The 72,089-nt window shown below is 34.1% G+C and overlaps 3 protein-coding genes across 5 annotated transcripts; all 3 read left to right on the top strand.

Annotated features, from left to right (window-relative positions):
* Positions 1-31,506: 31,506 nt before the first annotated feature.
* Positions 31,507-35,200, top strand: LOC121225073 (binding partner of ACD11 1). The gene is made up of 5 exons (XM_041108898.1): positions 31,507-31,808; positions 32,707-32,810; positions 33,130-33,205; positions 34,090-34,164; positions 34,245-35,200. Exons 1-5 carry the CDS (start codon positions 31,803-31,805, stop codon positions 34,890-34,892), a joined length of 909 nt encoding a protein of 302 aa, XP_040964832.1. The 5' UTR covers positions 31,507-31,802; the 3' UTR covers positions 34,893-35,200.
* Positions 35,201-52,466: 17,266 nt separating this feature from the next.
* LOC121225071 (zinc finger CCHC domain-containing protein 13-like) lies at positions 52,467-55,365 on the top strand. Of its 3 annotated transcripts, none has more exons than XM_041108894.1 (4): positions 52,467-52,602; positions 53,938-54,090; positions 54,173-54,333; positions 54,820-55,365. In XM_041108894.1, the coding sequence occupies exons 3-4, from the start codon at positions 54,244-54,246 to the stop codon at positions 55,297-55,299; spliced, it is 570 nt and encodes a 189-aa protein (XP_040964828.1). In that variant the 5' UTR covers positions 52,467-52,602; positions 53,938-54,090; positions 54,173-54,243; the 3' UTR covers positions 55,300-55,365. The 3 variants fall into 3 exon arrangements, with proteins under 3 accessions (XP_040964828.1, XP_040964829.1, XP_040964830.1); XM_041108895.1 differs by having other exon boundaries at positions 52,488-52,602; positions 54,200-54,333; XM_041108896.1 differs by lacking the exon at positions 52,467-52,602 and having other exon boundaries at positions 54,820-54,975; positions 55,093-55,365.
* Positions 55,366-55,630: 265 nt separating this feature from the next.
* LOC121225072 (uncharacterized) lies at positions 55,631-56,695 on the top strand. Its single transcript, XM_041108897.1, has 2 exons — positions 55,631-55,878; positions 56,010-56,695. The coding sequence occupies exons 1-2, from the start codon at positions 55,876-55,878 to the stop codon at positions 56,397-56,399; spliced, it is 393 nt and encodes a 130-aa protein (XP_040964831.1). The 5' UTR covers positions 55,631-55,875; the 3' UTR covers positions 56,400-56,695.
* Positions 56,696-72,089: the final 15,394 nt, after the last annotated feature.

Here is a 72,089-nt window from a genome sequence, read left to right as displayed (position 1 = left end):
GGTACTCCTTCCCTCCTACATAAATTTGTAATTAGATGAGGGAAAAATATTACCTTTCCTAAATTCTTCGCATAGTCAACCATGTTCTTATATATCCATGTTTCGATACATATTTTCTTCTTTTGGAGGATCCCATATGTTATGATGGCTTGAATTGGGATAATCTCAAACATTTCTGTGATAGGCCATATTCTTGAGCAAACAAATTTCGTCCACATATTGGCTCTTAGTGTCATTAGTTCTTGGTTAAATGTTTCAGGTATTGTCGTTCCCGTTCAATATGTCCACATCTCCTTCCCTTCTGTTAGGAATCTCAGTATTTCTTCTATATCGATATTTCTAAATTCTTTCATATATATTTTATAGAGATAGTCGTGATAATAATATGGCGCATCATAAATTTGACAAATACCCATCTTAGTTACCAGGACATTAACCCATTATACCTTCACAAAGGACTGCATCTCGTAAAATGGCCTAGTTGCTTCCCTTTGTTTTAGTGCTAAATTGAATTCTTGTAACAACCTGTTTTTCATGGTGTTGGAAACAGTGGTTTCGGGGCCACCAAATCTGACGAGTAAGTTCGTAAATATTATTATTTAATATTTACGAGTCAAATGTGATTTTTAAAAAGGTTTTTTATTTGATAATTTATGTTATTTAAGCGATTTATTAAGTTCGAGTGGTAATACCCTAAGGTCAAGTGATTTTAGAAAATGAGGTATCGAGACCTCGTATTTATAAAACAAGCCATAAACATTTTTATAAATTTTTACAGAGTGTCATTAAGGTGGTATTAAAATTTCATTAAAAAATTTTAACATTTCGATAGTTAATTAATTAAAAAGGACTAAATCGTAAAAGATATAAAATTTGATCACTATTTGATTTGAGTGATTAAATGGTTAGTTGAATAAAGGAAAAGGGAATTAAATATTAATTAGACTATTCAAGGTGTTAGTGGACAATAATGGACATGAATTTGATGTTTTATCTAATTATTAACTAAGGTTAATATGGTAATTTGATAATTATATTAAATTAAAATAAAACAAAAGGTTAATTTATTATCATCTTTTTAGTTTTCTTCTTCATCAATCGAACATCAATGGATTTTGATATGAAGCTTTCGCCCATGGACAATTTACTTGCACGGTATGTGATTTTGGCTCCAATTTTAATAATTTTTATGTTTTTGAGATCATTGCAACTAGGTCCAGCTAGCTCGTACCTTCGATTTTGAAATTGTTAAAGATTTTGAGTGTTGCCATTGATGAACCTTGTGATTTTAGATGTTAAATGATGAATTTGAAATATTAGTTGTTATTTAAAAGTATTTTATTAAGTGATTTTTGATGAATTTTTTGATTATGGACTAAATTGTTAAAATAGTAAAAGTACAAGGATTTGATATTAAATTTTTGCAATAATGGGCTGTATTGGATGCCATAAATATTCAAATAGGATCAATTATGGGTAAAAATGGTTAATTTGAATGTTTTAGGCTCAGGGACTAAATTGAATAAAAATAAAACTTTAGGGGAAATTTTGTAAAAATGTCAAAATGACTTAATTGCATAAAATACATTTTTTATTGTCTAAATTAGTATATTGAATGAAATTATTAATTAAGATCAAGATCGGGTGGAAAATCGAGGAGAATGCAAAGTTACAAAAAGGCCCCTATACTTTGACATTTCTGTAATTTAGCTAGGTAAGTTCGTATGAACTGTATTATGTATAATGTTGGTTAAATTGAATGTTATTATATGATTTTTATTGAAAATGAATCAATATATATGTTACTATACAATTTATCGTGTTATGGAACGACGTAAATCTAACAACGTAGGACAACTACCGAGCCCTGTTTGAAACGTAGGAATTCGTAGGATACAAATGACATGCCATTAGGGTTTACATGATTTGGGTGTTGGACTTGAACGTCCTACCGTTGGCTGAGGTTCGACATATGTTGTGAATACTCCACAACTCTGTGAGCAACATCGTGTAGATACATTCTGACCCATAGCTCGTGTGAGTAGGCTCATTTTCACAGCTCGTGTGCGTATACTTATTCACAGCTCGTATTAGCATATATGTACATGAATTGACATATTATAGTTATATGAGTTAGCACACATTGTGCGAGCTATCCCGACTATCCAATGGTATTCTAAATGGTTTAACGGGCATGATTTAAAAAGGAAATGGTAAGAGTTTGATACAAACTAAGACATGTAAACGTATGAAAGACTTTGAAATGGTGAGTTACATGGAAAATATGTTATGTTGAGATGGATGATAAATCCAATTGAATCATGCTCAAGTATAGTGGTTATCCATGTGAAATTCATATGAATCATGTTTAAATGAACTAGCATGTGTTGTTGATGTGCTTGGGCTTGTGCCAAGCTTGTGAATATGAATGATGTTTATGGTTATGCTTGTATTATGCATATGAAATGGGTACGAAAAGGCAATAATACTATAAGTATGTAATTGGGATGTATTATGATGTTATAAAAAGTTTAATGAGATAAATGATATATTCATATGTTAGTAAATTGCTTATGCTTTGAATAAATCTATCTATTTCATGGATTAATACACTGAATTAAGAACTAATAATGTTGTTAAGGATTATGATAAGCATTGGGAACAAAAAGGAAAGTAAGTAAATTGAAAAATGTATTGTAATGGCCCAAATTTAAGGTTATCGGAACAGTGGTTTCAGGACCACTAATCTGATGAGGAAAAATTTAGTTTTATTATATTTATATGGCCTACAATTTCACGTATAGATTTTGTGAAAATTTGGTTCAAAAATTTTGACGTTTGGGCACTCAATTTAGTCAAAAGGACTAAATTATAAAAAGTGCAAAAGTTGAGTTCTATATGTTAGAGGTGTCCAACTATTATGAAATTTTAAATTGGAGGTCTTTATATGGTAATTATACCATTGGTTAAATTGGTGGACAAAAATGGACATGGTTAGGCATGTTTCCAAAGTTTTTCATTAAGGGCATTTTAGTCATTTTGTTATTAAAATGAATTAAAAACAAAATTAAAAGCCAATTTTTGATCATCTTCTTCATTAGGCCGAATTTAGCAAGGGGAGAAGCCATAGTTAGGGTTTTTAAGCTTCCAAGCTCTATAGTAAGTGATCCCAAGCCCCGTTTCTAATGCTCTTTACGTTTTTGAGATCCTGGTAGCTTAATTTAGCTTATTCTACCAATAATTTAACCTAGGGTTTATATTTGGAAAAATATTCATAGGTGAGAAGTGTTTATTTTGATGTTTTATGATAGAATATGAAGCTACAAATTATGTTAAACAACTTTTGCTAGCCGATTTTAAGCGAAAATGAGTAAGTTGACAAAATCGGTAAAAATCCCTAATGTACATAAGTGTTAGAGTGAGAATTTGATGTTGTCATAAAAGAGGAAAATGTTCAGCATGTTATATAACATAAGAATATGAGATGAAGTTTAATTTCCGAACTTTGGGGAAAAAGCGTAATTATGTAAAAGTTTAAGGGCAAAATCGTAATTTTGCCAATGTTAGAGTCGAGGGATGTTTTGATAAATGTGAGTATTAAATGAGTTAAATTTGCTATTTTAGATCAAGAAGAACGAAACTCGAGGTTAGGCAAAGGAAAGAATAAAGTTGAAGGCTAAGTTAGTGAATTTGGCTATATTTTGTACCGAGGTAAGTTTACGGTAAATAAATACAATATTTCAATAATTATTATTAATATTGTTATTTTCCAGCAATTATGCATTTATTTTATGAATTTATTTAATGTTGACTGAAGTATGAGATGACAGAGAACCGTTGTTAAAAAGCCCCGTTGAAACATGAGGAATGTATCGGATACAAATGTCATGACATTTGGGTAAAGAGGTCCCATGTAAGACCATGTCTAGGACATGGCGTTGGCACCGAGATGAGAGGTCCCATGTAAGACCATGTCTGGTACATGGCGTTGGCACCGAGATGAGAGGTCCCCCATAAGACCATGTTTGGGACATGGCATGGGCACCGATATGAGAACATCCTAGGTAAGACCATGTCTGGGACATGGCTTTGGCATGTTATTATCAGAAAAAACCAAAGTATCCTTATTATTCCAACGTGGCTCAACGGGCTAGTAAACGAATCATGTTAATGAAAGTTCATTTAAAAGTATAAATGGCAAGCTCAGATGAGTTATAAGAGTTAAGAACTTACTATATTATCAATTGATACTCAAGGTTTCAACAAGAGAAGAATAAGTTACGATCATGAGTTAACTAAGTAAACCAGCAAGAGAACGAGAATGAGATTAAATAAAGAGTAAACTAGAGATCTTGACATTTGAGTTTAATTATTTGTGTTAAATGTTGTTATTTATTTGCTAGTAAACTTACTAATCTTTATGCTTAATTCTTTTATTTTTATTTCTCTTATAGTATTGTAAAGCTACTTTCTGGAGCTTAAAGACGTTGGAGATCGTCCACACTATCAATGACAACAACTCAGTATTTTATGATGAACCATGTTTGGGTTATGGCATGTATAGGGACTTTGTTATTTAGAATGTTTGTATTTATGATTTTGCTAAAGAATTATCTGTAAGTATTTGATGATGAATGGTTGTTAAAATGACTAAAATGAAGGTGTTTGTTGTTACAAATGTTTAGGTGATAAATCATGCATAGAAATCATGAAAGAGTAAAATTTGCAAAGAAACAGATTTCAAGCAGCAACAGTGATGTGAATTTGAAAAATCACCTAGGATAGTATAAAATGAATTAGAAGGTGAATGATATATAGAATTAAATATTATTGAGTCTACTTTCATAGAAAAATGATGGTGTAGAAAAATGAATTTTATATTTTAAGATATATGAATTTTAGTGAGACAGGGTTAGAACTATTTTTGGAGTCCTCTGTTCTGAGTTTATAAAATCATTAAAAATTGTAAAAAAATGGTTATAAGTTGTAGTTTATATGTATAGGTTCCTTATTGAGTATATTTTCTTTAGAAACAAGTGAGAACACCATATCAAAATCCTACAATGAGAAAGATTATTTTTAGTGACAAGAGGTCAGGATAGTCAAGTGGTGAAATAGGGGAGACTTTAACTAATAAACTGTACAAATTGGCTAAACCAAAAATTATGAAAAATTTATCGTAAGAATACATATGAGTCTAGTTTCAGGGAAAATTTACAGATTTAAATTTAAAATTTTGTACCTCAATTTATAACTAAATTAGTAACTATTGCACAGGTGGACAACTTTGTTGTGAATAGTGAAATTAATTTCAAAAGTAAAATTTTATGCCTTGAATTTTTAAGTTAAATAAAGTAATGCCTCGAGCTCGACTTCGAAAACGGTCTCGGGTAAGGGGTGTTACATGTATAATCTTATAGAAAGGTTGATGGTTATACATTACATTCCATAAAATCCTTTCATGTTATGAATTATAAATATATGTGACATTAATTAATTTACTCACTTACGAGTTGGTAATTATGGCTTGGTAAATCTTGAGGCATTGGTAAATCTTGAGCTTACTAAGCATTCATTGCTTATGTGGTTTTCTTTCTTTTACTTTTTAGATTATCAGAAGCTTTATCGTGTTGGAAGCTAGTCGGAGATCCATCACACTATCCATCAATTTTATCTATAGATTTTAATGCTTTGGTTGTGGTTATAATGACATGTATAGGTGGACAATGTCTAATGTTTAATCGATGAGTTTGGTATATATATGTCATTTTGGTTGATGATTATGGTATGAAATGTTGACTTGGATTTGAAGTACTTAAGGTACTATTGATATCTTGTTGGTTGTCGTTAATATGGTCAAATTGATGTATGTTTTGAAATGAACAAAATTAGTATGTGTTAATGTATCTTTAAATGGCCAAAATGGTATGGTTATTATGTATCAATTATGTTATGCTTTGGCATGAAAACAAGTTAAGTGATAATTGTTTAAATATGCACATGTATAGGTGTTTTGGTTGATATTATAGCCATTATGTTTTGGCTTATAATTATGGTATTTTGAGCGATTGAAATGGTTGTTAGATTGATATATGTTCGTGGACTTATAATGGTTGATATCATGGCTTATGGTGCTTGACTGATGGAAGATGGAATGGTAGTTAAAAATTTATGTTACGAATTATCATTTGATATGGTTGAATGTGGTTATTTGGATAGGTAATGTAGTTGCCATTTATGGCTATTTGTGCTAATGCTTGTTAATGAATATTGAATAGAAAATTTAGTATAATGAGTGTGACTATAATATGTAAACATGGAGATAAATGTTGGCATGAAATTGATTACAAGTTGGTTGTTTTGTGTCTAAATTTTGCATCTATAAAGTACATGTTAGTTGTTGTGATTGAGGTGCCCTTTGGGCATATTTTTTGTATGAATATGTTTCTTATTAATTTAGCTTGGTTATGCATGTTTTAAGTGCAACTTGAAGGCTTGTTTATATGTGGAAAATTGATTGTAGGTATGTGCATGAATGGGTGAGAAAAATGGCTTTGAAATGGCCTAATTTTCATCCACATGGCTAGAGACACGAGTGTGTATCTTAGCCGTGTGTGACACACGACCGTGTGTGACATAGCTTACTAAGGGTTGCAAGTCAGGAAGTAACATAGCCTACCACACATCCTGGCACACGGGGGTGTGAGGCCATTTCAAAGGGTACACGACCTGACACATGGGCATATGGCTTGGCTGTATGGCATGGGCACGGCTGGGGACATGGTCGTGCGTCCCTAATTCGAATGTCATATGGCTTGAGACACGAGCGTGTGTCTTGGCCGTGTGACCCCTGCAATTTGAAAATTTTCATCTTTTCCTGAAAAAATTCTATATTTTCTCGATTTACTCTAGATTTATTTCTAATATGTTTTTAGGGCCTCGAGGGCTCCTATAAGGGACAATATGTAAAACCCCAAACCCAGACCTGATGTTATGGCTGGATCTAACGATGTCACATGATAGGGTTTAAGAAAATCGTGTCGTCGTGTTAAAACCATTTTCATTGAATTCCTTATCTTAATATCTTATTAGTTCTAAAATTGTGTTGCTCATTTAATCGATAGTTTCAAAATGTTATTTGTTTGCAGTAGCTTTTAAAACAGATTAAACAATCGTGCGTTTAGGAAAAATATTTGTTTCTTTTGAAAACCGAGGTTTCCTACTACAAGCAGTTGTAATCCATAAGGTAAAGATAATTAAGACCCAAAACCAAAGTCCAAAAGTTCAATTCCAACCAAAAAACTTAGCCAGTAAAACTAGAAAGAAATAAAACCAATTATCGTAAATATGGGTTAAAAACAATAAAAGTCCAAAACTGTGGTCATCGCCAAGTCCTCCACCACACCGATCCGTCTAGATCTGGGGATTACCTGTGCACATTTAAACAAAAGGGGTGAGTTTACGAAAACTTAGTGTGTAATCCCACAGGAAACAAACAATAGCAAATCATAGTGCACAGTTAAAGTAGTCCTGGGCCTAAGCCCTTTTTCAATATTAGTAACAGTTCGGGCCTTAGCCCATCTCAGTACAGTATCAAATATGCAGTAGGGCCTAATTCCATCACAGTACCAGTAGCAGTCATGCAATATTCAATAACAAAGTCTTACCCAACTAGCCTCTACACACCATCTCCGTCCAACCCTACACTCCATGCGGGGATATAATCAACACACCCATCCCTCCACTCCAAGTAGTACCGCATGCGGCAAAAAACAGTAATTTGCAACTGAGCTGCTAGTATGTTAGGCTTAAGAGCTTTTCAATACACTTCCTCCAAATGTAATTAACCCAACCTCATGCAATGAAACATACAAGTCATGAGATGCTATTTCAAGACATCAGTACATATAACCAGTTCAGTATACAAGCATACTATCATCATGCTCAACACATATATATAAATCAAAGAGTCAGTTCGTACAATTAGGGATCTAAGTGATGCTCAGTAGGTTCACAATCGACTTGGGCGACCCATGCAACCTTAGCAATCAATTCAGTGAAAATGGGCTCACACACCCATGTGGTCTGCCTATGTGGATCCACACGCCCGTGTGGCCCACTCAACCCAAATTGGCCTTGGCCGCGTGGTCCATTTTTAATGTAACCCGTGCTAGGTAAATATTCATGTATGTTTTCACTATTTACTTATATTTTCCTTCAAAGCTGTCTACTTGAGTAACTGTTACTAAATTATTTATATCTTGAGCTACAGAATTCTAAATTAAGAACCGCTTTATGTCTTTGAAACTAGACTCAAATACCTTTCTACCATAAAATTTTTAGAATTTTTGGTTCAGCCAATAAGTACAGTAAAATATTCAAACTCACCCCTGTTTTGCTGTCTGACAACTTCGACCTTTCTTTGCTAAAAAAATAATTATATCTTAGTACAAAATTTGGATGATGTTTCCATTTGTTTCTATTGAAAATATACTCATTAATAATTTAAACATGTAAACTTTAACCCTTAATTATTTTTCTCCAATTTTTGATAATTTTCCAAAGTCAGAACAGGGAAACCTAAATTCATTCTGACCTTGTCTCGCAAAATGTATTATATCTCACGATTTACAATTCAAACTCAATAAGCTTTAATTGCATATTTTTTTCATTCTCTAATTCGATTTCCACAATTTATGGCGATTTTTCAAATTTAGCCTACTGCTGCTATCCAAAACTGTTTTAGTGCAGCAAGCAATTTTGGCTTTTCGTCGAATCTCATTTTCTGTATTTAAGGTACACACTTGGTTTTGTTTGATGCTAAAACAGTCCCCGAGCACTCCAAAGCCTATAATTGAACAAATAACACTAATTTAATTTCATGTAATGTGATCCCAAATCGAACTCGTATCGAGGTTTTAACCCATAAGTGACTAAACCTTACCTTCAACCGATGAACAGTAATTCCCACACAAACTAAGACTCCGATTGGTGATTACAAGCCCTTGAGTCATATCTTAATTGGCATAAACAAAACACTTCAAAAGGAAGTTAACAAACGGAGACAAATCTCTTATCTAAAACTTACTGAATGATCGCAGACAAACGTAGAGCGACATGAGGCAGAGTGGAAAAAGAAAAATCAAGAAGATGAATGGTAAAATAGAGTAGAAATTCAGCAGTAATGAAGAGAAAAATGGCAAAAGGGTGAAGGGATTTTGGGAAAAGTAGAAAAATAAAATAAAAGATGAACAGAATATTTGATAACCACCCCAATCCCTTATTTCTCTCCATCAAACTCCCCACTAAATCCACTACTCAGATTTTTAGTCCATCTCAAACTCTCCTGGATGCACGAGCAAAAATAATGCCCACGCCAAGATTTGAGCACAGGACCTCCTTCACACCAACACTTCACTTATCCACCAGACCAGCAGGCCCATTTTGTTAATTATTTTCCAACTTTTACTTAAAAGCCTACTAACCAAAGATAGGAATACCAAAATTTTCCCAAGTCCTGGCTTGAACTTGGGACCTCCCAAACACACCCAGAACACATAACCAATAAAGCAGACAGATATTTTATGTCACAAAATCACAATACCCAAAATTAAATTTTTTGGGCGTTACAATTCTACCCCCTAAAGAAAACTTCATCCTTGAAATTTACCTGATCATAACAGATAAAGACATTGCTGACACATCGCATCCTCAGGCTCCCATGTGTCCTCCTCAGTGCTATGATTACGCCATAGGACATTTACCAATGGAATGGATTTCCTTCTTAAAACCTTAATGTCACGATCTAGAATCTGAACCGACTCTTCCTTAAAGGTCAAATCTGGCCTTACCTCGATCTCTTCAACAGGGAGAAAATGAGTAGGATCAAAGAGGTAGCGCCTCAACATGTCCTCCAACATCTGAATCACCCTCTCAGACTGACTATTAGTCTGAGGATGATGCAGTACTGAAGTTCAACCTTGAACCCAGAGCCTCATGTAACTTCCTCCAAAACTGAGACGCGAAAAGAGGATCCCTATAAGAAGTGATCGAAACCGGTACTCCATGCAGTCTCAATATCTCAGAAATATAAAGCTTTGCCAGCTTCTACAGAGAATAATTAGTACGAACCAGTATGAAGTGGCCGGACTTGGTCAATCGATCCATGATGACCCATTTGAATCCTTTTTAGTGGGTGTTAGAAGCAACCCATTAACGAAACCCATAGTTTTGCTCTCTCATTTCCAAAGAGGAATCTTAACCAGCTGTAGCAACCCCAAAGGTAACTGATGCTCAACCTTAACCTGTTGGCAAGTCAGACATCTGCCCACAAAATCAGTAACCTCACGTTTCAACCCTGCCCACCAATATAACTCATGGAGGTCTCGATACATCTTATTTTTGCCTAGATGCATAGCATAAAGGCTACTATGCGCCTCTCTCAGTATGGCCTGTCTCAAATCAGTATCATTCGAAACACAGATTCTCCCACGGAAACAGAGTGCCCTATCACTATTAAGTCCAAAATCCATAGTACTATCAAACTACCATCATCAAATAAACTTAGGAGAGAAAATATCGCCCTCAAATCAGTCATAGCCCTACTGCTCAATGCATCAGCCACCACATTGGCCTTACCAGGGTGGTACTCAATGGTGCAGTCATAGTCTTTAAACAGCTCAATCCATCTGTGCTGTCTATGATTAAGTTCCTTCTGAGTGAGGAGATACTTGAGGCTCTTATGATCAGTGTAGATGATACACTTCTCACCATACAAATAATGCCTCCAGATTTTTAGTGCAAATACCACAGCGGCCAAATCCAAGTCATGCGTCGGATAATTCGCCTCATGGGTCTTAAGCTGACGAGATGCGTAGGCTACCACCTTACCATCCTGCATCAACACACATCCCAAACTGACATGTGATGCATCATTACAAACAGTGAACTCCTTTCTAGGCTCTGACTCTATCAGAACAGAGCCTCAGTCATACAGTCTTGCTCCCCATCAGTCTAGTTAAACGGTACACCCTTACGTAGTAGCTTAATCAAGGGTACTGCAATTAATGAAAATACCCTCTACAAATTGTCGATAATATCCTACTAGTCCTAGAAAACTACGGATCTCAGACACGTTCCTAGGTTGCTTCCACTCCAACACAGCCCCAATTTTTCGAGGATCAACTTGAATCCCCTCAGCTGAAACTACATGACCAAGAAATGTCTCCTCACGCAGCCAGAACTCACACTTACTAAACTTAACATAGAGTTGTTTTTCCCTCAAAGTCTGAAAAATGACTCGAAGGTGCTCATCATGCTTATCCTCAATCCTTGAGTAAACCAGTATATCATTAATGAATACCACCACAAACCGATCCAGAAAAGGTTGGAACACTCGATTCATTAAATCCATGAAAGCTGTCGGTGCATTAGTTAGTCTGAATGGCATCACTAGGAACTCGTAGTGACCATAACAGGTCCTAAACATCGTCTTATGAACATCAGCCTCATTAACCCTTAATTGATGATATCTAGATCAGAGGTCAATCTTGGAGAAAATCGATGCTCCTCGAAACTGATCAAACAGATATCTATCCTCGGTAGGGGGTACTTGTTCTTAACGGTCATTTTGTTCAGTTGTCGGTGGTCAATGCACATCCGCATGGATCCATCATTCTTCTTTACAAACAGTACTGGTGCTCCCCACGGAGACATACTAGGGCGGATGAACCCACGATCCAATAACTCCTAAATCTGAGCCTTAAGCTCCGTAAGCTTCTTCGATGACATTTGATAAGGGGCGATAGACACGGGAGTTGTACCAGGAAGGAGCTCTATCCCAAACTCCACTTCACGATTCGGAGGTAAACCTGATAGCTCCTTAGGAAAGACGTTCGGAACATCCTTTACCATTCTAATATCCCTAATTGTAGAGTCCCCAGAATCTGAAACACTTACATAGGCCAAGAATGTCTCACATCCCTTATGAACCAACTTCTCTGCCGTAAATGCAGAGATCACATTCAGATAAGTAGTTCTGAAGTTCTCCAATCATGACTACCTCTATATCCTCCTCGGTGATTTTCGCCTTCTCGACCAAGGCAGAAAGATCTCACTCCCTCTGCGGGGCTATCAGAACTCTCAAATTATCTCTGAGGCCATCCTCAAAGAGAACACATCACTCATACTCAGATGCCACCATACCTTGCGCATAGCAGCTCAGTCTCAGAAACTCGGCCTCACACTCGGCGACTGATCGATCCCCTTGTGTAAGATTCGGAAACTCCTTCCTACGTGCATCTACATAACTAGCTCTGAAATATTTCCCCTGGACGATGGTCTTAAAGAACTCCCAGGTAAGACGTTTGGGCTGAGTGCCCTCTTTAACGGTCAACCACCACTGATAAGCCTCGTCCCGCAGCAACAAGACTTTACCTTTTAATTTCTGCTTAAGGGTGCAATCTAAATTATCCATGATCCTCTCCGTGGCCTCAATCCAGTACTCAGCCACATTAGGGGTGACCCAAGTGACACCCCTGAAGAGCTCAGCTCCAGTGGACCAAAGTCGTTCCGTAATCGACCCTTAGCCCCCAAATCCGGTATTTGTCCCAGCGACCCTCTCCAAATTCCTTAGCATAGCCTGGGACAATGCATCATCCCCAGCCATGCGATCTTGAGACCCAGTCTCAGTAGCGGGCGACACTCTTGCCTCACTCGTATCCAAATTTAGCAAGCTGCCCGATGACGAGGACTCAGCTCGAGTCCCTCTACAACCTTTACCTTGGCCTTTAGTACCACGTTTCCGGATACCTCGTGTGCTTATATCTAATCAGATTTATCTAGTATTATAAGTTTTATGAATCAGTTACAGTTCCAGTGTTTATTAACAAATGTTTTATGTAAAACAATATCGGTTATTCAGAGTTCATTTTTGTAAATCGTAGTCTCACTACAGTTTCCAATTTTCTACAATTTTAAGTATACACTAACTAAAGTGTTTTCAGTACAGTTTGCTACCTATAGGAGTTTCAGAATATACTATCTATAACAGTTTCAGTTTCAAACAAATCACAGTTCAGAATACTTACAGGATCGGCACCGAAGACTCGGTGTACCACTTACTCAATAAAAACATTTCAAATCATTTGGAAATCAATCAATTTTTTGAAAGACCAATTTTTATAAAACCCATAATCCTTAGCTGAGTTTTGCAACTTGGAATTGATACCACTAAATGTTACACCCCAAACTCGGCCAAGACGTTATGATCGGATCTAGCAATGTCACATGATAGGGTTTATGAAAACCGTTTCGTCGCGTTAAAACCATTTCCATTGAATTCCTTATCTCAATAACTTATTAGTTCCCAAATTGTGTTGCTCATTTAATCGATAGTTTCAAAACGTTATTCGTTTGCGAAAGCTTTTAAAACAGAGTAAACAATCGTGCGTTTAGGAAAAAAATTGCTACTTTTGAAAACCGAGGTTTCGTACTACAAGCAGTTGTAATCTATAAGGTAAAGATAATTAAAACCTAAAACCAAAGTCCAAATTTCAATTACAACCTAAAAACTTAACCAGTAAAAGTATAATAGAAATAAAACCAATTATCGTAAATATAGGTTAAAAAATATGAAAGTCTAAAACTGTGGTCATCGCCGAGTCCTCCGCCACACCGATCCGTCTAGATCTGGGGGTTACCTATGTACATTTAAACAAAAGGTGTGAGTTTACGAAAACTCAGTGTGTAATCCTATAGGAAACAAACAATAGAAAATCACAATGCACAGTTAAAGCAGTCTTGGACCTAAGCCCTTTTCAGTATCAGTAACAGCTTGGGCCTTAGCCCATCTCAGTACAGTATCAAATATGCAGTAGGGTCTTAGCCCATCACAGTATCAGTAGCAGTCATCCAGTATTCGAAAACAAAGTCTTACCCAACCAACCTTTACACACCATCTCCATCCAACCCTACACTCTATGTGGGGATATAATCAACCCACCCATCCCTACACTCCAAGTAGTATCGCATGCGGAACAAAATAGTAATTTAAAGCTAAGCTGTTAGCATGTTAGGCTTAAGATCCTTTCAGTACACTTCCTCCAAATGTAATCAACCGATCCCCGTGCAATGCAACATACTAGTCATGACATGCTATCTCAGGACATCAGTACATATAACCAGTTCAGTATACAAGTATACTATCATCATGCTCAACACATATATATAAATCAAACAATTAGTTCGTTGATAAGAACGTCCCTATTATTCTGGGAAGGCCATTTTTTGCAACTGGGAGAACATTGATAGATGTCCAAAAAGGGGAACTCACCATGCAAGTACAAGACGATCAGGTAACCTTTAATGTATTCAAATCTATGAAATATCCTAATGCATGTGAGGAATGTTCTTCAACATCTGAGATAGAATCGTTGATCCCTACAAGTGAGGGACTCAACTTAGAAGACGATCCATTAGAGCGTATCTTGGCATCTAATCCACCAAGTAACAATGACAATGATGGCAATCTAACTTTGTTGGAAACAAAAATGAATGAATTCTTTCCAAATCCTTAGGTTGAACCAAGGAGATTAATGTTTCCAATTTTGATTGAAATCGAGTAAGTAGAGTTACCATAAACCCAAAAAGACATGAGAAGGACATCAGATAGCATATTTCAGATATTCTAAATAACAGTTCTTCTTGGTATGCACACGAAAGATTGTTTGAAGCTGGAGAAGATGGGTCAAATTAAAGTTAGAGAAGATGGACCCAAACACGAGTATTTGATCTAGGGAAACTCAAGTCCCAACGGTTAGGATCATTTACTGCTATCAACATAATTTCAACTAATGAGGGTCTGTGGAGATAGACCTAATCTCAAGTGTTTGATCTAGGTAAAATTTTAAATCTCGAGGGCCAAAAACTTCCACTAAAAACCAAGGTAAGATTAAGGTAAACAGTCAGTGGTCGAAATTTTATCAGACCGATGAATTTGAGCTGGAAAATATTTCACTCATTTTTAAAACATTATTTTTATTTTTATTTTCTTTTATTTGCAAAATAAAATATGGTTGCACTCATAAATTAGTTTTAATGAAATATACTTTTTAAGTTTTTATCTATTTTCCTCTGATGAATATTTTTGAATAATGAAGACAATGTTCCTTTTAAGTTTGGGGGAACCGTGCCTTAAATATTTTTGGAAGATGATTCTTGCATGAAGGTAGGTAAGTGGAAAGGTGTTCAACATCAATTGATTTTGTATGCTATGTTAGTCCGGATTTAGGTATGATCTTCTATTTACTTCAAGTATCTTATGTTAAGTAAATCATTAAATGAATGTTAATTTTAGAGAGCATGTATAGATTCACCATAAAATTTTTAATCTTCCTTAGAAAAATTAAACATGCATGAGGGTCTAATCTTTATGATTTAGGTAGAATTTCTTTGGATCGATTGAGCCTTTCCAGCCTACCCTATTAATTGTTATCCCTTGAAAACCCAGTTGAGCTATATGGCCTATATTTTTTTATTTAAACCCATGAATTAAGTAGCTCTTCCTAAATTTTTTTTGACCTCTTGTACCACTAAATCTTAACTTTGCTTACTTTAGATATCTTTGAGGATTAAGTTTTGGGGAGTTAATGAGGGACATTAGGTGTGTATTACAAAACACTCAGTGTTGAATTACATAAAGCTGTGTGCTCAAGAAGGTAACTCAGTAAAAAATAGTTGTTGCAAAAAGGAGTACTAGTGAGCACATGCTTTTGAAAAAAAAAATAGAGAAAAAGAGTTGGTTATTCAGTGGACAATTGCATTTTTGAAGGCCAAGGTAGGCTATGGTTAAGGTTACTAAACTTAAATCGTCAATCCTTTTCCCCTACCTTGAACCTAGCCTCATTACAACCCATATAAAGACCTATTGATTTCAATTGCTAAGCTAACTACATTAGTGGAGAGGAAAATGTTGAACTCAACATATGAAGACATATATCAAACCTAAGAAATGATTCTTGGTTGATTTAGGGAAGTTAAAATCTTTTTTTTTTTGTGAAATAAATTATAATCAATCAAACTAAATAACAAGGATTGTTAACATTTAAGGAAGTTACAATCTTTCTGAAGTGAATCAACTCTACTCGTAAAATTAACTATACAAATCATGATTTTGTTAACATTTAGGTACTTGAAGAAATATTGGATAATAAACTGTACATGAACTACATGCTTGAAAAATTGATTTGAGGGCATAATTTTCACTTTTACATGACCACTTGGATGAATTAAATTCTACATTATACAACATGCTTTTAAAATTACTCGGGACGAGAAATAATTTAAGTTTGGGGATGTGTAAACTATAAAATATATAGATATTTTCATCGCTCTTTAATGTATAATTTATGCAAATTCTGAGTAAATAAATAACTTTTTCTATAGTTTTATTATTAATTTGGTGATATTTTGTAATTTCTATGGAAATGTGTTCATTTAGTGAAATTTATGCTAATGCATAGTTTTTTTTATTTTTTGAGAATAAATGGGCTAAGGAAAAATATAGTAGAATTTTGTTTATTTTAGACAGATGCTGCTTGAAGCATTCTGATCCAGCATTATTGGGTTTCAAGTCACCTTAGAAGAGATTGAGACCTAGAGATGTCCGGATGGAGCCCGAGAACCATCAACCTACCATCTACATGAACCTGCCCATCAACATCCCTTGATTTTAGCTAATATCTTCCCTAATTCAAGAACATATTTACCCACCTTCCATGAATCAGGGATAACATAATCATAAGAGACTCAATGAGATTTTCTTCCCTTGATTCAAGCAACCATCTCCCCAAAAATAGCCACCATCTACCCACTTCCCTACAACCACTCAAAGGCCAGCCATACCACTCCCAATAATAGTGAATTCAACCTCCACTCTCCCCTAATCAAGGATGACAACTCCTTCCCTAAACTTAAGCCACAACCAAACACACAACTGCTAAAAATAACAGTCAACCCCTTACTTCTTCGCCAAGCAAGGGATGACAACTAGTTCTGCTAAAAGTAGTAAAATGGCCACCCACGTTCCTCATATCAAGTGAGAGAGAATCAAGGGTTCCCTTGTGAAAAATAACAAGTGACGTTGGGGCTTCAACAACTATAAAAGGGGACCTTCATTCATCCATTTTACATATAAGTTTTTAGAGAAAAACTCCTTTGAGTTTTATTGCCTTTCACATGGCTTGCTAAACACTTGATTACCACAAAATAATACATACACTTACCGAAAATGAGAGCAACTAGGAAGGATGACTTGAAGGCATTTAGATGGTTTAGTGTAACAACCTATTTTTCAATGGTGACGGAACAGTGGTTTTGGGACCATAAATTTTTGTCATGTTGGCCCGTAAATATTATTTAAGGAATATTTACAGAGTCATTAGATTCATATTAAAATTTGGTTAAGAAATTATAACATTTAGGTAGCTAATTAAAGAAAAAGGACTAAATTGTAAAAGATGCAAAACTTGTTAATTATTGCATTTGGATGATTTAATAGCTTAACTAATAAATTTTGGAGTGCCAATAAGGAAATTAAACCTTATTAGTAGATAGTGACGGTAATGGGGTTAAAAATTAAATAAAAATTGAAAAAAATTAGGTTTACTGGTAATTTTATAATTAATTCGAAATTAATAAACCAAATTGTAAGCAAAAGACATTTTTTCTTCATTTTCTCTTCATCTTTTGCTGAAAGCATAGGTTGGAGGTTCAGCTAGTTCATCCCTTTGCATGAGTAAGTTTTTTAGCCCTATTTTTAATGAATTTTATGTTTTTTAGATCGTTGCAACTAGGTCTAGCTAGCCTTTACCTTCGTTTTTAAATCTGTTAAAAAATTTAGAAGCTTTCATTGATGAATCTTGAATTTTTTTAATGATAAATATGTGTTTGAAGCTTTGATTGTGGTATTTGGTTATTTTGTGAAGTGATTTTAGTCAGTTTTTTTATTAAAGGATTAAACTGTTAAAATTTCAAATATTAATGGTCAATATGAAGTGTTTTGTGGAAATTTTAGCAAACTTGAATACTTGGCTATAATTTTTAACCTAGGAAAATGGTAAATTTGATGATTTTTAGGTTAAGCGCCTAAATTGAAAAGGTTGTAAAAGTTGGGGGAAATTGTGTAATTTTAGAAAATAAAAGTGTATAAAATGTAGAATAAATTGGAATATGAAATGTAAGCTAATAATTGGAAAATTTTATATTTTAGATCAAGACCCTGTTGATTTGCGTGGAAAAGGGAAATTTATGGAATAGTGTTTGAACTTTTGCAACTATTGCTACTCAGTCCAAGTAAGTTCGTACGGATTGTAATCTAATATTTTTAATGAATTTTATGATGACTTGATATGAAACAATGGATATAAGTTATACTATAGATGATGTAAGTTGTTTAGGAAAATGTTATTTATATCGATGATTGGGTCGGATGAACGCGAGATAGAGTACAATTGAATGATGGAGTATTATGCGAAGTTGGAATGGAGATTGATGAGGAGAGCTTTATATATTTTCCTAAGTATACTGAGGTTCAGCATTTGTTGCAAAATCTCGTGTTATACTACCCTGATCTAGCATGCTATAGGGGCGGATGTATAGCCTGCGGGCTAGGCATTTAGTGCCGTGGTGTGTTATCGATGGAAGTAGCTCTTATGAGCGTTTGGCGTGTTACCGGTTGGATTACTTGTGTACTCGTATCTGTAAGTCGTTCATCAATTCATAATTTATTGTACTATAACCTGTTTAATGATTTGAATAGCATGACATATACCTGATGTCCTCACTTGACTCTATTATGGATATGTATGTTTTCCCGAAAAATTACCATTTGAGCTTTGAATTGAATAATGCAATTCATCGGTTTAAGATTGTGGATGGCAAGAAACACTTATTGTTGAATTATTATTAATTGAATTGTTATATTTACTTCAGTAAGATTTGTTGTTTCTGTACGTCGAACTTATTAAGCTTCAATGAGCTTACTTGTGCAAATTTCTGTTTCTCACTCAAGTCACACTATCCATCTGATTTTGGTAGATCATGAACGTTTATTTTGGATTATATAGCATGTAATAGGCTTGTTTTGTCATTACTTTTCTTTTGGTATGTATATATGTACAGAGTGAGCCTAAGTGCAAGTTGGTAATATGAGCATCACTACATGATCTTGATGTTTACTTGGAAAATGTTTAGATAATGACTTGCTATGGACTATGAATGATAGAAGATGTTTCTGATATAAACTTGTAGTATAGGTATGAATAAAAGGTCTATTTGAATTGTTGTGATTTGATGTGCCTATGATAGGCATATTGGTTAGAAGTTAAGTTGTGTGAATTGGCGTGTTTTGGTTGATGATTTATATTGTTGTATAAATGTGTATACTTGTGGCCTGGTACACACCCATGCCACTTAGTTGTGTGCCGCACACGACCTGCGACACGACCGTGTGTATTAAGTCAGTGTGTTACACAGCCTAGCACACGGCTTTGTGGCCCAACTCAGTGAGTTACACGGGTAGGGACATGATTTGGGACATGCTCGTGTGTCCCAAATTCGAAAGTTACACGGCCTGGGGCATTCCACAAGGCCATGTGTCCCCTATTTTTTAATTTTTATATTTTCCTAAATTTTTTTGATTTGTTTCAAATTAGTCCTTGAGCGTTTTAAGATTAATTCTTTAGTCTCTAAGGCTCGATTTAAGCCTTGTAGATATAAGATATTATTGTAATTCGATTATGGTATTTCAGAAATTATAAGTGAAATAATCATGATTTACTTGTTTATTTTTGTTAACTTGCTGCAGCATTTCCGTAACCTTACTCTGGTAATGGATGTGGGTTTGGGGTGTTACATTTAGCATAAAGACGAGAAGGTGCATATCATGTCGATAACAAAAGATGATTGTTATATGCATAAACTAGGTAAATGTCCGGGAGGGTGATTTCTAGGTTAGTTTTAACATAGACATATGCTAATTAACTTAGAGACATAATAGGACTTCAACAAAAGCTTATACTTTAATTAAAATGGGTTTAATAAATTTTCATATTGCCACTCCTATCGTGATATTCTTTCTATGAATGCCAATAAATTCTTGTTAAATGAAATATTTATTTTAGTCTATTCATGTTTTGTTTTATTAAATCTTGTGTTTAATCTTCCTATTCTGATTATGTGACAGCCCAAAATTGACCCTAGTCGGGAAGTGGTTTCGGGACCACAAAACCGAGTCATAAAAATAATTAATTGCTATATTCTATGCTTATTATGTGTGTGCATGAGTATGTGGAAGTTTCATTCTCTAATTTTGCCAATTGCATGAGAAATTATTAAATAGGGATCGATATGAGACATGGTGAAATATGATAGGCTAATTTAAAATGGTCTATTAGTGCATGTACCAAAAACGGTGGTTTTGCATGTCAATTTACCCAAAAGATGAAGAGTGGCCGGCCAAGGGGTGATGGTGCTCCACTTATTCTAATTTAATATGTTTTGTTTAGTTAACAAATGGCTTAAAATAATTATAATAAAATTGAATAAAAGAGAAAAAGGGGAGAGGAGTGTTCATCTTCTTCTCCATCTTGCCAAAACCGAAACAAAAAGGAAAGAAATAGGGAAGTTTTCATTAAGGCAATTCGGCAACCCTTTTTCTAGCTGGAGGTAAGTTTTGAAATGTTGGTTTTAACTTCCTTTGTATGTTGAGCTAATTGTTGAAATGCATTTCGGCAATGTCATGAAAAATCAAACTTTTATGGTGGTTTGGGCATTAAGCCGTATATCAAGAGGTTAGGAGTAGAGGTTGTTTCATGTTGTATTGAATAAGTAGAGATTATTATGAGGTTGAAATTTGTGGAATTTTAGTTAAGTAATGCTTGGTACATTCGGCCATATGGGTTAATGGAATGTTTATTTTATTTGTTAATTTCTTTTATGAGAAATGGGTAATTGTTAAAGCCGAATGAGTTATGGAAGTTTTTATAAATGTATGAAGTTCAAGGTGCAAAATTTTAGTCTTGATGTTATGGATAATTCGGTTGAGATATGGGGAGAGGGAGTTGTCATTTAGGTTAAGATCAAAGGGATGAGCAATAGGCATTAAAAGGTGAAATGTGTGAAACTTAAAGTGTAAAAACCTATATGTAATTACATAGGAAATGTTAAAAAAAAAAACTAACATGGTATATTCGGCCATGTAGAGTACATCCTAGAGATATTATAATTAATTCCCTACAATCGACTAAATGGGTGATTAGTAAGGGTGATTGCCGAATATACTAACATACATATGCATGTGTAATTGGATTGTAAATATTTAGCAAGGCGGTTAAACTAGTTGATTTATTGATTAAGCTCAAGGAGTTAAAGGAGGAGAATCAAGCAAAGGCAAAGAAAAGATCATCGAGTAGCCGAGTTGGAACCGTCTTACCCAACACAAAGTAAGTCATGAAGCATATAGTTTGTATTAATTTAAATGGTCATAACGTCTATGTAATGATGCTGAATGGAATGATAAATATATATATACATGTATGCATGTGGTGATGAAAGTGTTGAATGAAAAGAAAAGAGGTGAGATGTATTGAGTCGTTGATCTCGGCACTAAGTGTGTGGGTATAAACATTTATGATCATGAGATTGGCACTAAGTGTGCGGGTTTAAATTGTATAGCACTAAGTGTGCAAGTTTGATTTTGTAGCACTAAGTGTGCGAGTTTGATTATATAGCACTAAGTGTGCGAGTTTGATTATATAGCACTAAGTGTGCGAGTTTGATTATATAGCACTAAGTGTGCAAGTTTGATTATGTAGCACTAAGTGTGCGAGTTTGATTATATAGCACTAAGTGTGCGAGTTGATTATATAGCACTGAGTGTGCGGACTTAATATATACTTTTGAATCGCTATGGACACTAAGTGTGCGACATTATTAAGTTGATCACGGACAGCGGATCGGGTAAGTACCTTGAGTTCATGGCTAATAGGCGCTATGTTTATATTTGGAGTTGAGCTTGGTAAGTTTGAACCTATGTGACAATTATAATTGAAGTCACGTACATAAGATTTATCGTGGAATAGGTGAAAGGTCGTTTAGTTGTATGATTGTAACGAAAATACAATGATGTATGAAAATGCCTCAAATATCCTATTGATTAGTATATGGAATGTGAATGCATGACTTGGTATGAGATTGAACCGATAGGTCTAAGGAACTATGGTATGGTTCAGTATGGATGGAGTAACTAGCCTCGTTCCATTTTGTTTCCTCTTGTGATAATGTTATTAATGGATGGTAGTGCATTGCTTATGACTTACTGAGTTATATACTCACTCGGTGTTTCCTTGTCACCTATTTTAGGTTTCTTGGACTCGTCTCTTTTTGCGTGATCGGGCCGTCATCGAAGTCATCACACCGGCTAGCAACTTTTGGTATCTTCTTTTTAGTCGGTCTAGGAGAACATTTCGGCATGTATAGGCTAATATGTTTTGTTGAAATTTGGTATGTAAACTTTTAGCCATGCGAAAATGACATAAATGTTCGGTTGGATTTGGTTCTATAATGTTAGGTCGTAAGTCTTGGAAATTCGATTTTTATGCCATATGTCATGGTTGATTATTTTTGGTGTCAAAATTCATGATATGGCAATAGTGTAGGAGGGAGATGTTTGACAATGATTAGCCCTTGGCATGGCTAGTCATGATCATGATTTGTGATATGTATGATGAATTACTAGTTAGATCAAGGAGAAATCACGAAATAGGCATAGTTGCTTTAGTAACAGATGCTGGCAGCAGCAGTGACGCGAGATTGAAAAATCACTAAAAATAGTAGGAGTGGAATTAATTAATAAATAAATTATGTAATCGAAGCTCGATGAGTCTATTTTCATATAGAAGAAACGAATGACCATATGAGCTGTATGTTAGGAGATAATTAAACTCTTGTGAAACAGGGCCAGAGCGATTTCTGGATTCCCTGTTCCGACTTTGGAAATTCATTATAAATTAACCAGAGATAATTAGAAGTCATGCCATATGTGCATAGATTCCCCTTCGAGTCTAGTTTCTATAGAAACAAACGACATCAGTAATGAAGCCCTGTACAGGGAGATATCCAAGTCGTAATGTGCAAAGGTCAGTGTAGTCGATCCCTGTAACATGGGAGACTTTGACTAATAAACTGTACTAATTGGCCCAACCAAAAATTCTAGAAAAAAATATGTAGATGGGCATATGAGTCTAGTTTCAGGGAAAATTTACGGAACTGGATTTCGAGTTTCAGAACTCAAGATATGATTTTTAAAGCGACTAGTACGCAGATTAGCAGCTTGTCTGGGAAATTTTTTTTAAGTGGTTTGAAGTCTGTTAGCACCTCGTGTTCGACTCCGGCGACGGCCTCGGGTTCGGGGTGTTACAGATTATTTTCTGCAAGGTATGTTGTTTTATTTTGTGGGTCTTTAAATTTTGATTACTTCCATATTAACCTAAAGTGCGACTCTCATCTACAATATTCTCTTTTATTTCTTTTTTTTCGAATTGATTAAAATTGACTTTGCAAATAATTCTCTTTTACTTCTTTCATTCTCTTCCTCAATTTCTCCTTTTCATCTTTTCTGCAGCTACTACATACAACAACCAATTCTCTTTCTCCCAATAGGAAAAGTAACATAAAATGGCATTCAAGGCACAATCCAAACGTTATTATGCAATGTTCTAAAAATAACCTAAAAATGAAAATATATCTACTTAAGTACATGCATTTAATCAAGTTTAGAGGCTTAAAATATAATCTTTTCAAGAGTTATCAGTAACCCATCTGATATATAGGTATAGGAAATGAGCATAAAGTTTGCAAAATACTTAGATCCATATATAGACTGATGCGATCTCAGTCAAGGACTCAACCAAAATAGCTTGCGATCCAATTGAGCTTCCAACGGGGCCAATCACTCATGGCCGAGCCAAAAGATTCAAGAAAGCTATCTCGGGTCTTGTTGATCAAGTTTGGGGAGAAGCTGTAGCAAGATTCATTGATCGGGCTTGAGAATTCCCTCTATGTGTTCCATACAACTTGCTTCAAGCCAATTTTTATTTCAGCTAGCTTAATTCGACTGCTAGAATAAGGACTTAAATTATTTTATTTAATTTAGTTACTTAAGTTTAAACATCATTAATAGTTCAAACATCATTAATTTTTGTCTTTAATCAAGTACTAGTTTTAGATAACATTAATATGTGTTTACATTCTGTCTTTAGTCAAACATTATAATTGCGTGTCTAAGTTTAATACAAATTAAGTTATGTTTAAACGTTGTCTTAATATTGCATTTAACCGAGTTTTCAATTTTTCTTTCAGGATGTTCACATTGGCAGCTGAACATGCATGTATAGTTTCAGATACATTGGACTGAATTTATGAAGGGACATGCACTAGGACATTCATGCATATGGAAGCTGCTGGGTACACTCTTCCAAGCATTTATTCGTGAAAAGCTATGGCACCAATTGAGTCCACACTTGAACTGATCAATCAGCTGCTTTGTTCACACCAAAGGGACTGTCCAAATCCTGTTGTTCACACCAAAGACTTTTCAGGTGCCTCAAGTAGCATTAAAAAGATACATGCACATTCGGTGTTCCAAAGTGGCATTAACTTATGTTCATACCATTCTTAACCGATCAGTTCCTTGATTATTCAACTCAACTTCAAAGTCCATAAATTGACTACTTGGGAATTGCAATTGACAAAGCTGATGGCAACTTCCATACCTAGAAGTCTTCAAGAAATTTACTAGATAATTCAATAGACTTTCAGCTCCATTTAATCTGATTGTAACATGCCTATTCAGCTGACCTCTTTACAGCCTATAAATATTAGGCTTGAAACATGTAAAAAGAACTTTTGATCCTTTGATGAATTTTAATATATTTCTGAGTTGTTCAACTCTCATTGTTCTTTTGTAACTCAAATTGACTTATCTAGCTAGTCTAGTGGCGTCAGTCTGATTCCTTTGTGAACTTATCGATTTTTACAAGTGTGGCATTCATCTATACCATTTGGTTCCTATCTCCAATAGATAGTGGTTCACGGTTCAAACTATCATTCGTTTTCCATCTTAAGAGCTATTCTAAGAATTGGGTCGATATTCTCTAATATTGGTTCGTTCTTCAGCTATTAAGCCCATCCTTGACTCGTCCATCTACCATATCAACCAAACAACCCCTTTGTTAAACCTATCATTTTTCGAAATCAGCCTTTTGACATACTAAGCCCTTACTACTTAATTTTACGATCGAGAACACAAGAGACTCGAACCAACTAACAAGTACGAGATTGCATCATAGACTTAAGTAAGCATCCCACTCATGGAATCAAAGATTTTATCAAGCAATCAAGAATTTTGGATTTGAGCAAAACGTAGATGAACATTGTGTTTACAAACGTTTAAAGGATGAAAAGGTTATCTTTCTCGTTCTATATGTCGATGACATTTTACTCATTGAAAATGATGTAGGGACATTCTCATCGATTAAACTATGGTTAACTTGACAATTTAGCATTAATGACTTGGGAAAAGCTAATTTTTTTCTAGGTATTTGAATCATGAGGGATCAAAAGGCACTATCTCAAGCTTTATACATAGACAAGATATTGGAGCATTATGCAATGACCGATTCGAAGTAGGCAAATCAACCCTCCGTATCAAGATTTCATCTCTCTTTAGAGGATTATCCTAAGACAGAAGAAGAAAGAGAGAACATGAGAAAGGTTCCTTATGCTTTGATAGTAGGAATTCTCATGTATGTTATGCTATACACACGCCCAGATATTTGTTTTGCACTGGAGTTGGAAGTCAATATCAGGTGAATCTAGGACCAAGACACTGGCAAGCAGTTAAGCATATACTCAAGTATTTATGGAGAATAAGGGATTATATGCTTATGTATTCTAGAGGAGATCTCACTCCTATCGAGATTTGAGGAAATCGACATCAGGCTGTGTTTTTGTCCTAGATGGTGGGTCCATAGTGTGAACAAGTGTCAACCAGGGTTGTACTGCTAACTTCAATATGGAGGGTTGAATATGAGGTATGGAAAATCTATGGCACTATAATAGTGTGGATATAGCTAATCCCAAATTAACCACATAAGAACAAAACACTTAAGGGGGACAGTAGTGTTTGATGGGATGGTAAACGTAGTCAAAGATCGCATATGAGGACAAACCCCAGGGATTTGTTTAGCCAAGACTCTTATAGCTAGAGAGCTCTTTAGGAAACATATGGAGGGGCACAAGAATGTGAAATATGACTCATCCACTTCACCAGGGCAAGTGGGATATTGTTGGGTCTAGTGCCCTAAGTGTAGTATTTTCGTCAATATACACTTGTAATTTTTTAACAGATTGGTTAATAAAATAAATTCATTAATTACATTAGTATAGTTTGTATAATTGTTCTCACATGGTTTTTGCATACAAAGCATAATGGAAGCAAATATTGTTCATTGGTTGTCTAATGTTTAACTAATATTAAGTGGTATTATATGGTCGGATCGTAGTACGGAAATACAACTTGTATTAGTAGATGAACCTAAACATGTCCTTAGTCTAATCAGAAATGAGCAAACCAATTTAAAAGATTAATATGTCATCTATCAAGTCCAATTAGGAAGATGGCTTATCTTGGGCATCGAAGCGGATGGCTTCTAGAAGATAGAGGCATAGATGTGATTGACAGTATATTGGACTAGACCCAAGCAGAATAGATCTTGAATTTGATTATGAATTTATTCACTTTTACCGTTCATAGTGTGGCATACCTAAATCCTGAGTGGATGGCAGACTGTGTATGAGTGACTCGTACACTTTGATGTAAGTAAAAGCCTAAGTTCAAATAGATAACCGAAAGCTGGTGCATTGGGTGTACAACTTCTGTAGTATGTAGCTTCATTCACAACTGTGGAATTCATTGCCCAAAACATGGGTAAATTGTCTCCTCTCATTGGCATTACATGGTTGATGAAAAGTAAATATGGCCATGGGTCGTCCACTTTTGTGATGGATGACTTGATCACTAATTGATAATGATTGACTTTTCATGAAGAAATATGTAATGGTTACCATGAGATAAAATAAGATCATATTGGGAGAATGAATATTATCCCAAGGAGATCAAGGATATCCTATGAGGGTAACACACTAATTACAAGGTCAATGGACGAGTATTAAGTAGCTGCTTTCGTAATGGTATGTCGTTGGGAGAGCTTGGTCACAATACTATAGTGGAATGACTTTGTGAGTAAATGAGTTTATAACTAATAGGCAAAAAACCTAAACTTAATTATAAACCATTTGAGCCTCAACTACATATGTCCAATTAGTCTCTCCGCTAGATCGTTGAAATCATAAATGAATTGTATGTTTGAATAAAAATGAATGGAATGAATAGAAAAGAGAAATGGGAAACATTCAGGAATAATTATGGTTTTCTCCCAAATGGAGAAATGGAATCATTTGAAAATGAATGTAGGTTTCTAAAAATGGAAACGAAAATGAAAATGGAGACTTGCAGTCCTATATAGGATTACTTAAAAATGATGAAAGAATGAGTTTATGTTTTTGGATTGTTTTGAAGCCCGAAAATGAAAATAAACCATTCGGTCATAGTGAACATGTTAAGTTGTGACATATTGAATGAATTTTCTCAAAATTTTACTGAGGGTACAATTGTCAAAATTTTACTAGAGTAAAATTGGAATCAGAAAATTATTTAATATGTAAACATTAAAGTTTATTTTATGAAATAGAAAAATCGAATCGGCTTGGATCACATTACAGAGTACTAGGTCAAAAAGGCCCATGAAGTACTCGTACTTGGACCCAATGTGAGAGAGGCCCAAAACCCCTCATATAACATGAAGGCAGCAGCAACCCTAGTAAAAATATAAGGGTGAGTCATTCACCCCTCTCCTACTCTAAGTAGGATGTTATTTTTCTATTCAAAATAAACCTTTATAACTCTACAAGGGTTCTACCTTCTCTTCTTATAAATAGATGGCACTAGTAGAACTATTAACACAAGTTTTGAGAGATTGTTATTCTGCCAACAAATAAAGAGAATTTATTCGCAACTTATAAACATATTTTTCAAAATAACAATTTTACCAGTTTCTATTAAAAAAGAGAGAATTTCTGTTTTCACCCCAAAAGGAAAACTTTTTCTAGTTCTATGTTTTGGTTCAATTGATTTGATCCCACACTCGAAGCAGTTCATGGTATGAGAATAGAAGAGAAGATCATTTGGTTATGGTTTATTGCTATAAATATCACAAACCGGGTCATTTTTAAAATTTTTAAATTTTCACTTTGCAAGAAAACCGTTTTCAAACCAGGTTTTTTCCAACAACCAGTACATCTTTTTTCATGAAAAGTCAACTACTATTAAATAGTAATTAAGTCATTCATCACAAAGACGAACGACTCGTAGCCACAATTTACTTTTCATTTATCACGTAATGTCAATGAGAGGATATCATTTAATCATAAATTTCTCGTTTTCGCTCATTGGCACTCCTGCCTGGTGGTATAGAGCCGTTACAAGGTGAGGAAAGAATAGTTCAGCTTTTTTGCTCTGTACACACCGCTTCATTTCTCGAAAGATCCAACGCCCTACGCAGACCTGTTTACACTGCATAATACCATAAAACAAAGCTGCTTGAAATACATTAACATTTGAAACATTCAATGCGGGTGCAATTCTAGTATCAAAGAATTGCATCCACATTTTAGCAACAGGAAACATAATAGCTTGATTAAAATTTGTGGGAAGTTTAGTGTCCAATCATGAATTCCACTACTGTGAATAATGCTACGTATTGCAAAAGTCGTATACCCAATGCATCAACTTTCGATTCCTCATGTAATCAAACTCAGACTTTTACTTACATCAAAGTATACGAGTCACACATACATGGTCCATCATCCACTCAGGATTAAGGTATGTCACACTATGAATGTCATAAGTGAATAAATCCATAAACAAATTTAGGATCTATTCTACTTGGGTCTTGTCCAATTTACTGTCAATCCAGTCAGCCACATATATGTCTCTATATTTTGGGAGTCATCCGCTTTAGTGCCCAAGACAAAACATCTCCCCAATTAGACTTGATAGATGACATATTAGTCTTTCAATCAGTTTGCTCATTCTTGATTATACTAAATACATGTTTAGGTTCGTCTACTAATATAAGTTGTATTTCCGTATTATGATCTGGCAACGTAATACCATTTAGTTTTAGTTCAACATTAGACAACCAATAAGCTAATATTTGCTTCTTTTTGCTTTACATGCAAAACCATGTGAGGACAATATACAAAGGATATTAATGCAATCTATGAATAATTTTATTAATGAATCTGTTCGAAAAAATTACAAGTTTACAAACGAATATATTATACTTAGGGCACTAGATCCAATAGTATGCACAAGTAACATCCGTTTGATCTAGAGAAAACAAGCAATCTAATGGATTTATAAATTGTGGAACGTGTTTTGGATTCTCATCCTCGATATAAAAAAGGATGGGGAAAAGTGGTTAACACAGCAACATCTTCCTCCAAACATACAGAAGGTGAAACTTCATCTTTCCAAGGTGTTGATGATTTTCTATCAAAAACCTCACTGATATGGCCTCTCTACTAGTTTTGTGGCAAATGGTTCGCGATCTCCAAGCCAAGGTTTAGTAGCTAATTGTACAAGTTCAACCACGAGCAGTCATGCATCTACTGTCACAAGCAATTGATAATCATTCCTCCGATAAATCTAATTTTAAAGCTACTAATTCGACTCCAAGATGTAGTCCTGTCACCAGCCTTCGTAATCATACCATTTAGTCCATCATACCATGTATGACTATACGTTACTTTCAACTACAACTTGCATTATGTCTTTTTTTTTATGGCTTTGTGTTTTACTGTTTGAACCTTAGTAGTTGTATTTAACTTTTTGTTTCGTCAACTTTATGTATTTGCACTCATTTTGTTGCTTTATTTAAATTATGACTTTTGATAATTTTTCATTGCTTATTTTTTGCGACGTTTTTATTCATTCCATTACCTTTTAGTCAAAAAAATAAAAGTAACTAAAAGTATCCCTTTTATGATGTTTTTTATTCTTTCGTTACCTTTTAGTTAAAAAAATAAAAGTAACTAAAGTGTGTTTTTTTTATGTTTTTAAAATTATTATTCTTGACAATTTCTATATGTCACAAAATAAGAAAACAATTCAACGTTTTGGATCGACTTTTTCGTGACATTTTTAAACATCACAAGAGAAGAAATTAATTTGTGACGCTTTTGATTGGTCAATGTGGTGCTTTAAAAAGTAACATAACAGAAAAGATACCTTTCACATTTTTTAAGTATCACGACTTTTAGTTACATTACATCTGTGACGTATTCTTACTTTTTGCCAAAAATGTCACGAAAGGTCAAAACTTACTTTTTTGTGACGTTTTTGGTATTTCCATAACATTTTTGAAATTTTACAAAAATTCATTTTTGGAGCCATGTTTATTTATATATAAAATCAATGGTTAAAATTTAATCACATATCTTTTAATCCAATGATCCATATTTAATTTCATTAAAATATTTCTTATCTGTTAATTTAATATTCAAAAATATTTTTTAAGGTAGAACGACTAAAATTCCTTTAAAGATATAGATTCCAATTTTCACGAGGAAGCATGAGAGACAACACTAGTCCGTCATCAAAACCACACCTACTCAAATAGAAAACAATTGGTAAAAAGATCTCTATGGTCTCTCTCAATTTTAACATTGAACAAATTGGTCATTTTAAAAAAATAGAGCAATTTAATCTCTACCATTTTCGAAAGTGAGCAACTAAGGACAATTAATCCAATGTTAATGTTTTTTTTATCAATTGTACATCTTATTATTCACATAATAACAAATTTAGCCCTTAAATTTTAGATATTCTGTCCGTTTGGTCTTGATTTAACAAATTTAACCTGTGATATTTACATATTTTATCAATTTGGTCCTAATTTAATAAATGTAACCCCCCAAACATTTACACATTTTGTCAATGTTTACATTGAATATATAAACATCAATAGTAAATTTATTATTATATCAATTAAAATTATGCACAATTAACAGAAAATATTGACATCGTGATTAATTTTCCTTAGTTGCTCACTTTCAAAATTAATAAAGATTAAATTTTTTTAATTTTTTTAAAAGAACCAATTTGCTCAATATTAAAATTTAAAGAGATTGGATATATGTTTTTACAAAACAATTCTTTCCCATTCAATGCTAACTATTTTGGTCGCAAGAAACTAAAAATGAAAGAAAAATTGTAAAAAGAAAAATATCATTTCCTATAATAAAAAAATTGAAAGTTGTTTGATTGATCTTACGCGCCCCAGCACTTCAAATCACCTATAACCAATTCTACTCGAAAGTAGAATAGCTACGCTTCTCATTTTGCATCAATATCCCGAACATACCCTCAATACTGTTTGGAACTGTCATTTATAGTTATTTATTGTCCACCTCGTAATTTCATTCACATTTCACACCATTTAATTTCTACCCCTCGGGAAAACTTCCATTTTCTTTGTGTTTTGTTGAAAAGAATAGAGAAATAAAATTTTATTCTCCGCTTAATAAAAAATTCGATCTCTTCCGCCTTTAAACGGAACTACATGGCGGTTAGTGCTTCTTTTTTCTTTCGTTTTCTCATATCTTGTTTCGTTGACTAAAACAATTTATACTTTTTAACAATTCGGATTCAACTTCAAGATCTAATGTTATTCTTGTTTTGATTTAAATATCGTTAATTGAGTTTGTAATATTTTTTTCTCCTTTTTCGATTAATTCCATCGGGAAATGAAAGACAATTTGTAATTCTTTTTAATTGTTTAAGGTTTCATATAGAATCTAATTTAATTTTAGTATTCTGCAATTGTTATACATTTGATTTTCTTTTCAATTTCATCTGAAAATGAAAAGAGAATTTGTAATTATTTTAACTTTTTAAGGTTTCAATTATCTAACGATATAATGTAATTTAAGTTTTGTATTTTGCAACTTCTATGCATTTGATTTTTTTCCTTATTTCGTTACATAATGCGATTGTTTTTTTTTCCCGATTCTTAGCAATTTATAATATATTTTCCATTTGTTTGTTTGTAAATATTTTTGGACTTTACTAATAAAGATTTCTTTATTATTTTGGATTTGTATGTAAACTATACATTGATCTGTTTGATTTCACTTCGTTGCATACATAACAATTTTGAAAGCTGGTACACATTAATTAGGGTGTAAAAAATTGCTTAATTAATGCTTTCTTCAATTTTTGAAAAAAAATGCAGAGTTTAGCTCGCTCTAATGTAAATGCATTAGACCTTCCCTGATTCTTTATTATCTGAGTTATTAACTTCCTACGAGGTTGAAACCTAATGGAAATTTTGTTTTGACGTTAGACTAAAAAGATATATGGGATATTTTCTCCTTAAATGCAATGGGGGATTGAAGATGATTTATCAGTTTTAGCCTTTTAGGGGTTTATTTGTAACTTTTTCCGTCTTTTTTATTTTTTGACAGACCCAATCTGTGAAAGTGGGAAACGTTTCCTTGGGTGCATCTGAGAAAGATCTCAAGGAGTTCTTTTCCTTCTCCGGTGAAATTGCATATGTTGAAATGAATGGGTTAGTATTGCTCCGACCCTTCATTTTTCATGAGCTATCTGTATTCAAGAACTATAGCTGATTCATAGCTGGATGTGTTGGCATATATATGACCTTCCAACTGACCCTCTAAGAAAAGGCTTTAAAAAATGAACATACCTGTGTTAGACATAATGTCCATTTCCAACATTCACACCCAATTTGGTATGGGATACAAAGAAAATTGAAACTAATTCTTCTGTCTTCTGGCACATGTAATTTTACCATTATATTAATGTCTGAAATTTTGAAAATGCTGTCTGGTCTAAGTTTGTTATGTTCCTGTATCTATTTTGTTCAGTGATAATGAGCAATCTCAAGTTGCATATATTACTTTCAAGGACTCAAAGGGGGCAGAGACTGCTGTTCTTCTTTCGGTATGCATCTTGAGTTTTTCCTTATTATGTTAATTGTTGTCACCAACTCTTCCTCATGCATCACGATATTAGAGTTCATGCTTTTGGTAGAATGAAAATTATCAGTCTAATAGATATCGGAATAAAATGTTGGTCTTTAGTGGTATCTCACGTGTGATGTGCTTTCAAGAGCGAATGCTTGATGCATTGTCGGTGGATCACATTACCAATGCCCATTTTGTTTAGAGTAATTTCTCACTTAAAAGATAGCAATCATTGTTACTAGAAGATTTGCTGATAACATATGTAAATCCTTCTATGCATTTGACTGCGTACATTTGTATTTATATCTTGAATTTATACTATGCTTCTTTTATGATAATTGATTCAAGGGAACTGATCAAATCTCGTTCCACTTCTCAATGGTGCTTAAAACCTTTGTGGCAGACGTTTCAGTTTGCACGTGTTTTTCCGACTTGTGAACTGTTTATTTGATTTCGCAAAACAACAGTCATGTTGGCCATTGGAATATGTGGTACAAAAGCATTTATTCTGATATAGTTTGCATTTAGTTCTTCAATGCTCAACTTTGTGTTTTAGGTTAATATCATAGTTCCAAGATGTACTTATTTTTGTTTCCCTTTTCCTTTTTGTTGGTTAGAATCGTTATCTTTCTTAGCAAAGATTAATTCGACTTGATTTTTATAGATCAAATTGTTTTACTCATGTTTCCTCTTACTCTTTTTCATATGATTCTGATGGTCATATTATTGTTAATTGTTGAAGCTTCAAAGTTTGGATTTTTCATGAAAGAGCCTTTTCCATTGAAGGTTCTCGTTGATTGATTGTGTAGATTGTTTTTTTAATATAATTCTTACAAGTTCAGCTTACATGGTTTTCTTCAGGGGGCAACAATTGTTGATCAGTCTGTTACCATAGAATTAGCTCCTGATTACAAGCCACCCGCCTCTGCAACACTTGTAATGTCATAACCTATGCTTCTCTGCTTTGATTTCGTAAATTATAATTTTAACTTGAATGAATTGTTTGATAACCTCAGGCAACAGAGAACAAAGGTTCTGCCAATGCTGAATCTGCTGTCCAGAAAGCAGAAGATGTTGTAAGTGACATGCTTGCCAGAGGATTTATTCTTGGCAAAGATGCATTGAACAAAGCAAAGACCTTTGATGAGAAGCATGGGCTGACATCAACTGCTACTGCCACGGTTGCTTCTCTGGACGAGAAGATTGGTTTCACTGAGAAAATCAATGTTGGCACAACCATTATGAATGAAAAAGTGAGGGAAATGGACCAGAAGTATCAGGTGTCCGAGAAGACCAAGTCGGCCTTGACAGCTGCTGAGCAAACGGTGAGCAATGCCAGTTCTGCTCTCATGAAGAATCAGTATGTTTTAACTGGAGCCACTTGGGCTATGGGTGCTTTCAACAAGGTTGCTAAGGCTGCGGGCGATGTGGGGCAGAAGACGAGAGAAAAAGTTTTGGCCGAGGAACAAGCGAAGAATCCAGAGGGAAATGCACAGGTTAATGAAGCTGAATCTGTCAAAGCTGCTGAGCCTGCTGAAGGTGGCAAGCAACCTTCCAATCCCCCATCTACACAAGATAAAGTTGTGGGTGAGCAACAAGCTCAGAAACCAGAGGGGAATGCAGAGATTAAAGAAGCTGAATCTATCAAAGTTACCCTGCTGTAGGAGAGCAATCTTCCAAGCCCTAATCAGCACATTATTTAATCCTTTCATTTACAAAGACCGTAAATAGCAACATGGGAAGCATGGATGGCTTGTCATCTGGACATAGTTGAATGTAGGATAGTTTGTCCACATATTGTTTTATACAGGGATAGCAATGGTGCTAGCTGGGTGGAGATTGCTTTATCCATCTCCACTATAATCACTCCATTGCTCCATGTCATTCTATTCCATTTTTTTATTATTTATTTATAACCTAAAATTGTAAAAGAATAATCTATCTATACTACCATATAAAAGCTTCTTTCACACCTGGCAACGTTATTAACAATTTTGGTTAAATTTCGATCTATTTTTTTAATTATATAAAAATGGTCAAATTTTAATTTCAGTCCCAATGTTATATTCAAATTTAAGATTTAATATTTATATTTTAGTTTTTGACATAATTGGTACCTCAAGGTTTATTCAATTTAAATATTTTATTCTACTTAAAAAGACTAATGTAAATTTAACAAAATGTTGATATTATTAAACTTTTTGTTAAATTTAGATACATTAAAACATAATATTTTGTCACGCAATTATTAAATATTTTTAAAAAATATATATAGAATGCCATACAAGTAAAATGCATTTCTGAATTTTTTTTTTTGCTCTATTTTGTTGCTCATGGGGCTGTTTAATTTACTACTTTCACACTTGGTACCATCTTGTTTGAATTTGTTTCAAACTTGATATCTTGCCTGCTTGTTATGCACTTTGACTAATCATGCTTTATAAATCCTTTGGGATTTCAGATATGCTTGGTTGACTAATTGATAAATAAGCATACATGTTTGTAACCTAAGGTGATAAGGGGAGTTTTTAATCATGATATTTGGTGATGCATTCTCCTAGGGAGAGTTTTTTTTTTTTACATGCTGAGTTTTTAATGATGATTGACGATGTTGCTTATTCGAGCCTGATGATGATTTCTATTGGAGAATACTTTCTTTATGAATTCGGCTTATGTTTTCAAGTTTATATTCCATGCTTATAATATATTTGAACTCTTGGTTGACAATATGATGCATTTTGAAAGGGGAGTGTTTTATTTGAAGAATGGTGCTATGTTTTATAAGGGAGACCTATTATATTGATGGCTTGGAAACACTTATTTAACACCTTTAACCTGTCTCTGTTATCGGATTAAGGTTACAGAGTATTACCGAGCAAAGTAGAACATTTAACTTCACAATAGAAACAATTATACAAATTAAATGTTAACATTTAATAATTGAATCTAATCATGGTAAAAATACACTTACGGGCCTTAAATCAAGCCTACAGGACTCTAAAAATAGTTTGGGAACATTCTAGGATCAATTCGAAACAAATTAGAAATTTTAGAAAATCTTGAAACTAGGGGTCACATGGCCGTGTGACATAGCCCAAACCGTGTCGACATTCGAGTTTTGGACACAGGCCGTGTCCCAGCCTGTGTGTCTGCTTGTGTGGGTTTTCGAAATAGGGTCACACGGCCGTTTTGCTAGTTGTGTGCCAAACCGTGTGTGCATTTGATGTTGGGTCATATGACTGTGTCTCAGACCATGTGACACACGATCGAGTGGGGTGGCTGTATGTGGCACACGGCTATATGACAGCTAGTGTCCCAGGCCATATGCTTCATAGATTGCCCCTAAAACAAGCCATTTCAAACCCAATTCTAGCACACCAAGACACACCATTTCCACAAACATTCATATGACCAAAATACATTTTAAACACACTTAAAACATACCAATTCTATCAACTTATAAGACTAACCAATGTACCCAAAAAAAGGTACCACAATCACAAACCAAACATAATCCCATTCAACATCTTAAGATTATTCATTCTGCATAAATCAAACATACCAAACCATTTCATAAGCATACCATTCAATCATGATTTACGTACTTTAAAAAGGTCATACACAAGTGCAACATTACTTATTTATATCACCACTTGCACACAACCTCAACTAGGCATCCAACCACAATTAAACTCATCATAGCTTAAAACAACCAAGAAACCAAGATTACATTAAGCCCTATACATGCCATTTATAACAAAAAAAGCTACCAAAATGATCAACTGATAGTGTGACTATGCTTCGACGAGATTCCAACCGATTGAGCTTTCCAATGGTATACAAAACAAAGAAAAACAACTACATTAAGCAAATAGTGCTTGGTAAGCTAGCATAAAAGGGAACTTAAACTTACCGAATATAAAATGATTAAACCATTCAAACATTTCTCATTAGATCATATGAATATTTTTCTTTCCTATCCACATCACTTCACAAAGTTAGAAAATGTAACAATGTACATGTAATCCAACCAAATCATGAAACATATCACAACAAGCTTTCAATATATATTTCATTCTCCATATATTCAATTAACACTCTTTTCATTTCAAATACATATATAAAATTTTTTTCCTTTTCATCTTCTAAAAACTTAAATCATTCCATATACACACATAATAGATAAAATCTTTAATCACCTGTTAAACCAAATGAAACAATGACTTATAATGGCATAAAGCATTACCCATACACATATTTAAAACTTAATTCAACCTTTTATTCACATAATAAATTCAATCCATGAATTTAATACTCATAAGTTCTTATTCACATACCTAACCATAGAACTTTGATATAATGGCCATTCCCTTACTATCCTTTTCAATACCAAACATCTCAAAATAGATTGATACACTGCTCCAATCAAATAACTCATTATTGGCACCTAGTACCTGACAGATAATTTTGTAATGAAGTTTTGCGCCCAACGCTAGCCGGTCAAACTGACAAATATTATATATGTGTGCCCAACATTGGTCAGTGAAATAGACAATTATTATATATATGTGGTCAGCACTGGTCGGTAAAACTGACAAATTAATGTGTGCCCAGCACTGGTCAATGAAACCGACAAATATTATACATATGTGTGCCCAACATTGGTTGGTGAAACTGACAAATATTATATATGTGTGTGCCCGGCATTAGTCAGTGAAACTAACAAATATTATATATATGTGCCCAGCACTAGTCGGTAAAACCGACAATTATTATATATACCTTATACCTCAAGATACGTAATCATATAATCCTACTTCCATCATCTCATAATTTAACTCCTTACATTATCCATATTAATCAACTTCAATCTATTCAAACCAACAATACAACTCCATAAATATAACATTTCCATACAATTAGTTTAAGGCTACTTATTCATTCATCCATTATTAATCGTTCATTGTATTAATATATTTTTCATCATAATTCCGAGTCACTATTACATGTATACAATTGTTATATGTATATATAAATATTAAAGTTCATAAGTAAATATTAAATAGTTTGACTTAAAGCATTACGAACTTACCTCGACAAAAATAGTTGTAAAAACAAAACTAACGACTAATCCGACACATTAGTTTTTCCTTGGTTTAGATCCATTTGATTCATTTCTCAATCTAAATAATAATTTTCATTCAATTAAACCATTCAAATAACTTAATATAATTAATTCAACTTATAACCCTTATCAATAGGAAATTTACAAAATTACACCTAATATTTTACCTTTTATGCAATTTAGTCCCTAAACCTGAAACCTGCAATTTAACCACTTTTAATTAAAATTCATGCTAAACTATTCTCAATAGGTTCACAAAAAACCCATATTTTCCATCATTTCTCATTATTATCATTGAATTTTACTATTTTCTTAAATAACTTAACCAAATACTTATATTTAACTACCAACTTAAATAATCTATCAACCATATTCAAAAATACTTCAAACTCATTCATAAAAAGTCTCTAAACCTTTAATGGTTTAATGAATTGACCCCTGGGCTAGCTAAATTAAACTAAAATGGTACCAAAAACATAAAAATCATTAAAAACGAGACTCAAAAACATACCATCATATAAAATCATCATGGAAAAAAGCTTCCCCTTTCAAAAATGGTTTTCAATTTCCCAAATAGAAAATTGGAGAAGATGATGATTATTTTAACTTTTTTTATTACTTATTTATTAATTTACTAGTTTACCCTTTTAATAATTAACCTTATAATTAACAAAACATGTCCTTAATTTTCCACCACCCATCTATATGGTTTAATTACCATTTAAGCCCATTATTTTTCCTTTTCATATCTATTTGACCCATTTAACCAATAGAAATCAACTTTTGCAACTTTTACAATTTAGTTCTTTTCATTTAATTAACTATTTAAACGTTAAAATTTATTGACCAAATTTTAATATTACCCTAATAACACTCCGTAAATATTTTATAAAATATTTATGGGCTCGGTTCATAGAAATGAGGTCCCAATACCTCTTTTTCTAAAACCACTTGAATTTAGAGACTTTTCACTTGAACCTAATTATTCGTTCAAAAAACATAAATTATAAAATCAAAATTTATTATAACAATTGACTCGTAAATATTAAATAATAATATTTACGAACTCGCTTGTTGGATCTATGGCCCCAAAATCACTGTTTTCAACACTATTATAAAATGAGTTGATACAACTTATATGACAATCATTTGCTAAAGAGTTTCACCAAAATGTCAAAGGGGGGATTGTTTGAAACTTTAAATATATGTTCATTTCAACTATTACATGACATATTCAAACATCAGTAGAGACAATAGGTTGGAATAGTTAAAGTGTATCTTGATTGGTTGACATTTGTGTCATGTGTTATTTTTTTAATGTATCTAGACAACAAATGATCGGTGACTCATTCTACAAATGGAACTGATTATATTGGGGATTTTATTTTTATCCTTAGTCCAAATTTTGAAGAGAAAGAAGTATTTTTAAATAGCTTGCAACCTTATTCTTATCTCTTAAGCCTTTGACCATTTTTTTTTATTTTAAGCTAAAATCAAATTTAAAATTTCTTACGGTTGAAGGCTTGGATTTGAAATCCAAATGAGGAGATAATTGAATTTTTTTTAAATGTCAATTTATTTGATTTTTTAATTGAGAAGCCGATAGAACTTGGCCTATAAATAGGCAGATGTGCTTCACTTAGAGGTGTGTCTGTCGAGTGTTATGGGAGTTTTTTTTTGTGTGTGTGTGGGGAGTATTTGCTTAAGCCGAATCTGTGTGCTTGCAGTCTAGTTCTAGGCTTTTCTTGGAAAGAAAAACTTTATTGTAAATGAGGACTTTGAGTGAGTAGTTATAACAGTTGGGGTTTATTTTTAGAGTTGAGATTATCCAATACTGCAAATGTAGATTAGGCTTTAACCAATAGGTGATCTGAATCAATTGTTGAATAAAAACATTCACTAAGCTAGGTTGCATAGAGTAGGATTGTTGAATTCGAACTGAGGTAACAAATATTGTATCTTGATCATGTTGGAAAAATCAGTTTGAAAAATAATTTAATAGTACACAATGGAATTTTAAAACCTTCTTTCAAGATCGACTAGTTTTGACGTTTATAACAATAAACCTATTTACTTGGACTGTACTTGTGTCTCATACGAGGTGAGTTAAACCGATTCCAACTTTCAACCACTTGATCTTCTCCATTATCCTCGACTTGGTTTGCTAGAGTGTGAGCTCTATACGTAAATCAATGAAAACTATATAGTGAAACTATAAAGGCGCTAGTAACCAAACATAAATTCTTGTCAAAATAAATTTTATTTAGGAAAATAATCTTTCTATATTTAGATAGAATATCAACGTATGTAAAGTGTATTTTTTTTACCTAGCCCTTACTCTTTATTGATGAGAGAATAACAAGTGTTTCAATCAAACAAGTATTAACCAAATAAAATTTTTTAAATAAAAAAATACAACTCCTACTAGGAGAATACCATAGAGGCGGTGGCAACCTTATTCTCGGACAAGGGTTTGCTATCCCTTGCTATTAAATCCAGCGTGTTGGTCCTCATCATGTATTAGGTCAATTATATGTGCTATCTAGTCTTTAAATCTGTTACACCCTATACCCGAACCGATCGCCGAGTTTGGGTACCAAGTATCACAATTAGCCTGAGTTACTTATAACAATTCTAAATTAATTTATTTACAACTTAGATAACGCCAGAATTAAATCATATTTATCATATGACTTTTCTCTAAGTTCTTTAAATTTCAACAGCTTTTGAAATATAACTACAAATAAACTTTCTACAATTAACTAAGGTTCTTAGAATCAATTTGCTATATTGAGCATGCATATGTTTATATATGTACAATGAATTGGAATTTAAAACTTTACTAAAACTTTTCTTATTTGAACACTAAGTGATAGCCTCTAAGGGTGCCCTTCTATATGCATGATACAACTATGACGCCATTCGCGTAGACTTGACGGTGTCTGGCTTGGTCCCTCCACACGATCCTTGAGTCATCCCTTGATCTTACATTCAAGGTAAATTACATGTAAGTTCTCCAATGACTTTGAAGTTCAAGAAATAAATAACTAATGCATATAATTAAACTCCTTGTATATCATAGGAGGTTTTGCAGTTTGACTGGTGCAAATGGCGCCCATGCGCTCTTCTTGAATGAATCATTGGCAGATAATATCGGGCTGATCTAGTTGTAATAGAGATCTTTCTGACAACCCTTTTTTGATACTAGACCCTGACTAGCTTCATCTTAGACTTCCATTTTACCTTCCTGGTTCGACTCATCAAAAGATAACCATATATGCAAACATGTAGATTAACGACTACTATTGGTAGAATTGTAAATATCTCGCCACAACGATGGATTCTTATCTTGAACTCTTCATTCCACGTCAAACTTAAAATATAGACACACCATATTATTTCGACAATTTCTTTCTTACAACTTAGCTTGTGTACACTCTTCCCTTTAGGAAGACCCATTTATTGATATCCTTATTTATGGTCCCTTGAATATATGGTTTCGTTGATAGTTAAGCACCCATTTTTCCCTTATGTACTTGTACTTGTACTTGTACTTGTAAGATAGCCACATAGCATTTTACCACTTCAGACGATATGACAAGATATTCCCAACAATAGATAGCCCCTAGTGGACTATCCCACCCTTATTAGCTATATCCAACTACAATTTTCTATAGGGTTAACCCAACCCATCGCGCAACCTGACGATCAAAACCTTGTCTTAACTCATTTTTAAACTTAAAAATACAAATATTTCTTACCCTAAAACACATTTAATCCTATTCTTAACCTTATATTCTCTCAAAACCTCTGAAACCATAAAACCCTTGCTCTTTTTTCTCCTTATTTTTCTGCAAAATTTCTTTTCTTTCCTCGTGATTTTTACCCTGTGCAAGTTAACAAACTCTACATTAGAAAAGAAATTTACAACAAAGCTTTCATGAAGAATCAAGAACGTCTAAACCCGAACCATTGGTGGTTGCAAACCCGTCAACTTTCCAAACCCAAACGTCGAAAAATTCTTTTTAGAACTTCAGGGAAAGATGTTTATACAAAAATGAGGGTTTGAGCTATCGATGATTCTATGTAGGGAAATATGGACATGGGTTCAATACCATAGGTGGGAATGCTTTTGTGTATCCTCTAAAGACTCTGTTGTGGTCCAGTAGTACAAGAATTCTATGCATCACTTGGGGATCAAGAGTCTAGTAGGCTAGAGGGTGCCGCATGAGAAACCATACCAGTACGGTGGAAGGAAGTACTTGTCACCTTTAGAGCGATTTGTTAATTTTATAATGCTCTATATTATAAATCTAATTTTGTGGAAGAAAGTGATTTAAAATATTTTAGAGATATTAATATGGATAATATTATAAACTATTTAACATAGGGTAGAGGTGAATGGAAACATCAACTTGGTACTGATATCCCCACGTCCTTTAATCAAGCAATTATGTTTCCTATTGCAAAGATGTGGTGGGTACCATTTTTATGCACTCGAATTGCTCATGCTTTGAATGTTTTTAATGTCAATAATTTTCGAGCAATCTTGTTATATGCTACTTTACAAAAGAAATAGGTATGCATTGGGACATGGATTTATCATTATATGAAGCGATGCATTAGTGGCCAAAAAGTCGAGGTTTTCGTCCCCCACTTAATGATGGCTTTGTGAAAAAAAGTCAGAATTCCAATGACAACCACTTAGCAATTCATGAAGCCATCCAAGAGTATTATATGAGATTCATTATATAAGCAATATACGGAGCTTCAATAAAAGCAAAGAAGAGGTTGGAACAAATGTAAAAAAAAATGGACGTCCTGACTTCACTCAAATGAAAAGTAAAACTGACATCTCAAAAAGAAATTGGCGAGAGCAACATTCCACAAATAGAATGGATTATAAGATGGATGCATGAAACGAACTCAGTTCTTCAAGAATTCATACGACAGAACAATATGAGAATACCAAACTATCTGCCAGACATGTTTGGTTCGATGCATTCCCATCATGAAGTAGAAGAGTAAGGAAGTGAGGAAAGGGAAGATAGTGAAGAAGATGAAGGTGAAGAAGAAGGGGATGAGTTAGATTCTCAAGAGATGGAGGATGATTAACCAAACTTTTAACTTTAATTTTGGGATTATAATTAATTTGGATAATTTTTATTTTATTTCTTTAGAAGTAGGATTAACAATAGAGCTATATATATATTTCAAATTTTCTATGAAGGAAGCACGACACTTACGAGCTTTTAACGAACAAGGAAGGAAGGACCCACCATTAGACTACAGTAATTTCACGATCAATCGGGTAATTTATTTCCTTATCTATTTAGGGTTGCACATTAGAGAAGATGTGTTATTTAAAGTGTGGAGGGTAACATAGGAATTTTTTTATATTTTTATTTTTCTTGTCAAGGTGTGCTTGAGCTTGTAGAAATACAAGTGATTGGTTAGGAGCATGTATATAGGTTAATTGTGTTTACTATAAATTTGGCATGATAGTGAATGATCTTCAATTGTCAAATTTTATACTAATAAGTTCTATATATTACATTGTAAATAAGCATTAAGTAACTGAATATACCAAATGACATAGAAAATATAGGGAAACGAGCATGCTAGTATGAATGATAAATTTTTAAATTTGTGATGGCTTAATTGATTAAATTTGTGAATATTGAAATACCTAGGGAAAAAGCGCAATATTTAGTCAATCAAGCATATTTTACTTCAGTTATACCGATGAGGCACAGAGCACAATATTTACTTCGAATTTTCTAATGAAGCACTGGATGTCAGATTGGTGTGTTGGTTAGATGTTCTGCATATCCGATCTTAAGTTTGTGTTTGATTAATAGGGATTTTAAAACATGAATTGGTGACATGAAATGTGGGTTAAAATTATATGTTATGTATATATATGCATTGTGACAAATGAAAGCAAGTGAAAAACCATGTGAACTAGTTTATACAAGCCTAGAGGATCGATCTGGATATGAATGAATCAACATATTCGAGAAATAATGAGATAATGGAATGAACAATTGGTAAGTTCTGAAATGAATGTGGAAAAGGCTTGTTATTTGGAAGCATAGAATTATATTTTCATATGAATTGTCAAATGAGATTGTGCATAAATTTAGTATGTGAGACATGAAATGGTTGAAATTAGATTATGTAACGATTGTATATATACATGTTAATATTATCATTTTATTGATTTGAATCATGAAAGTACCAATTAGCTTTATCGCTCAGTGTACGATTTGTTTATTCTGTCCGTAGGTATCAGCAGATCTCGAAGTCTCGAGAAGTGAAGTAGCATTTAGATCGTAGCTCTTGAATCAGCAATGTTTGTTCAGTTTCTTATGTTCTTAATATATGACATGTACCAAAGGTCGAGTTAGTTTTATACTATAAATGGTCATTTTTGGATATTTAAATTGGCAGATGTCAATTTGAATTTAAGTATATGAATTGTTAAAGTGTTCTTGTAGATAGTATAAGGTTTAAATGGTTGAGTTATGAAAATGGCCATATGTGTTAAGTTGGTTTTAAGTTGTGAATTGTCAAATTGGTATTTTGGTTGGTAAATTTTACTTTGAATGATGACATATGAATTGTTTAAAGTATGTAGGATGCTTAAATGGATTAGATATGCAATTGGTCAATTGTGTTCGGTTGTTGTGAATTGAATTTTAAAGGTTATTGTAAAAACAATATATCATGTTGCGGCAACATGCCTTCAACATCGCGATGGTGAAATCGACAAGGAGTGGCATCGCAACCACAAATCTCCAATGTTGCAACGACACTCACTAATTTCTCAAAGTCGTGACATGATACCCTTAACGTCGTGGTGCCAACATGATAACTTTGAGAATGTTGCATTTTAGTCCTCAAACAACTTCGATTTATCGAAAAAGCTTTTGTAAGCTCGCTTAAATTCTAGATTTGATTATATAGCATATTGTAATTATGTATTGAGCTTAATAGTATGTATAAATGTTTAATTGTTTTGAAAATGATATCGTAGTTGCTTCGGCAACAAATGTGACATCTTGTATCTAGGAACCGACAATCAGGTCAGGTAAGGGGTGTTACAAATGTAAGCAAATATCGGCTCATTGATTATCTAATGTTTAAATAATATTAAGTTGCATTATATGGTCGGATCATAATGCGATAAGATAACTTATATTAGTAGATAATCTAAACAGTTTGTAGTCTAATCAAAATTGAACAAATCGATTGAAAGATTATTATGTCGTCTATCAAGTCCAATTGGGAAGATACCTTGTCTTGGGTATCAGATCAAATGACTCTGAGAAGATAGATACATCGATTTGATTGTCTGGACTAACAATACATCGGATAGTATTCAAGTTGAATTTATCTCAAATCCATTTATGGATTTATTCACTTGTGAATTTTATAGTGTGGTATACCTTAATTCTAAGTGGATAATGGACTATGTAAATGTGACTCATATACTTTAATGTATTAAAAGCTTGAGTTAAAACAGATAAGGAACCAAAAGCTAGTACGTTGGGTATACAACTTCTGCATGATGTAGCATCATTCCACAATAATGAAATCATAGCCTTATAAGGGTAAATGATATTCACTCATTGACATTACATATTGTTGAAAAAAGAACGTAGCTATGAGTCATTTGTCATAAGACAAAGAATTTAATTTCTATATGTTAGTAATTAATTTTTTCATATCAAAAGAGATAATAGATACCATGAGATAAAATAGGATTACATTGGGAGAACTAATTTTATCCCAAAGAAATTAATGGTATCCTATGAAAGTAGCACACTCATGACAAGTTCATTGGAGAGCATTTATTTAGTTTTTGTAATGGTATATAATAAGGGAGAGTTTAGTCATAATATTATAGTGGAATGACTCCATGATTAAATAATATTGTAATTAATGTGCGAAGAGTCGAAACTTAATTACAAATTATTTGAGCCTTAATTATATATGTTCAATTGATCCTTCCGCTAGCTCGAGATAACAAAATGAATTGCATGTAAAATTGATAATTGTGGAATAAATGAAAATGATAAATAAAGATAAATGGACTACATGTATTACTAACCGCAGTGAGTGTGTTGTCTCACTAAGTACAAAAGATGACTTATAGTTTAATTTAATTTTTTTGAATTATTATTTAATTGATTGTAATTAAATAATTCAAGTTCGAAGTAAGAATTAAATCAATTAGTTATCATAGACTTATTGAATGAGGTAATTAAACTTATTTTCTCATAGATTCTAATACGATAAAGTTGGAATAGTTATTTTAATAGAATTAGAATTGGGTTGAGAAAAAAATTAATTGAGAAATTAATTTAATTAAATAATTAAATATTTCAAAAATAAAAAATAATTATTAAGTTGAATAAATTATAAGTGTTGAAAAAAGATAATTGTATCCAATATGCAAAACGGACTCAAAAGCCCATCCTATGTTAGGTGGGCAATAAAATGCCGCCACCCCTAAATTTTCAATTAAGATATTATTATTTAATTAACTGTTGTTTGAGCAAAACTCTTATAACATTTCTCTGTAAATAGATACAATGAGCTAATTTAATTACACAAATTATTAAGTACCGTTATTCTGTAAATAATGAGAATTTAATTTTAGAATAAAATTTATTTCTCGGAAAAACTCACTCTGACAACTCTTAGCTGTTTTTTTTTTCTTTCAAAGTCCTAGTCAAATTTGATCATACAAATTCCATTCAAGCACTGCTGCTGGTTAGACCTTGTTCTAATCTTTATAACATGTGCGCCCATTTGCGTATCCAACAAGATCAATATATATATACTATCTATTTGCTCATAATATTTATGAGTTTTAAGTAATTTTTAAATTTTGAAAGAGTTTAAGTAATTTTTTAAAATTTATTATTAAAGTTTTTATATCTTTTAATTTTATGAATTTGAAAAAAAATATTATTTTTAATAAAAAATTAAAAATTAAATTGAATAAATATGTAATAATTAAAGAGTAAATTTATTATTAAATTTTATAATTTTAATTAAGAAATTGCTTTTTAGGTTAATTTATCCAATTTTAATTGTTTTGTTAAGTTGAAAGGAAAAAGTATAATCCAGTTTTAGTATACCATGTTTCGTGTACTTTTTACCTGCGAGTAACCAATAATTTTAATTGTTTTGCATTCCCTAATAATTGTCATGACAAACAGAGATATGGCAGAAACGCCAAACTTGAGATGGAAGAGCACGACTCGGCTTTAAGCAGGAGAGACAACGAGGAAGCCAAACAAGACCTAAGCTTGAAGATTGTCAAGAAGGCACTGTTAGTGAAAGCGACGATGTTTAAATTCAAGGAATCGATTCCGTTTCAGTCGATCGAGACGTCGTCTCTGCTGTAGATTTGGCGTCCTTGTTAGGAGTAACAGTTTCTGTTATTAGTTAGTAAGTTGTTAAGTTTTCGGTTAGTAGTTACTGGTGAGGTTGCATGTACTGCATGCATTAAATACCCCTTGTAATCAGCATTATGACATATGAATGAAGAATGATTTCATTAAGTTGTTGAAAGTTTAGCATGGTATCAAGAGCCAAATTTTTTTTCTCATCAAATAGTTTTGTTGTTTTTTTGTTTTCTCATGGAGCCAAGTGCAGATACTCCGCATAATTCTTCAAATATTGGTGGAGCAACTCAGTCGCAGGATCTTGGCGTTGGTGGATCTTCAACCGTTCAATATTTTACCAAGCATGACACGGTCAAACTTGCAGACCATAATTTCTTGCTGTGGAAACATCAGTTGTTGCTGATTCTTGAAGGATATGGGCTTGAAGGCTTTGTTTTGGGCACGGTTTCTGTTCCTCCTGCTGGTCTTGTAGAGGCTGATGGTCGTGTTGTTGATAATCCTCGTTTTCTTGTTCATAAGAAACAGGATAAGTTTCTTGCTGCTTGGCTTGTTTCGACTGTCACGGACGAGGTTTTGGTTCATCTAACTGCAGCTAAAACGAGTCTTGATATTTGGAACACCATTGAAAGAAGGTTTGGCGCTACGTCGAATATTAAGATCTCGAGTATGCGTCATGCATTATACTCGATCAAGAAAGGTAGTTTAAATGTAAAAGAATATTTGCATAAGGTTAAGACTCTTACTGATAGCTTAACAGCTGTTGGCAGTGATGTTACGGAAAAAGAGCAAGTTAGTGTTATTCTGTCTGGGCTTCCCATTGAATATGAGTCTATTCGTGTTTTTGCGTCTGCGGCTTCAGTTTCGTTGGACTTGCTGACTGATATGCTTCTTGATTTTGAGGCTAGACAGTTGGCTGTTTTGTCAGAAACTCCTTTGCAGGCAAACTTAACTAAATATCAAGATGATGCAGATAGTTCGAAACCTTCTTATGCTCAGGACTCAAAACAAGGTTTTCGTGGTTCGACTCGCAGTTGGTCGCGTGGCAGAACTAGAGGCACTGGTCGAGGATGGTCTCGTTCTAGACCACAGTGTCAACTTTGTGGTAAGGTTGGTCATATTGTACAAAATTGTTATCATCGATTTGATGAGAATTATTTTGGACAAAACCCTTCAGTCAATTTTCATCAAGTGCACGAGTTTGCTCCTTCCTCCACGGCTTGCTCTTCTGTACTTAATTGTTCTGGTTCGTGCTCTCGACTGTCAACTTCATCGTCATCATCAGCTGATCAAACCTGGTATCCAGATTCTGGTGCAACAAATCATGTTACACCTGACAGATCCGCTCTTATGTCAGTGACTCCTTATACAGGTGCAGGTCAGGTTGTTATGGGCAATGGTAAGTCAGCACCTATCGCTAATATAGGATCTTCTAATATTCTGGCTGGCTCTAGGCTTCTTCATCTTCAGCATGTGTTACATGTTCCTACAGTGTGCAAAAATTTGTTATCTGTGGGACAGTTTGCAAAAGATAACGGTGTCTTTTTGAGTTTCATCCTTTTCTCTGTTTTGTGAAGGACATTCAGACAGGGAAGATCCTTCTCGAGGGCCACATGCATGAAGGTCTCTACCGTTTTCAGCTGTCCAAGTCTACTCTCGATAATACAAGTTTTCTTTCGAAGCCTAGTTCGTGCTCAATAAACAGTACCCAACTTTCCTCTGCAGTTTTATGGCACAATAGACTTGGACATCCGTGCTCTAATGTCTTGTCTCAAGTGTTAAAATCTTGTAAAATCTCGTTTGTACAAAATAGTTTACCTACTATATGTACGGCCTGCCAAATGGGCAAGGCTCAAAAGCTTCCTTTTCCTGCTTCCACTACAGTGTACAAGATTCCTTTTGAGCTTGTAGTTTCTGATGTATGGGGGCCAGCTCATGTGCCTTCCAATGGGTTTTGCTATTACGTGTCCTTTGTTGACATGTACAGTAGATATACTTGGATCTACTTTCTTAAAAATAAATCTGAGGTTGCTTCTTGTTTTGCTAATTTTCATCAGATGGTAAAAACTCAATTTGGTTGTTCTATCAAGATGTTCCAAACAGATGGTGGGGGAGAATATCGTGTTTTGACAAAAGAGTTTTCTCGACTGGGTATTCAACATAGGGTTACTTGTCCATACACCTCCGAGCAGAACGGAGTGGCTGAAAGGAAGCATAGACAAATTGTTGATATGGGATTATCTCTTCTAGCTCAATCTGGTGTACCATTGAAGTTCTGGTATTATGCTTTTGCACATGCTGTTTATTTAGTAAATAGACTGCCTACCTTAGTTTTACATCAAATGAGTCCGTATGAGAAACTTCATGGTAACAAACCTGACTATACTACTCTTCGGGTGTTTGGTTGTGCTTGCTATCCTGATTTGAGACCTTTCAGCAATACAAGCTACAGTACAGGTCAAAAGTTTGTGTTTTTCTTGGGAGTACCCCGAATATAAAAGGGTTTCGGTGTCTTGTTGATGATGGTAGGGTGTATCTTTCTCGGCACGTTCGGTTTGATGAGGAAAGATTTCCGTTCCATGGTGGTTTTTGTTCAAAGTTCCACAACAATGTCATGAAGGACTCTTGTAAACAGCAGACCATGCTCCCTATTATTATGCGTCATACTTTTCCTGAAACAGGTTTAACACAAGCAGACACACGATTGGTTAGGACATCTCCAATGGCATGTTCTTCAGTTCCATCACATCATACTCCTCCTTGTTCCAGCTCGTTAGGTGGTATCTCTCTTCCAACAGAGGTTTCTCCATTATGTGGTCCAAATGAGTGTCAGTCAGAAATTTCGTTGACACATGGACAGAGTGAATGTCAAGTTGAAGCTCCTTTGAATGTTAATATGCACCCCATGCAGACCCGTTCAAAGAATGGAATTTTTAAACCGAAAGTTTTAGCTTTGGTATTGGCTGAAAAGGAGCCTTTGACGATAAGTGAGGCGTTTCAAAGCCCGGCATGGACAGACGCTGCTAAAGCGGAATATGATGCTTTGCTAGCTAACCAAACCTGGGATCTCGTGCCACTACCTAAAGGACGACGAGCCGTTGGTTGTAAATGGATTTTTAAACTGAAGAAACATGCAGACGGGTCTATTGCTCGATATAAGGGTAGGCTCGTGGTTAAGGGCTACTTGTAGGAAGCTGGTATCGACTTTCAAGAAACATTCAGCCCGGTTGTTAAACCAACTACAATTCGGGTTGTACTTGCCTTAGCTATGTCGTCTAACTGGCCACTTCGACAGGTAGACATAAATAATGCCTTTTTGAATGGCGAGTTGAGTGAAGATATCTACATGGTGCAGCCCCCGGGGTTCGAAAAGCGAGGGGCAAATGGTGAGCAGCTAGTTTGCAAGCTTCGGAAAGCCTTGTACGGTCTCAAACAAGCACCACGGGCGTGGTTCAATAAGTTGCGTGAATTCCTGGTGTCCATGAAGTTTGAAGTTTCCAAAGCCGATAATTCTCTGTTCATTTTTCAAACCAAGTCCCAGTTGATTTATGTGTTGATATATGTCGATGACATTATCATTACTGGGAATGATACTGTGTTCATAGGTGATTTTGTTACTCAATTAAATGCCAGGTTTTCGTTAAAAGATCTGGGGAAGCTAAGTTACTTTCTTGGAGTCGAAGTCAAGTACACTACACAAGGGCTGTTACTCACACAAAGAAAATACATTCTGGATCTTCTTCAACGTGCATCTATGGAGAAGTCAAATAGTTTACCTACACCAATGGTCACCACCGGTCATCTTTCTGCTAATACTGGGAGTCCTGTTGAAGATGAAAGTCATTATCGAAGTATCGTTGGTGCTTTGCAATATGTGGTAATTACTAGACCCGACATAGCGTATGCTGTTAACAAAGTTTGTCAATTTATGCATAAACCTTCGGATTTGCATTTCAAAGCTGTGAAAAGAATCTTAAGATATCTACAAGGCACACTGAATTATGGGTTGAAGTTTGTTCGTTCGTCGAAGTTTTTACTTGAAGGATACTCGGATGCTAGTTGGGGTTCGGATGTAGATGATCGATGGTCCACTTCAGGATTCTGTGTGTTTCTTGGAGGGAACCCGATCTCCTGGAGCTCAAGGAAGCAACAAGTGATCTCTAGGTCAACAGCAGAGGCAGAATATAGAAGTGTTGCTCATCTCGCTGCAGAATTGGTTTGGATTCGGTCATTACTGACTGAGTTGCATGTTCCAGTTCCAAGGAAAGCATTGATATGGTGTGATAGTTCAGCTGCTGTTGCAGTAGCAGGAAACCCGGTTTTATATTCAAAATTCAAGCACGTAGAGATGGATTTGTTTTTTGTTAGAGAAAAAGTTGCAGATGGTGTACTTCAAGTTGGCCATGTTTCGGGATCAGACCAAATTGCTGATGTTTTGACAAAACCTTTGCCAGTGGGAATTTTCACTAAGTTTCGAGATCTACTTTGTGTTACTGATACAAGTCAAGAAGCTTTTGATGAGAAGAAGAATTGATAAGTAAGGGGCATGTTAGGAGTAACAGTTTCTGTTATTAGTTAGTAAGTTGTTAAGTTTTCGGTTAGTAGTTACTGGTGAGGTTGCATGTACTGCATGCATTAAATAGCCCTTGTAATCAGTATTATGACATATGAATGAAGAATGATTTAATTAAGTTGTTGAAAGTTTAGCAGTCCTCGTCTTCTCATGGGGGATCCATTGTAGCTGGTACCAGTGGCGGCGAAGAGGCGGCTTTGGATTTGGAAAGTAAGAAGATTGTTAAAAGGAAACAGAAGAAAACGAAAATTGAAAAGGTTAAAATTTTGTTATTCTTATTTCTAATTTTTAATCGAGTGTTCTGCTTTTAAAATTAGTAGCTGAAATTAATTTGAAAGAAAAATTCTTACTGCAAATAGTTGGTGAGATGATGGAGGTAAAGAATCATAATTTTGTTGAACTTATCATATACTTCGAGATGATGTGAATTAGATTAGTAATTAAGATGGCTTATGATAACAGTTTCAACTTGCAACTTAAGACTGTGAGGGGTCGTCATTGTTGGCTTTGCTATGACGTTTTGAATCCAGCTGCTCCCATTCTGTTCTTTGTTCAAAAGTATGATATTAAATGAATCGTTGTACTAATGTTATTGCGTATATTGTTTTCTGTTTGCTAGATTAATAAGTCTTTTCTTTTTGTCTCCTTCTTTGGTTCATAGTTCAGGGCATTCTTTCACAATAAAACTTGACTTTTTTCTTTCGGATAAATCTCAAAATCACACATAAATTTTGATCCAATTTGCAAGGTAACATGTGAACTTTGATTTTATGCAATTGCACACATCAAACTTTAATTTTAAACTTTGATTATGATCTAATCATGCACATACAGGAAAACAGATATAAGCAAAGTAAAATGATTTCAAGTATCCCATTAAACAAAATCAAAGTTCATGTTCACATTGCATATTGAATCAAAGTTCATGTATAATTTTATTATTTATCCCTTCTTTCCTGCAAACTTCTAGTAGAAACTGGCTTTTTGTTTTTTCAGTTTTTCATTGTTTTTGATAGAATGCCTGCTATTACATCTTTTCCTTTTTTTCTGGAAGGGGGGGGGGTGATGTCCAAATATTTTGTGGAAATTCATGTTGAAGGACCTGCAAGACAAGGTCAAGGGCACTCGCATTGGTGCTCCAATGCTCTTTCCAACACTCAAGTCAATATCTGATAGATGGTAGAGATATCAAGTAAAATGAGAGAATGAAAGAAGAGTAGAGAGAGGGAGAGATCTTACCTTCTTAGAGACCATTCACCATTAATATAGGGCACCATATTAATACTATCGTAGGTAATTTAAGGGCATAATTGTTTAATTTTCTGACTAACTCGTGGAAAAAGAATCATAATTTTGTTGAACTTTATAATTCCAAAATGCTACTTTGGTATGTTGGTATGAAGTTTGGTTGGTAAAATTGGCTTGGCTTATTAGCTATTGACACTACTTTCGTTGCTGTAATAGTTTTCATTAGAGCTGATTATGTGTTGTTCTTGTTGAAATGGATTCAGTCTTGCAGCATGTAGTATGGGTATTTTTTAATTTGAAATCTGCAACTTATGAGAATTTTTTTTTTTTGGTTATTGCACCAGATCACCATTACAGAGAATGGAGAAAAAGCTGAGATGATAGAGAAAGCTCAGAAAGTTGAGGAGGCTATGATGGCTAAGGCAGCAGAAGCTATCGAATCTCTTGACCCAAATACTGTAGACATATCTGACAATCTTGTGTTCTGAAAGCTTCTTGTAAGTTTTGTTTTGAACTGTGGTTTAGAAGAAAACTATAATGGCATGGTTTTTAGTACCTCTTTGATATTTATTCTATCAGCGGGTCTGAGGTACTTTGATCCTCCAGACGGTGGTTGGGAAACATGCTATAATTGTGGTGAAGAAGGGCATATGGCAGTGAACTGGAAATCCGCTTTGAACTGGAAGAAACCATGCTTTGTGTGTGGGAGTTTGGATCATGGTGCTAGACAGTGCTCAAAGGTATGAAACAAGCACTGATGCAAAACTAAATGGCTTTCTTATCTTGAAGTCAATGACTTTTTTGAATTGTTCTGTGCCCTTTTCGGGGTTGGAAATGGGTAGGCTTTTTTCTCATAGGTGGCAAATGCATATATTAAAAGTTACCATACTGAAAAAGGGTTAGCCATGCATCTTTATTACTTATTTGAAAGTAATTTTTGTTGCCTTTGTACAAATAGATTCTTGAACCACTGTTGATATAATGATAATACCTTTTGGTGTTTGAGAGGATTGATAAGTCTCTCTTGGTGTCAGGTAGGCTTTAATTCTAATGATAAACAGACATGTCATTTACCTATTACATATTTGTGGTTTTCCTCTATTTATTTCACTTTCACATAGAAGTTGGAAAGTAATCCTACTAGTGATTGTTAATAGCATTTTTAGAAAAAAATTAACTTGTGTTATTATTATTTTTACATGCTTATAACTTTAATTTCTTTATAGAATTGCTTCATCTGCAAAAAATGTGGTCACCACGTCAAAGATTGTCCAGACAAATACAAGAGTAGCTCTAACCCTGGTAATATTTGTTTAAGATGTGGAGTTTCTGGGTATGACATGTTTTCATGCAGGAATGACTATTCTCAGGATGATATCAAGGTTTCTTCATGTTCCCTAGTATTCTTAATTATTGTCTTTTCCATTGCTGTTGCTTTAAGCTCTGTTATGGTTTTTGTTCTCTTAACTGTATTACTTATGTTTTTCCTCCCAAATCAGGAAATACAGTGTTATATCTGCAAGAGTTTTGGCCATATATGTTGTATTAACTTTGTTGATACCAGTCCAAGAGAAGTTTCCTGTTACAGATGTGGCCAACTTGGTCATACTGGTTTGGTGAGTTTCACACGATATGCTCATATTTTATTATTAGAATTAATAGGACATATCGGTTCTGTAGCTGGAAAGGTTGTTTTATGTCAGTGAACTTATTTTCAGCATTGTGGTGTTTGATTCTTAATGTCCTCTGATATTTTCCTGTTGTCCTTTTTTTTTTAAAAAAAAGAAATATTATCTGATCTATTGCTTCATTTGTTCAGTTATTTATCATTTCCATTATTTTTTTTCAACGATTTGGTTCAGTGTTCGTGTGATTCCTTTTAGTTTCCAAAAGGTTTAAAAATCTCTTTTACCTCTGTTCATTCATACGAATCCGTTTCTCTTCACAATCTAGTTGGATTGAGTATTACTTTGAAATTTACCTATTTGCTAACATCATCGATGAGCACTTTGGTGCGGAATAGCATTTTTATGTAGTCATGTGGTGGGTCACTTGGAGAAACTAAGGAAACCACTGACAATCGGTCACCTAGCTTGTGCTACAAGTGTGGTGAAGGAGGGGACTTTGCACATGAATGCACTACTGGTACTGCATCATCTAGTTTATACTACAAGTGTGGAGGAGGACACTTTGCACGACAATGCACCACTGGTACTGCAGCATCTAGCTTATGCTACAAGTGTGGAGAAGGAGAACACTTTGCTCATGAATGCAGTTCCGCTATGGTAAATTTCAGTCTATTGTAGTTCTCAGAATCAATTGTCATCCCATTGTTTATTTATGTACTCTTTTTAATATGCAGAACAATAGTTCCGCTTGATATATTATCAACAAACACTACGTCATTGCAAAACAGGTTGGTAAAAGAAATCGTGAGTCATCTACTCCAAATCTAAGATCTCGTTTAGAAAATAAAGATCTCTTGGGATACAAGTCTGCACCTCATGATAATGGCAAGAGCCGCTGCAAAAGGAAAAAAATCCAGTTTGAAGAAAAAGGCTTCAATACACCACGAAAAGAAAAGAAAAGAGGTGGTTGGATTACAGAGGATCCTGGTGATTTCTCCTATAGGAAGTCCACAAGGAACCATTGGAATTCTCCCTCGACACCATCTAATCAGGGATGTTACAATGGTCATATATTAGGTTCTCAATCGTCTAAACCAAAGAATTTTCATAGATTCTCTGCATCAAGATTCAGCAATTTAGGCAATGATGAGCCGAGGAGGACTTACAATTGGTGGTAGGATATCATTTCTGTCTTTGTTTCTCTCTTCTTTCTGCTCATGTGGCTTCATTTAGATATGATAGAATCACATGCAATACTTTTGGACATAAAAATAGATCACATTTTCTTGCTCAGTTTTTAACTGGAGTAAAAATACTGAGATGACAGAATTGGTACCATCTTTTATTAGTAGTTGTGTAACAAAATCTACATCCAATGTCTATACATTATTGTGACCAAAATAAAATATTCCTAGACCCATTATGCAGAGGTTGAATAAAAAAGAAACAAAATCCCTGTAGTTAGCCTGTTGTAAAAAATGCCCTATGTTAGCAAAAAAAAGCCGTCGTTGCCCTCATTGAATGATGGATATGATAGGATTGTTTCATGGTAGGCTATCTTATTATGATTCTTGTTGGCAACTTTTGGCTCCACTTTGGCACTTTCTTCACAATAATGATTCAACTCTCGCTCATTGACCCAATTCCATTAACAAAATGAAAGAAATGCAGAAATAGTAAGGGAATAAAAACATAATTTTTTACCTTGCGATGAAATCGAGTCATTCCGTGTTTAATGCAAGAGGATATATTTGACAATGGATACAAGGATAATTCTTGTTCAATTCCATTCTCTGAACCTTCTCCGAATACTTGATATGCATCTACCATTTTCCAGATGTCCTCTTGTATAAAAACAATTAGCTTCCCTGAACATCAGCACTGAAGTGAATTAACCACTATATGCATAAAGCAGAAACAAGAAACCAATTAGTTTATTATTCCAGGGATCAAACAACTTGAAAATTCTTTTTGCGCTTTCAGAAACTACTTACCATGAAAAATACATGTATGATAGAAGCATCTACTGCATTCAAGGAAGGTCAAGTAGCAATCTCGTTTGCAGAGTTGACAAATAATAGTTCCTTGAGAAACGGCTGAATATGTAATTGATGGTTCTAAATTATGCAAGCGCCAAAGAACAATGTTAAGAGATTCAATATGTGTTACAAATGAACTCCTAACACAGGATTCAGAGGCCGTTTCTGTAATTCCATAATTTGAAGATTTGGATAAAATAATTGCTTCTTTGCAAAGGAGTTCCTCATATGGAAGGATCACCGTCCGGCAACTATGTACATTAACTAGGCCAGCCACTGCTCCCCATGGAAACCAGTCCCCAAACGCGAAATTTACTGCCTCACCGCAATTGAAGCCTATACAAGAGAAAGAATCTTTACATCATTTTCATATGGAAAAGAGCAAAAGATATCGATAGAAGAAGGTTTATGCGGCCACCTTTAATTGAAAATGTATAGGATTCGAATGCCTTGACTGAATCCGGCATGGTATGCTCTAGGAAAGGTGATAACATACTCTCCTGCCATCTGCACAGCCTTGTGCACAGGAACATTATGTTGCAACAAAATGTTTGGAGGAAACATTGTTGTTTTCTCTGCTAGCAGTGCAAAAGCACCGGCTTTGCCAATATGCGACAAGATGTTGGGGTCATAAACATAATCCCGAGCCACCTTGTCGAACTGAGAAGCTACATGACCAGGAACACCATACCAAGTCTTGGGTGCACCAGAATGATGATAGTTGATGCTGGAAACCAAAAGTACATATATCATATATTAAGAGAGGCCAACATAAAAAGCATAACACAAAAAAATAAATGGAATTAAGGTGTAAGTTTACTTGTATAAAAAGTGATCTTCAACATGCCATGCAAATGTACTAAATAGCATGCCAGTGTGTAGCATGGGAAACGTTATTCCCTGAGTTGGAAGTAAATTAAGATATAATGAATTAGCATTTTTATTAGAAATTAAAGACAAATTCAGGAGAAAGTATGATAAGTCGTACCGGTATTTGATAATCTAGCAACTGCAAACTACAACTGGGCAACTGAGGGAAAGTCTGGGATTTGAGAAGAAAATAATAAAAAAAGGATTTGAGAGATGAGTTAGATGCATAATAAATTTAAAAACGTGAGGGGGGTTGGGTTAAAAAAGAAAACCTTCAAATTGCCATTGCTTTGGCCAAGCGGATTATTGGGATGAGAAAAAAAGGCAGAGCCATCAATATTGACACCATACTCGACTGTTGCAGTTCCACGAGCCATTTCACCCCAATATTACTTTTCCAAATAAACAGGAGAGAGAGCGGTAGTACTAGTAGTCTCATCAGCACCAAATCTTTTAGCAAATGCCTCATTCGCCGTCTTCTCAAAACTTTGGTAGTTATATGTACTGACATATATACAAGTATTAAAATGAATTTCTTAACTCATCAAACAGGACCTTTTATGGATAGTGCAAAAAATAGGTTACCTTTGAGTGATGAGGAAGTTTGGCATGTCACTCACATTCCATTCATGAAGCCGCAAATGTTGAATGTAAGATTTAAATTCAAACCCTCTTTGCTCCTTCATCAGTACATCAGAAGCTGGAACTGAAGCCTTCCATGTGGATACAATCTTGCACATTCCTGTATAACATATTACAAGTTCCCCAGTTTTCAAGTAACAAAGTCTCAAAATAACAACAATGTAGAATGAAGTAGAATTTATATTTATACCATATCTAGAAGCTTGTGGAGTGATGGTGTGGAGAAAGACAAAGGGGTCTTTGAAGTCCTCGATTAATGGACGAAAGATGGGACATTGAGGAATTTGATCAACCCATAGGAGCTCCTTACTCAACTTGTATTTTTCAATAATCCTATGGTTGGAAGAGAGATTTGTTTCGAAACTCTTCCCTCGCTTTATTCTTTGTTGGAACTAAGAATGCAAGATGAAGGGAGTTAACAAAGACTTGAGCTAGAAGGCTCAATGACTTGCTAAGAAAACAAGCAGAATCAGGCTTGAAGAACAAAAGAAAGCAGAATTTTAAACAGAGAACTAAGAGAGAATTTGATGAAAATTGATTCATTCATGTTTGAAAATGTAAACGTTACATATATCAAGTGATTGTGAAGTTGATTATAGCAAAAATTTACCTAAACACACCTAACTCCACTAACATTGCCTTGAAACTAATAAAACATTGCTTGTACATCTTGTTGTGCTGATTTATCAAATCTTATCAGCACTAACTTATAACAAACTATTACAAACTTGGTTCAAATCTAAATAAGCAACAAAACATAAGCTGAAAAGTAACAAAATGGCAACATGTGCTCCAGCTGCAATTTGCATGGCTCAGGCAGCTTGATCTGCTCCTTGTGCTACTTCTTGTGCTTTATGAAAGCCAACTTCAACACTCCTCCTTAGCTTGTTTGTTGCATACTCACAATTTAGCTCTTAAAACTTTGAATCTTAATACACAAAGAGGTTTTGTCAAGATATCAGCAAGTTGATCTTCAGAACTGCAATGAATCAATCTAACTTCTTGAGATTGTTCCATTTCTCTAAAAAAGTGAAACTTTATCTTGAAATGCTTTGTTCTCCCATGGAATACTAGATTTTTTGCAACTGCAACAGTAGATTTGTTGTCACATTTAATCTCTATTGCTTCCCTTTGGTGTAGATTCAAATCAACCATGATTTTTCTTAACCAAACAGCTTGGTTAATAGCTCCTGCAGCTGCCACATATTCTGCTTCAGCATTTGATTGAGCAACAACATTTTGCTTCTTCGAACTCCAACAAAAAATGGCTGAACCAAGGGTATACAAATACCTTGAGGTGCTCTTCATATCATCTATTGATCCAACCCAATCACTATCAGCATAACCAAGTAGCTTCATGCTATCAACTTTGGTAAACATCATTCCAAAGTTTAGTGTACCTTTGATGTACCTAATAACTCTTTTGGCAGCTTGGAAATGCTTCACATTGCAGCAATGCATGAATCTAGTTAGCAGACTTATAGCAAACATGATGTCTGGTCTCGTGGCTGTCAAATAAAGCAAACATCCAACCAAACTCCTGTAGGTTGACTCAACTACTTTATTAAAATCACCTTGGTTGGTCAAATTTTCTCCAACAACAATTGGTGTGCTTCTAGCCTTGCAATTTTCCAAAGAGAATTTGTTTAGAATCTTCAAGGTAAAAGCCTTTTGGCTTAAGAAAAATACCTTGCTGATTCTGTGACATTTTTATGCCAAGGAAGTAAGTCATTTATCCCAAGTCTGACATCTCGAACATGTTTTCCATTTTGCCTTTGAAATCAGCCAATATGGCATTGTTTCCTCCTGTCACCAGCAGGTCATCCACAAACAAGAAAGCATGAGCTGTATTTCATCACCTTCCTTCTTTACATACAAGGTTGGCTCACTGATGCTTCTCTCGAACCCCAAGCTAGCTAGGTAGCTATCGATTCTATCATACCAGGCTCTTGGTGCTTGTTTCAAGCCATATAAGGTCCTTTTCAGCTTATACACTTTATCCTCTTCACCAACAACTTTGAAACCATCAGGCTGCTCAACACAAATCTCCTTATCAAGAAAACCATTGAGGAAGAAAGACTTTACATCTAGTTGATGTATCTTCCATTGCTTCTGTACAACCAACAGCTTGATTGTGTCAAGTCTAACCACTGGTGCAAACATCTCAAAGTAGTCAATGCCATACTTCTGATTGAATCCTTTCACTACCAGCCTTGCCTTCAGCTTGTTCAAAGTTCCATCAGTATTATGCTTGGCTCAAAACACCCACTTCACTCCTATGACCTTTCTGTTGGCTGGTCTTGCAACTAGCTCCCTGGTCTGATTCTTGTCAGTCATGTTCATTTCATTGAGCATAGCCTGTTTCCATCATTATTGAGCTTCAGCCTCTTCAAAACAACTTGGTTCAATAGCAGCCACATCAGTCCTCTCATATATTTCAGCCAATGGTCTTGTTCCCCTAACTAACACATCATTAATGTTCATTTTAGGATCATTTTGATCAACTTCAATCTGACCTGACACTAGGCCTTCAGCAACAGTCTCTGGTTCATTTTTATCCCAGTTCTAGCCTGACTTCTCATCAAACACAACATCTCTGCTCACAAAGACTTTGTTGGTTAAAGGATCCAAAATCCTATACCTTTTCTTCACACTGTTGTAGCCCATCAAGATGCCAGGTTAAGCCTTCTTAGCTAACTTGTCCTTTTTTACTGCAGGAATATGTTCAATAACATATGCATCCAAAGACCTTCAAGTGAGCAAGTGATGGTTTGAATCCAAACCAGACCTCGAATGGAGTTTTTTGAACCAATGCTTTGGTTGGTAGCCTATTTTGAAGATATATAGTAGTGTTAACTGCCTCAGCCCATAAGGTCTTGGGCAAATTTCTCTCAAACAATAAACATCTTGCTATATCCATTAAGCTTCTATTCTTTCTCTCACTGACACCATTCTGCTGAGGTGTGTAGGTGTTGGTGAGCTAGTGCTTGATGCTTGATGCTTGCTACATCACAAAAACCCTGAAACATAGCTGAAGTATACTCTGTCCTATTATCTGACCTTAATATATTTAACTTGCATCCTGTTTTTGTTTCTACTGCAGCCTTAAACTTCCAAAATGCTAAGGCCACTTCTGATTTGTGCTTTAAAAAGTAAACCCAACAAAACCTAGAGTAATTATCAATGAAAAGGATAAAATACCTGCTGTCATTCAAAAACTGTGTCTTCATAGGGTTGTACACATTAGTGTGGAGTAGCTGCTGCTTTTCAGAGGCTTTCCAGGCCTTGTTCAAAGGAAATGGTAGTCTAGCTTACTTTCATAGCTGACACACTTCACAAACATCTTCTTTCTCGACTGATTTGGAGAAGTTTTCAACTAAGTCCCCTTTTGTCAGTTGAACTAGTGACTTGTTGTCATGACCTAGCCTTTTGTGCCATAACTTAGACTCATCTAAGACAACTGTGTAGGCACTATCTGAACTATTGTTCCAATCCACTACAAAACTTCTGTCAGCCATGGTCATTGACATGAGTTTGGATCCACTTGGATCTCTAATTTGGCATTCTTTGCCTTTGAATACAACCGAGTATCCTTTTTCAAGCAACTGAGCAATACTAAGCAGATTTCTATCAATTTCAGGCATAAACAAGATATTAGAAACAAGTTTGGTACTTGTAGGAGTGTCAATCAGCACATCTCCCTTGCCTTCTACTTTGATGAAGTGTCCATTGCCAACTTTTGCCCTTGTTTTAAAGCTTCTATCTATGTTCTTGAAGATAGCAGCATTAGGGTCATGTGGTTTGTGCAGCCACTGTCAATCAACCATCCTTTTGTGGCTTTTCTTTTGGTAGCTGAGCATGAGACAACAAGGACTTGCTCTTCTTGATCATTACCTTCTTCTGCCACTTGAGCTTTAACTCTAGGCTGTTGAGGCTAATTTTGCTTTAGCTTGCCTTTGTTTCTACAAACCTTATCAGAATGGCCCATCCTTTTGCAGACTTTGCACTGCAGATCAGGCCTGAACCAACAATTTGCTTCTGGATGACTGAGCCTTTTGCAATGTGGGCAAGGTGGATACCTTTTTCTTGCTCCATCTCTTCTAGGCTTGTCTGACCAGGTCTTCTTCCCTTTGTGGCCAGAGGAGCTCGAGGTAGGTTTGCTCTTGGCTTGGAAGGCACTTTCTTGATGCTCCTCCTACCTGCTAGCTCTTCTTTGTTCTGAGCATAGAGAGCATTGATCAGCTCAGTCAAGGAGATGCTTGACAGATCTCTTGAATCTTCCAGGGAAGAAATCTTGGCTTCATATCTCTTAAGCAAGGTTGAGATAACATTCTCTACAATTCTTCCTTCACTAAACTGATCCCTAAGCAATTTGATGCTGTTCACAACAACCATGATTCTGTCTGAATATTGCTTCACTGTTTTTTCTTCCTTCATCTTCAAAATTTTAAAGTCCCTTCTCAAATTCAATAGTTTTTGTTGTCTCATTCTTTCAGTCCCTTGAAACTCCTCCTTCAGCCTATCCCAGGCTTGTTTTAGAGACTCATAAGCCATGATCCTTATGAAAATCACATCAGACACACTGTTTTGGATGCATGACATGGCCTTGTGTCTTTTGGTTCTTTCATCTGTGTGCTGCCTGATCTAAGTCGTAGTGGGATTGGCTCTTATAGGTGCTGGTTCAACATCTGAATTAACAACCTCCCATAGGTCAAATACCTGTAGGTAGGTCTTTATTTTTACTACTCAAATGTGGTAGCCTTCTCTATTGAACACTGATGGTGGAGTTGGAGAGAATCCAGATGAAGACATGGTTTTAAGATTGAAAAATGAAAGGTCCACTAAGAAGATGAGCTTTAGATACCAATTGTTAGAACTAAGAATGCAAGATGAATGAAGTTAACAAAGACTTGAGCTAGAAGGCTCAATGACTTGCTGAGCAAACAAGAAAAATCGGGCTTGAAGAACAAAAGAAAGCAAAATTTTAAGCAGAGAACTAAGAGAGAATTTGATGAAAATTGATTCATTCATGTTTGAAAATGCAAACGTTACATATATCAAGTGATTGTGAAGTTGATTACAGCAAAAATTTACCTATACACACCTAACTCCACTAACATTGCCTTGAAACTAATAAAACATTGCTTGTACATCTTGTTGTGCTGATTTATCAAATCTTATCAGCACCAACTTGCAACAAACTCATTACAAACTTGGTTCAAATCTAACTAAGCAACAAAACATAAGCTGAAAAGTAACAAAATGACAACATGTGCTCTAGCTGCAATTTGCATGGCTCGGGCAACTTGATCTGCTCCTTGTGCTACTTCTTATGCTGCATGAAAGCCAACTTCAACATTCTTTCACATGAATCAACCTTATTTGAACTCATCTCCTTTTTTTTCCTAATATTAAACTCCCTAAGATAATCTCTCTTACTTTCACCCCCCACACCCACCCAATTAAATTTCTTAGAAACCAAACAAACCCCAAAAGAAAAAACGTATATAATAAGACTAGAGATAGAGAGAGAGGAATTGTTGGTGGGTTACAAAAACATGCAAAGGGAAAGGAGAAACCCTAAACTTGTGGGTGGGTTAGTAAACGACTCCACATTATAATAGACGAGAAGAGCATTGTTTTCTAACTTTGTAAAGAGCCCAAAGCATCGAAGGAAATATTTTTCCAGTTTCTTGGGAACCAAACAGTTGCAACTTTTCAAAGTAAGGTAGTAATAACAGGTGTGTGCATGGATGGGATAGAAACTAGAAAACAAATTGAGGTTGACTTAAAGTTTCTTGTCAACCAAACATACCCAAGGAAAAGGAAATACAAACCAGGAAAATATGCAATGCGTTTTTTCCCAGCAAAGAGAAATGAAAGATTTTTCTCGAGAAAATTTGCAAGAAACGAAGAGAGAAAAATTCAGAAGAGAGTGGCCAAACAGTCAAATATGTGTCTTGCGGTCTGTCAATCAATGTGTTTTATAACACTGCTTTAAGCGCCTTCGTGAAACAACTTTACAAAAATCATTGGAAGGAGACGTGGTAACCTTTCATTGATTGGAATCTAATTTCTTTTCTTGACGACGAGGAACCGGTAGTTTTTATTTATTTGTGTCCGCTCCCCCTATCTTTTTGAAATTTAATTTTCGATGTTAATAGTTTGATTATATGATTAGATGGAAGTTTTAATAAAATTTCTAAAGTTATTAACAAATATTAAATCTAAAATTCAACATATTTCGACTATTTCATATTCAAACACTAGGTTTAATGTTAATTATATATCCAATTTTGATACATTTTTCTAATTTGATATCTATGTAATTTTCTAGTCCAATATGATATATGTGTTTGACAAAAAGTTATAAATTTTAGTACCCAAGGGAAACAATATTAACTTTTTAGTGTTTAATTAATTCATGTATCATGGTGGATTCAATGAAAGTTAATTTCTAATATTATTAGATTTGAATTTTTCATAATTTTGTAAATATAATATATTTAGTGTTAATTGTGTATTTATTTAATTTTGTGTTAATTTGTCAAATATAATCCTAAATCAAACATTAAAAAATTAATACTATTACAATACATAACTTTTATCAAGTACGTCGAGTCAAAAAAAAAACTTTTATCAAGTACGTATACATTAATTAGACCAAAAAATAACCTGAAAATATCAAACTTAAGTATTGTGATTTTTGGGGCAAAAACCTAATTGTAATTAACAATTAATAAATATATGTCTTTATTTTGTTGAAAATAAAAACATGCTTTCTAAATATGAGGCTAAATAATAATAATAATTATTATTATTATTATTTTGAAAAGTAGCTCTTTACTACCACGAGAAGAGAGTGAAATGCAGAAAACATATAGATGAAGGGCATGGTGAACATCGCTAAGAGTCTCCCAACGTCTCAACCAGAAGAACTACCCATTGAGATATGATCAACAACAGAAAACACAATGAAACCATTCTTTTGATGATTGGATGGAAAATTGGTGGAAATATCGATTCAATAAAAAATATAAATTAAACTTAAACAACAGTCTAAACTAATTTTTATAATTCTTTTCAATATTATTTTATTTTAAAATTTTTTAATAATATATTTACTTTGACTCGCTTAAATCCATCCAATCAAAAACTAATAATATGAGGGATTCAACAAGCGAAAAACACTCTAAAAATGTCTGGGTATTTATTCCATTTGCTAAAATACCTATACTTTAACAAAATTGTATATTTTTAATTTGCCTCAGATTACATTTTAGTCACTTATGTTTGAAATGTTATATTTTAGTCACTTAAGTTATTATTTTGTTACGAAATAATCACTCTGCCGTTAAGCTCTGTTACCTCCTTAACGACAATCCTACGCGGCAGTCTAAATGGGTTTTAAATATAAACTTAAATGTCCAACTAGGATAAGAATAGTTTTTTCAGTCAAAACGGAAAAGAAAACTAAAAGAAAAAGGAGACGAATGGTTTTTCTTTTCCAATTCAAGGTATAAATAATTTAAAATTTTCAATTAATTAAATTTATTTAATTAAAAAACCTATTCTCATCCCAGTTGGTATTTAAAACCCATTTGGATTGCCATGTAGGATTGTCGTTAGTGAGGTAAAGGAGCTTAACGACAGAGTGACCACTTCGTAATAAAACGATAACGTAAGTGACTAAAACGTAACATTTCAAACAGAAGTGACTAAAATGTAATATAAGTCAAATAAAAGTAATTAGTTTTGTAGTTTATCCTTATCAATATGGCTGTTAAATTCTGACAGCATTTAACACGTGCTCCATCATATGATGCCACGTGGCACTATTTGTTAGAAAAAAAATTTTAAGCAACAGAATCAAGGGGCCTTATACCAAATTTTATTTTAAAGGAAAAACCAATAATGATAAAATTAATTAATACCCATCTACTTTACAATCTCTTCCTCTTTTTTCATTTTTAATTACTTGTTTGTTTTATCAATTATACAGAAGGTGAGATTTTATTTACTTTCCTATTCCTCCGTTTTTTCCCTTATTTTCTTTCTTGTTCTTCAAGTTTATCTTTAAACAACAAAGAGAAAAACCAAAAATTCTATTTCCTTCTATTTTAATCTTTGCAAAAAACATTCAACCATAATTTCTTCTATTTTAATCTTTGCAAAAAAAAAATCCAGAAATATCTTTCAAAAATCACACACAAAATCTTTCCTTAAACCCGAACGTAACTTTTAGGAATTTCAGAAAGCAGTTTTATTGTTAAATTTTATTTTTATTGAGATATGAAAGGGAATAATTATTTCAAAGTCCCCTGCTTTGATTGGATGAACTTTTTTTCTGACACACAATCCCACATGGCAAGTGTGATTGGGCCACGTGTCAGGTGAGGTTAGAATTTAACACCAGGTACCATATTGATGGACAGAACAAAAATCCAAGTATTAAATTCCACAAATTGAATGTATTAAGTACCATATTACCAACTTTATTAAAGTACAAGAGTAAATCTTATCATTATCCTTTAAAAATTATAAAAGTATGAGTAATAATTTTTATTTTTAAATATAATATATTTCAAGTAAAACTGACAAAGTTAACTCAAAGCCATTGTTCGAGCTATAAAATTTTAATTAAGTCAAACTTGAAATTATAACTATCAAATTAAATTTGAAAGTGGAAAATTTGAAGTTAAAAATAAATTTGGTAGACCTACGGCTCGCAAGTTCATTTAGCATTTGGTTGATTTTGCGTGTTAATGTCCTAGCCTAAAAAGGATAATCTTGTGAGTTTCTATTAAAGAAGTTAAAACCTTGAAAGTTAATAAATTTATAATTTCACGAATCCAAGACTTTGTAAACATGTACCATGTGGACCACACACCTTGACATAGATAAAATACATGTCACTCATACAATACATTCATTGCTTGAACATGATAGTCCATACCTACACGACAACACACTAGTAGATCGATTGAGTCACAGAGAGTATGTGCAAGAGAAATTCTAAAGTTTAAAAATTAAAGATGAAGATTTTGTTTGGGTGAAACACACTTTTCTAGTCAACCCTAAAGCACATATTTATACAAATTTCATCTTAACATAAAAGGAAAAAAAAAACCTATAACTTATATTTACAACCATACACTATATTCTTTAACACTCTTTGTAATTCCTCCAATTCGACGGGTTGACCAGCGAATGGTGGCATTACTAGAAAACAAAAATCATTATCACATAATGTAAAAATAATGGTTTCGGTAGTTAAACCATTCCGTGTGTATTAGCAAACCAAACTTAAATTGCCGCTTGGCGGATTATAGGTTTTAGGGAGCATACCATTGGTAAAATAAGAGAACGCCAAAACATGCATAACATGAAAGTTGAATATTTGGAAAAGTGCCATCATTCAGTTTATACAAAATACAGTATGAAAGTAACTTAAAATCACTTTTTACAATGTTTAAACAAAAGAGATTGAAACTGTAGGCCACCTCGATATACATATCTTACAAGCTATACTATGAATGGCTCACAATCGAGTTCACAGTCTGGCTGAGTCCCTTTCAAAAGTCTGCAATGTAAGAAAATCAGGTTTGAAAAACGCAGAAAAAAATAAATTTAGGGAAAAACTAGAGTTTTTTTTTAAATAAAACAAAAACTTGGTTGTAATATCTAAAGTAATAAACACTTAATCAAAATTGTACATTTTCGATTTGTCTAGGATGAACATTTCGACCGAGTAGTCTTCTCCACTATCCTTAAGCTCACGTCTATCGAGTATGGGCTCGTTTCCAATTAGAAAAATTTTCACAAAATTACCAGTAGGGCAATTTCACAATTTCTCTAAACTGTTGGGCCAAATTGTAAATAAAAAAATATTTCTAGAAATTTTTTGAAATAATTTCTTTAGAGAATTTTCTCTCTACAACTTTTTCTTAAATTCAAGTGTGTGTAAATAATGACCTAAGGTTTGCTTTATATAGGAAGAGTTTAGAGAGTTCAACTATGATTCAACTTAATCACTTTAACATTAAATTAATAGAATATTTATCTACAAGATAAAAATTAAATTAAATTTAATATTAAGATAACCACTTTAATATTAAATTAATAAAATACTATTAAGATAAATATTAAATTAAATAAAATATTAAATCTATTAAAATAATATTATTTTTGGAATAGTTAATCTGAAATCAAATTATCTAGTAGAGTCCTAGTAGGAGTGAAATTCTTCCACTGCTCAACCACCGAAGACTCACCGCCGCCGATTATTTTTTGGCCATCGGAATGTCACCGCCACAGCTGTCAGCACCCCGAGCTAGTTCGATTTCTACCGGTTCGATCCGAGCTAGTGATGACCCAACTAGTCCAGTCTAGCCATCGGTTGGACCGTTGGCCCAATTTCACATATCAGGCCCGGTTCAACCAGTTTCTGGGTCTTGCTCTCGGTTTTGGGCTCCCGGGCCCAATTTACGATCTCAGGTCTAATTTTCAAGTTCAATTACCCATTAAGCCAATTGTTTGACTTGAAAAATAATTTCCAAAAATGTCATATTAATTTTAATTAATTTGATTAATTTAATTTTACTTGATCAAAATTAATTTTCCCAAAAATAACTTAGATTTTTCAAATTAATTTTTCAAGAAAATTCTTTAATCAAATTCTCTAGTTGAACAATTCTTACGATCGCCTAATTTAATTCCACATCAAATAAATCTATCACATCCCAAAAACTGGGTTAGTAGAAATTGAATTAATGAACCGAGAGTGGTCATGCTTTAATTTTTTTTAGATGATCTTTTGCTCATTTGATAATAAATAATTATCAAGTCTAGTGATCAAGTAGTGGTGGAGATGTCCTTGATGATCTGTGTTCGAATCTCTTCCCTCACATTATTTTCTATGTGGTGCAATTTTGTTTCAAACCTTAGCAAAGGTCACACTATGTTTTTTAAAATAAATGATGTTGAAATGTTAACAACTAGTGAGTTAGTTTAATGATTAAGAGTTTAATTAGTTTCCTAAAGGTCTTATGTTTAATTCCCCACATCTCCATTGTTTTTATTCATTTTTTTTGCTCATAAAACCTTAGTCAAAGCTTCCATAACCATCCACTCATAGTTTCCATATAAGAAAAGATTTTTCCTCCTTTAACCTTCCTCCCTTATCCCCCTTTTCACTTCACATGTTTCCTATAATCCACTTTTCATGCCTTCGTCCCCTAAAACTTCCGTTTTCTCCCTTTTACCAAGCTTGAACCATCCATCCCACCAAAAGACACTACCACTCTCATTTTCTCTCATTTTGGTGTCTCCTCCTCTCTTGACTGATTCCTCCATTGCTCCTCCCTTACTCCTCATTTCTCTTCTATTTTCTTCTTCTTTGAGCCACCATTACACCTCTTTTTATCCACTTCTATTCCATCTTTCACCACTATTAGTTAACCACACCACCGTCGCACCACCACCCTGATCAATTTTCCTTATCTTTTTCTCTCTACTTCTCAATCAAGTGATTTTTGCTCCACATTTATGTATATTATTTATTTTAAAAACCTTACTGGAATTTTATTATTTCTAAACAATAAAATTTCATCCTATCATCCATCTTTCTCGATTTCATTAGATCGGATTGATTCAACTCATTTTTAGATAGAACAAGCGTAAGTAAGGTGTTATACTAGTCGATTTTGTCACATTTCTTCCATCATTTTTCCTTCATTCACCGAATGTACATACATATAAGTTATTGAATTTTTTTTGAATCTAATTCCCTGTACAACGTTTTATTGATGGAGGACAAAAATGACCACTTTGGATCACTAGAAATTTTGGAAGTGAATTATATCCCCGACATAAGTAATATAACGTAAGTATGGGATGATTTGGGATAATCATCATTTCTTTCCCATTCTTATTATTAAGGGATGATTATAATAGTGGTTATTAGACTTTTTTTTAATCTCAATATAAACAAATCGTAATATTTACATGATTGAAGGACTAATTGCTATCAACTCAGGATCGCCCCTTGCTTTGGAAGTGAATCACGACATCGAAATTAATTGTAATAGCATAAGTGTGGGTTTGGAAATCTAGATTAAATTGTTTCTTATTAAAGGGATAATTAACATGACATTCTAATGATGGATCATCATTATATACTCAGATTTGTGATTGTTTTAGTTAGATCCAAGTGTGGATGTTCGAAGGAGTTTAGTGTTGCGTTGGATCTTCTACGTCAGGTGTGGGTCTAATCTAAATAAAAATAGATATACATTAATTCTAGTATTTAAATAAATATTATTATTTGTATTGTGTTTTATGCGAGTACTTAAAGTATTCCAAAAAAGGAGATTAAACCCATTGATGTGTATTATACCAAGTCAGTGACCAAAACCAAGTAGCTTATGAAAAGTATGTTGTGTGGTTATGATTTTCACTACTTGAAAAGTAGACTATTCTCATTCTCATGTTATGTGATATTATGGCATAATTGATTTTACATGACAAATAAATTGTGATATTTTGATATCTTGAAACAATACGTGAATTGCATGTTAAAAAATGCCCTACATGATATTATATATTAAGAAATTAGATTTCCATGTTTTAACATGCCCAGTGTGATTAGTGATATCTTGAAATGAAAAGTATGTATATATATGTGTTTTCATTGTGGCCATATCATATGCATGGGGTGGGACATAGTAAAGAGAAAGAATTGCTGGCTTCGTCCACAACCCACATGGTAGCTTGTCTACAAACTTAGTGGTTTATCTACAACCTCATTGGCAGCTTGTTTGCGAATATTGGTGGCTTCGTCCACATAAATTGGAGTGATTGGATGGATGAGTTATAGGGAACTCTTTTTGGAGTGTACGGTGATGGGTAGGATGTTTTATAAAAATTTGCATAAAAATTTGCATAATTGTTTTACAAATATTACACTTTCATGATCATGTGCATAAAATTGGTTCTATTGTATGATTCGTATTTGCTTATTGTTATTTAACTTGTTATAAGACTCACACTATGCTTTAAAAGATCACCCCTTTAGTTCCGTAACCTTTCAGGTGATTTATGGACTTAGGAATTGGATTCGGCATACGGAGGAGTCCCTCGGATGGATTTTAATAAATGTTTATTAACTACTTGGGATGTTATTTTGCACTTTAGACATTGAACTTTTTATTGGGTTGTTCCATTACTTCATAACTCTAGAGTGTCATGCATGCATGCTTGGGATTTACAAGTATTTTGAATTTTTGAGTTTATTTAAATTATTTATGATTTTTAAAC

Source organism: Gossypium hirsutum, chromosome D13 (genome assembly GCF_007990345.1).
Source record: "Gossypium hirsutum isolate 1008001.06 chromosome D13, Gossypium_hirsutum_v2.1, whole genome shotgun sequence".
Taxonomy (NCBI): Eukaryota; Viridiplantae; Streptophyta; class Magnoliopsida; order Malvales; family Malvaceae; genus Gossypium; species Gossypium hirsutum.
This window is presented reverse-complemented; position numbering and strand designations above follow the sequence as displayed.

Coding starts and splice junctions, on each gene's coding strand:
- LOC121225073 (XM_041108898.1), top strand. Junction 33,206..34,089: donor AGACTGCTGTTCTTCTTTCG/GTATGCATCTTG, acceptor GGTTTTCTTCAG/GGGGCAACAATTGTTGATCA. Junction 34,165..34,244: donor CACCCGCCTCTGCAACACTT/GTAATGTCATAA, acceptor TGATAACCTCAG/GCAACAGAGAACAAAGGTTC.
- LOC121225071 (XM_041108894.1), top strand. CDS start 54,244: ATGGCAGTGAACTGGAAATCCGCTTTGAACTGGAAGAAACCATGCTTT. Junction 54,334..54,819: donor GTGCTAGACAGTGCTCAAAG/GTATGAAACAAG, acceptor ATTTCTTTATAG/AATTGCTTCATCTGCAAAAA.